The sequence below is a fragment of the Lycium barbarum genome, chromosome 4, assembly GCF_019175385.1.
Source record: "Lycium barbarum isolate Lr01 chromosome 4, ASM1917538v2, whole genome shotgun sequence".
NCBI lineage: Eukaryota > Viridiplantae > Streptophyta > Magnoliopsida > Solanales > Solanaceae > Lycium > Lycium barbarum.
This window is the reverse complement of record NC_083340.1, coordinates 123,300,127-123,372,215: the sequence shown is the minus strand read 5'-3', so window position 1 is coordinate 123,372,215 and position 72,089 is coordinate 123,300,127. Positions and strand designations below refer to the sequence as shown.

General features: G+C 37.9%; 2 protein-coding genes across 2 annotated transcripts; one reads left to right on the top strand and one right to left on the bottom strand.

The window, feature by feature from the left end:
* The first annotated feature begins 30,585 nt into the window (after positions 1-30,585).
* Positions 30,586-33,023, top strand: LOC132636348 (uncharacterized). The gene is made up of 2 exons (XM_060353169.1): positions 30,586-30,689; positions 31,380-33,023. The coding sequence occupies exon 2, from the start codon at positions 32,195-32,197 to the stop codon at positions 32,774-32,776; it is 582 nt and encodes a 193-aa protein (XP_060209152.1). The 5' UTR covers positions 30,586-30,689; positions 31,380-32,194; the 3' UTR covers positions 32,777-33,023.
* An 8,592-nt stretch (positions 33,024-41,615) lies between these two features.
* Positions 41,616-41,975, bottom strand: LOC132637729 (uncharacterized). The gene has a single exon (XM_060354776.1). It carries the CDS (start codon positions 41,973-41,975, stop codon positions 41,616-41,618), a length of 360 nt encoding a protein of 119 aa, XP_060210759.1.
* Positions 41,976-72,089: the final 30,114 nt, after the last annotated feature.

Here is a 72,089-nt window from a genome sequence, read left to right as displayed (position 1 = left end):
ATCCTGTTTGTTAAAAATTCCTAGTCTTGGTTTCTATTTTTCCAGATGTATCAGAAACCCTTTACCTTACCCCCACCCCCCTTACGTATAATATACGACGTGGTGGACAAACAAAAAAAGAGAGAAAATTTTATTAATTAAATAAAACTTCTTCAATCAACTTATCTTATACAAAAATTGAAACAAACTACATACTAGGCCATTTTCAACCTTATTAGACTATTTAGACAAGCTAATAAGTCATAAAAGATTACTTAGTTTTTTTTTCTTTCAAGACAGTATAGACACACAAACAGTTTTCATAGTTTCAAATTCACAAGTTATCTCCTATATATAACTTAAGGTTATCTTCACAAAACTGTCAATACATTATTGACAAACCAAGTTATCAGAACACTTAACACTAGTTTTATATCATATTTTAACAGTTTAAATAGCAATAAGATGTCAAATTTCAATCTTCAAACTAAATACACTCAGTATATGGACAATATTCAAAAGCAGTTCATTAAATGTGACAATAGCTCAAAAATTCATTTTAAAGGCACAAACTTGTTAAGCTAAAACAGTTTCCACACATAAAGCAAACATATCACTAAAATGAATCAAACTAGCTAATAAGAATTAGATTTGGCTAAGTTAAGACAAGGTAAAGTCTAAAATCACAAACATTGTCTCCAGATTCTAAAACAACTTCATTTTTACTAAATAGTGACTAAATAGTGACTGCATAGTACTATTTTATTGAAACAGTTTCAAAATCCAAACTTCAGGACACAAATTTGGGAAATCAAACTCCAGACATAGATTATAGTCAACTAGAACCACCTAATATAACCCTCTAAACTAGCTAAACTTAAACCAAATCCTATAATCATTATATGCCTCCCTTTAAAGCCATTCCTTCTCATTTTTTAAGCTTCACAAGTTATAAAATCTACTTAGTGTACATAAACTAGCTTTTCGCTCATTTTTTGTAGCTTAAATAATCAAAACATGAACAGAACTATCATCATAAGTAAGAACTGACAGTTTATAACATTTCACATAATAAGCAAGCTAAAAATATGTCACGACCCATTTTGGGCTCGTGCGGGAACCTACCTTCCCACCTTGGTAAGAGAACCCTCTCATTTATACAACGCGTCAAACACATACCTTTCTTTTCAAAAGCATTTGGAAATTAGGAGAACAGCGGAATTTCATTTATAAATACAAACTCAATGTTACATAATTTGACAATATGTTTTTATACAGACTCGGTACAAATTCTCATGAACTGGTCTAGACTAATACAAGAGCGACTAAGTACATTTCAGAGTGACATCATATCCTAAGACTCTACCTCCAATCCCGGAATGAAATGGGAAGAGGCCTTCCAGATAAGCGCTGCACAACTTCCACATATACTTCAATCAATCAACTGAAACAATCTACACCCAAAAAAGGTGTAGCAAGTGCAATATCAGTACAACCACACGTACTGAGTAAGTATCATAAGCCGACAATGGTTAGTAACACATATTGGTAAGATTTCATGAACAATGATGATAATCACCAAATCAAGTCAAATATCCCGAAACAATAGATCACAACTTCAATCTAACTTAAGTCACAACAAGTCTATCACATATCATAAGTGGGCTAACACATATACAATTTCTCAGCATCTTTATCATTCCTAGGTTCTCGTCCATGTTTTAGAGGCGACCTCATTGTTACAACACCTTCATGTCAAACCTCGCTTAACACAATACGCTACTAGGTTTAGGTTTGTTTAGCAGGCACAAGTCAGCAATATAAGACACAAGAGCCGAGTCCAATTATCCTTCATTATCTAGGTGCAGCATCTAACCCCATATAATAAATTTAAGTGTATCTAATCCTGAAACAATCAACATAATCGAATCAACAACACAATCGTCATAATACAATCATCACAACATATCACCCAAATCATAATGCAATGCAATGCAATAATGGTATGAATAAGATGCCATGCTATGCTATGCAAATGAGACGTACACATGTATTCTGGATGAAAATATCGACATCTCGGCAGCACAACTCAGTGTGACTCGCGAGGTTTGAGTGCCACCTGCCCCAGATCTTTACCAAACAGACAGATGGGACCCTCGCTAATTGCTCACAGGGGGAGTCTCACCGGCACCACTTTGGGGGACCCGCAAAGCCCATGCACTACAATCGAATTCGGGATAACATAAAAAATGGTCACGCACAACGATGCCTGAATATAACCATCGGACATCGGCCTCCTCACAATCACTCAAAAGAGTTGTCAAATATCAGTTTCATAAATCAACGATTCTGGAATTAAACCTCGAATATCGGCCTCCTAACAATCACTCAAGTAAAAGAGTTTATCAAGTGCCAGTTTCATATAAACAATGATTTCGGAATGGATCTTCTGACATCAGCCTCTTTCATAATCACTCAAGTAAAATAGTTTATCAAATATCAATTTCGCTCATCAACAATACCGGATTATCACCGGATATCGGCCATGCATGATAATTATGAGAGAATGCGTGCAATAAATATATTAATCATCAGATAACAAGCTCAATATCATAAGTACCTCGACGGGGTATGCCAACATATATAATCAATTACCAATAGCGGATAAGCCAATAATATTGTTACACTTCAAAAAAATTCCGTTAACGTACAGTGAATAGACTAACGAAGAGTATGACGTATACAATGTTTTGATAAGTAAGAAATAACAATTGATGACTCTAAATGAGGTTTCAAAGACATTTGAGGTAGGAGACGGAAGTTGTCAAGAAAGGCAAGGTATATGCTATGTATCGGAAGACGATTTACGAGTAATGAGTTAATGATGGCTTAAGGATGTTTTGGAGAAGAGTTATAATGTCCCTTAGATTGGTAATGAGGTGTTAAACAAGTGTTATGAAGGTTCCATAAGAATTGGAGATCAAACGAGTCAACGAAAATCAATTCCGAAAGGTTGGGCAACATACGGTCCAATATACTGGCCGTATGTTTTGCCCAGAATGGGACCTTCACTGGACCAAACATACGGCCAGTATAAAAGATATGGACCGTATGTTGGTCCGTATGTCCGAGTCGGGTCAAATTTTTTAAGTTGATATAAGGGACCAACCTCATTTCATTTATTTCATTTCCTCACTTCACACTTCAAGAATTATCTAGAACCCTCTCCACTCTTCATCCACAAGAACCCAAGAGAGATATGTGATCAACTTCATCAACCCAACAAAATCAAGTGTATGAAACTCATTGAAGTTCATCCAAGCCAAGAAATTCCAATGGAAGTGAACTAGGGTTTTGGTGCAAGAAGAGTATTTCCACCCAAGGCTTATTCCTACACCATATAAGGTAAGTTTTACGGTAGTCCCTTGTTGTTTAAGGTATTGAAAAGTTGAAACACTTCGATTGTAGAAGGGTATAGAAAATGGGTCATGAATGTGGGAATAGTGTAATTTTTTAGTAATAGCTTGGATTGAGTCATGTTCCTTGATATGTTGCGATTATAAGTATTCTATAAGTGACATTTAGAACATGGGATAAGTATTATATATGAAAAAATGCAATAGTGAACTATGACCTTGATTATGGAGGAATTGAAGTGAAATTGTAAAATGTGGATAATGTAGATGAATGATGATTGTTGGTTATAATATTATGAATGTTGTTATGGATGTTTGGGAGTTGATATGTAAAATGAGGAAATTTGTATAAACAAAGGAAATGCTGCCCAATTTTCTCTAGCATTAGTAAGTACGTTCATATAATCGATTAGCTAATGTTGATGTGAATTCTCTTGAAGGTAGAAACGTGAGTGTTGAAGAAGAACAATCAAGCGATTGAATTGTTAAACAAAAGAGGTATGTAAGGCTAATCCTTTCCTTCTAAGTCATGACTCCTATGGCATGAATCTTCCTATTTTTCCATAATCTTCCTAAATAGCGAAAATTACAAGTCCATGACTGTAAAGAGCTACATACGCACATGATAAAGTAAAGAGATACTATACGAGGATGATAATGATGATGATGAGTTTAAGTATAGAGAATCCTCGAGTAATATATGATTTCCATGAGGTTTATGATCCTAAGCACGGTTCCATTGATGTTTTTCCTTGTGTACACTCACCTTAAAATGTTAGTCCCCTCAAGGTGAGACATAATGATTATGATCACTCCATAATATAATCGAGGGTTCACGACCTTATGTCACCCCGACATAGCCATAGTTGCCTTCAAGTTCTAATGTATGTTTGATGATAAATGTATAATGATGCTAAGCTTATGATATCCCTATGCAATGTATGAAAATTTTAAGTTTACGATGGGTATATGACGATGTGATTCCGCCGTGCCTAAATGGCCGAGCATGTCACCGCGAAGGCGGGCTGCATACTATTTCACCGTGCCTAAATGGGCGGGCATATCACCACTAAGGCGGGCTGCTATGTTTACACCTAGCCTAGAGGGTCGGGCATGACACCACTAGTGGGCGGCATATGATGGTTACTCGGATGCGGGTTAACGATGATGATATATATATATATGATACGATGATGTATGCACTATGATGATACATGTATTATGATTATATACGATATATGTATGAAATGCATTCACTCTTAAAAGTTAAGCAGGTTACATCTTCATCTTATGTCTTATGATTTCTCTGTTATGATCATTTCATTCATGCCTTACATACTCAGTACAATGTTCGTACTGACGTCCGTTTTCTTTGGACGCTGTGTTCATGCCCACAGGTAGACAGGGAGGTGATCCAGACTCGTAGGAGCTGTTAGCTGACTTGAGAGCACTCCATTGTTCCGGAGGTGCCATTGATTTATTCTTTTGTGTATATACATGTATTTTGGGCACGGCGGGGTCCTGTCCCGTCCCTATGTCTATCACTCTAGTAGAGGCTCATAGATACTTATGTGTGGGTAGTATGGTCTCACGATGTCCTCATCGTATGTACATTATTTTGATAGCCGAAGGGCTTATGTATATAAAGGTAATTATGTTTCGAAGTTAAAAATGTTTTTTCCTATGACTTGTGTATAAGATTAATGAATGAACGCTTGATGAATACGATGGGTAATGGTATGAGCGGTGCTCGGTGGTTAGCCCCGGGTACCCGTCATGGCCCCTGGTCGGGTCGTGACAAAAGTGGTATCAGAGCAGTTCAGTCCTAGGAAGTGTCTACGAGCCGTGTCTAGTAGAGTCTTGTTTATGGTGTGTTGCGCGCCACACTAATAAACAGGAGGCTACAGGGCATTTAGGAAAAATGACCATCTTTTATCATAAGAGATCGTGCGATAGAGCTGTGCTATAAGATTATCTCCTCCCTAATAGTGTGCTATGATTTCAAAAATGCCGCCAAAGGAAAAACCTACAGCCGCCCAGAGGGGAAAGATTTCGATGAAAAGGATAGTAGAAAGAGAGCCACCAATGAATGTAGAAGAGGGAAAATCACATAATGAGGCCCCATCTAATGCTTCCTCCACTCCGCCCAATTTAGAAGAACGAGAGAGAGTTTCAGCTCAAGCTCCTATGCCTCCAGTTCCTCCACCGGCTACTTCGGATCAACAAGTGACCGAGGCGATTCATCTATTGATGTAGTTAGTTGCCGCCCAGGCACAGCGGCAGGGTTCGGGTTCAAGTGACAGGGCCGTTAGTACTAGAGCTCGTGATTTCATTAGTTTGAATCCTCCGGAGTTTTTTGGGTCAAAGCCGGAAGAAGACCCGCAAAGTTTTATCGATGAAATGTTGAGAACATTGAAGATTATTCATGCCTCTGAAACTGAATCTGTGGAGTTGGCATCTTATAGACTTCGAGATGTGGCGATATTATGGTACAATAATTGGATATCATCAAGAAAAGAGAATATGCCTCCTCCCGTTTGGCAAGAATTTATGGATACCTTCATCCGCCACTATATACCACCCGAGGCCCGCCGAGCTAGAGCGGATAGATTTTTAAATTTGAAATAAGAAAATATGAGTGCTCGAGAGTATAGCCTTTAGTTTAATTCATTGGCTAGATACACCCTGACTATGGTGGCCGACATGGGAGATAGGTTACACAGGTTTGTGAGTGGCTTAGGGCCACATTTATTTAAGAATTGTTTGACGGCTTCGTTGAAAGATGGGATGGATATTTCTTGCATTCAAGCCCATGCCTAGAATTTAGAAGGACAAGCAAGATGGGATGGATATTTCTTGCATTCAAGCCCATGCCTAGAATTTAGAAGGACAACAACGTCCGCAAAGGGGTGATCGTGATATTGACAGAGGGAAAAGTAAGAGGGCCAGATCTATGGGGGCAGGTAGTGATTATAGAGGGGGATCAAGGCAGGCATATCCTAGACATTCAGGCCAGTCGGCGACTAGTGCACCTCCACGATTTGCAGGTAGGATATTTGACCGCTCCATTCCTTCAGGACAGGGTCAGAGTTCAAGAGCTTCAGGTTCCCAGTTTGGGGGTGATTATAGCTAGAGGAGACCACCAATCCCACGATGTATCCAGTGCAGAAAATTACACTCGGGGCCACGTCGCCAGGGCACAGATTCTTGCTATGTTTGTGGACAGACTGGGCACTTGATACGTGATTGTCCCTCGAGGTATGGTAGAGGTGGGGTTCAACCCACAAAATTAGCAGCTGGTTCCTCTACAGTGCGCCCGATAAGGCAGACTCCTCAGATCCCAGTAGGTCGAGGTAGAGGCAGAGGGGGAGCATCTACGTCAGGTGCCACTCAGCCCCGTATGTATGTTTTAGCCGGACGATAGGATCTTGAGTCCTCCCCGGATGTGGTTACAGGTATATTCTCCGTATTTTCCCATGATGTGTATGCATTGCTAGATCCGGATTCTACCCTATCTTATATTACTCTGTATGTTGCTGGTCGTATTGGGGTGAAACCTGAGCCAATTAAACCTTTTGAGTGATCCCGTGATAGCTAAACAAGTGTACAAAAATTATGTAATTGTGATATGCCACCGCCAGACTAAAGTTGATTTAGTTGAGCTGGAAATGTTAGATTTCAATGTGATTATGGGTATGGATTTGTTGGCCTCATGGTATGCTAATGTTGATTGTAGAATGAAAGTAGTTCGATTTCGATTATCGGGAGAGCCCGTGCTTGAATGGAAGGGTAACACAGCATCTCCCAGGGGTAGGTTTATTTCCTACCTTAATGCAAGAAAGATGATAGCTAAGGGCTATATTTATCACTTAGTCCGAGTTCATGATACCGAAGAAAAGTCGTCAACTTTCCAAACCGTTCCAGTAGTGAATGAATTTCCGGATGTATTTCCAGATGAACTTCCAGGCCTTCCCCAGGAAAGAGAGATTGATTTCTCTATTGATGTATTGACGGATACCAAGCCTATTTCTATTCCTCCTTACTGAATGGCTCCAGCAGAATTGAAAGAGTTAAAGGCACAGTTGAAGGATTTCCTTGAGAAGGGGTTTATTAGACCCAATTCATCACCGTGGGGAGCACCAGTCCTATTCGTGAGAAAGAAAGATGGTTCCTTACGGATCTATATCGATTATAGGCAGTTGAATAAGGTGACGATAAAGAACAAATATCCTCTCCCAAGGATTGATGATTTGTTTGATCAATTACAAGGTGCCAAGTGGTTTTCCAAAATAGACTTGAGGTCAGGTTATCATCAAGTGAGAGTTAGAGAAGAAGATATTCCCAAAAAATCTTTTAGTATGAGATATGGCCATTATGAATTTCGAGTGATGTCATTTGGGTTAACTAACGCTCCAGCAGTGTTCATGAATTTGATGAATAACGTATGTAGGCCTCTCTTGGATCTATTCGTAATAGTATTCATTGACGATATTATGGTATACTTTCGCACAGAATCAGAACATGCAGACCATTCACGTATTGTCCTTGGAATTCTTTAAACTCGAGAATTGTATGCAAAATTTTCAAAATGCGAGTTCTAGCTGAATTCTGTGACATTTTTGGGCCATGTTATTTCAGATGATGGCATTCGAGTTGATACTCAAAAAATTGAAGCTGTGAAGACTTGGCCAAGGCCGACAACGCCTACAGAAGTCCGTAGTTTTATGGGATTGGCAGGGCACTATAGAAGGTTCGTAGAAGGATTTTCCTTTATTTCATCCCCATTGACGAAGCTAATCTAAAAGTCAGCTAAATTCTAGTGGAATGATGCTTGTGAACGCAGCTTCCAAGAATTGAAGGATAGGTTAACTTCAGCTCCGGTCTTAACACTCCCAGAAGGGCCAGATGGTTATGTTATATATTGTGATGCTTTCGGTATTGGGTTAGGATGTGTGTTAATGCAACATGATAAAGTCATCGCTTATGCTTCGAGACAGCTGCGGAAATATGAAAAGAACTACCCAACTCATGATCTCGAATTGGCTGCAATTATTCATGCATTAAAGATGTGGAGACACTACTTGTATGGTGTACATGTCGATATTTATATAGATCACAAGAGTCTTCAATACATTTTCAAACAGAAGGAGTTAAATTTGCGGTAGAGGCGGTGGTTAGAATTATTGAAAGATTATGATGTGAGTATTTTATACTACCCCGGAAAAGCAAATGTAGTAGCTGATGCGCTTAGCCGCCGATCGATGGGCAGCCTATGTGAAGTTCCTCCAGAGAAGAAAGAATTAATTCATGAGCTCCACCAACTAGCCAATCTTGGAGTACGTTTAATTGATTCAGGTAGTGCAGGAATTGGTATTAATAATCCCACAGTTTCGTCCCTGAATATGGAAGTAAAAGAGCGTCAATATGAAGATCCTCAGTTGAGCCATTATAGAGACACATTTCATGAAAAAGAGGAGTCTCCATTTGAAACTTCTATGGATGGAATTCTTAGATACAGAGGCAGGCTATGTGTTCCGAATGTTGCAGAATTACGTCATCGAAACCTCGAAGAAGCTCATTATTCTCGGTATTATATTCATCCAGGAACGACAAAGATGTATCATGATCTCAAGTTAATTTATTGGCGGGATGGAATGAAGAAAGACATAGCAGAATTTGTAGCTCAATGCTCAAACTACCAGCAAGTGAAAATTGAACATCAAAAGCTATTATAATCAATGCAAATCCCTACTTGGAAATGGGAAGTGATCAATATGGATTTCATTGTGGGATTACCCCGTTCCCTAGGCAAGTATGATTCCATATGGGTGATCGTGGACAGACTCACGAAAGCAACTCATTTTTTTCCAGTCAGAACCACATACTCAGCAGAAGATTATGCAAGGTTGTGTCTCAAGGAGATTGTGCGACTGCATGGTATCCCGATATCCATTATCACAGATAGAGTGGCACAATTTACAGCTAAGTTCTAGAAATCCTTCCAAGAAGGTTTGGGTACTCAAGCAAAGCTTAGCATGGCGTTTCATCCGCAAACTGATGGGCAGGCCGAACGTACTATTCAGACCTTGGAGGATATGCTACGAGCACGTGTTCTTGATTTCGGTGGTATTTGGGATGACCATTTACCTCTAATTGAGTTTGCATACAACAATATCTACCATTCCAGTATCCAAATGGCTCCGTATGAAGCTTTATATAGAAGGAAGTGTAGATCCCCAATTGGATGCTTTGAAATAGGAGAAGTACAACTAATAGGCCCTGAGTTAATTCAACAAGCAATAGAAAAAGTCAAGGTGATCCGAGATTGATTATTAAAAGCCCAAAGTTGCCAAAAATCTTATGCGGACAACCGCCGGCAAGACTTAGAATTTCAATTTGATGATTGAGTATTCTTAAAGGTGTCACCAATGAAAGGAGTGATAAGATTTGGTAAGAAAGAAAAGTTAAGTCCTCGATACTGTCACGACCCGACTAAGGGCCGCGACGGGTACCCGGGGCTAACCACCGAGCACCGCTCGTTCAATAACTCATCTTACCCATTTAATGCTCTTTTATCAATTTTATATTCAAATCATAAGAAAATCATCTTTCATTTGAAAACATAAATACATTCATATACATATGCCTCTCGGCCATCAAAATAATATATATACATAATAGCACCTCGTGAGATCATATAACCTACACTGCGTATCTACGAGCCTCTACTGGAGTGCTAGACATAAGGACCGGACAAGACCCCGTCATGCCCAAAATACATATACATGAATATACACAAAAGAATCATCATAAGCACCTCCGGAACAAAGGAGTGCTTCTCGAGCCAGCTGACAGCTACGACGAATCTGGATCAAGCTTACCTCCCTGTCTACCTGTGGGCATGAACACAGTGTCCAAAGAAACGGACGTTAGTACGAACATTGTACTGAGTATGAGAGGCTTAAACAATGAAATAAGACAATAATATAACAGAAATATCAATATGGAACATCTATATCTGACTGTCAATTATAAAGGAAATAAATCATATTGTCTTACTCATGCTCATCATCATATCATATATGCATAAATGTATAAGCTGCTCGTCCATATAGGTACGGTGTGGTAATGTGTAAACTGCCCGTCCATATCGGATCGGTGTGATAATCATAACATTAGCCTGCGTCCAGGCCTCCCGCATCCGGGGTATCATCTCATGCCGCCCACTAGTGGTGTCTGCCCATGCCATCTAGCTATGGTGTATACGCTGCCCGCCTTAGCGATGACTGCCCGGCCATATAGGCGCGGTGTTATATCATCATCATAACATGATCATCATAATATGCTCATCATAGTACATGCATAAGGCTCAAGAACAACTATACTTTATCGGGGTGACGTAAGGTCGTGATCCCTCGATTTCATTATGGAGCAATCATTGACATTCTGCCTCACCTTGAAGGAATTAGCATATAAGGTGAGTGTAAGAAATAAATAACATCATTAACATTATAGGATCATCATATCATACATTTTAGAATCTCTATACTTTAACTCATCATCATCATTATAGGACTCATAACATATCTCTTATCTTATATAGGTATTTATGGATATAGACTTTTAGCTTTCCGGAATGTAGGAATTCATGACGAGGAAAGAAGAGTCAAAATATGGGATTCATGCCATTAGAAAGAAAGGACTAGCCTCACATACCTTTCACGTTTAACTAGTCTATCGCTCGCTTGTTCTCCTTCAATGTCACGTCTCTACCTTCAAGAGAGAATTCACATCGACATTAGCTAACAATTATAAGAACGGACTTACTAACGCTAGAGAAAATTGGGTAGTGTTCCTTTGTTTATACTATTTTTCCCATGTTCTATATCAGCTCCCAAACGTTTACTACAACATTCACAATATTGCAAATAACAATCATCATTTGTATACATTTACCACAATCAATCAATTTTCTTCAATTTCTCCACAATTATGGTTATGGCTCATTATCACGTTTTCTCATATATAATACTTATTTCATGGTCTAAACGTCATTTATAACATATTCATAATCACAACACACCAACATTCATGATTCCATCCAACTACCATTCAATCACGACACTATTTACTCATTTATGACCCATTTTCTGTGTCTTTCTACAATTCAAGTGTCTTAGCCTTCCAATACCTTAAATAGCATGGCATGGTCATGAAACTTACCTTAGATGGCGGATGAATAATCCTTGAATGGAAATACTCTTCTAGCACCAAAACCCTATTTCACCTCTCTTGGGATTTTCTTGGTTTGGATGACTTTCACTTGGTTTTATACTTTGGTTTTCATGGATTGAAGTCGTTGATCATGGATTTTCCTTTAATTTTCTTGTGGATGAATGTTAGAGAATATTCTAGAGGCTTCTTGACTTGTGGAGTGAGAATGGAATGAAAATGAAATGAGAAGGGTCTCTTATATTAAGTCACAAAAGTTGTCCGGACCAACTTATACGGTCCGCATATTTTTCACTGACCGTATGTTGGACCGTATGTTTGGTCCAGTGATCTATGCTGCTCTAGACTGAATCTACGGCCTGGACATATGGTCCGTGAATTTTATACGGCCAGTATGTCTGGCCGTATAATGTCCAGTTGTCCGGAACTTGTTCTCGTCGACTCGTTTGATCTCTGATCCTTATGGAACCTTCTTAACACTTGTTTAACACTTCAATACCAATCTAAGGGTCGTCGTTACTTGTATCTAAGACATCATTAGGCCCTCATTAACTCGTCGTCCATAATTCCTACCCGATACATAACATATCCTTTACTTTCTTCATCAAACTTCTTTATTTACGTCTAATGTCTTCGAATCCTGATTAAGATCATCAAATTCTATCTCTTGCTTATCAAACCACCGTATACATCGTGTCCTTTGCTAGCTAATTCAATGTACACTAACGTGGAATTTTTCAAGGTGTAACATTCTTCCCCCCTTTTGGAACATTCGTCCTCGAATGTTAAACACTCGGGATTCTACGAAAATTTCGCTAGAGTTTCCCCTGTAATATGGCATTACCAACCTGTTACAACAACCCATAATATCATTGCCTCACAAGGCCACAACATAATAGCAACATATCTATGGCCACACATGACCAAAAGCATGAAAAGTAAGCGTACACACCTCATAGTGTTGGGGCTTCATCTTGAATCTCTTCTGGCATTTGGAATAAGTATGGATATGCCGATTTCATTTTCTCTTCCGCTTCCCAAGTCATTTCTTCTCGGTTGTTGTTTCGCCATAAGAATTTGACTTAACCTACCTCTTTATTTCGAAGTCTTCGCATTTGCCTGTCTAGGATGGCAATAGGTACTTCTTCATAGGTTAGCTTTTCCATCATTTGGACATCATCAACCGGCACAATCCTCGTGGGATCTCCAAAACACTTGCGGAGCATCGAAACATGGAAAACTGGATGAACTGATTCAAGCTCCGAAGGCAAGTTCAGTTCATAGGCTACATGACCCACCTTGCGGATAATTTTATAGGGTCCGATGTATCTAGGACTTAGCTTCCCTTTCTTGCCAAATCTCATCACCCTTTCATTGGCGATACTTTCAAGAGCACCCAATCACCAACTTAAAATTCCAAGTCTCGTCGGCGATTGTCCGCATAAAACTTTTGGCGACTTTGGGCTGTCAATAATCGATCTCGGATCACCTTGACTTTTTCCACCGCTTGCTGAACTAATTCAGGGCCTATTAACTGCACTTCCCCCATTTCGAACCATCCGATTGGGGATCTACATTTCCTTCCATATAAAGCCTCGTAAGGATCCATTTGAATACTGGAATGATAACTATTGTTGTATGCAAATTCGATTAGCGGCAAATGATCATCCCAACTACCACCGAAATCTAGCACACATACTCATAGCATATCTTCCAAGGTCTGAATAGTACGCTCGGCTTGTCCATCAGTCTGCGAATGAAATACGGTGCTGAGCCTCACTTGGGTACCTATACCTTCTTGAAAAGACTTCCAGAACTTGGCTGTAAACTGTGCTCCTCTATCTGTGATAATGGATAATGGAATACCATGGAGTCGTACAATCTCCTTGAGATACAATCGCGCATAATCTTCTGCTGAGCAGGTGGTTCTAACCGGGAGAAAATGGGCTAATGTACTGAGTATGTAAGGCACGAATGAAATGAACATATTAGAGCAATCATAAGGACATAAGGTGTAGACATAACCTGCGTAACTTTTAAAGGAGGATACCTTTCATGCCTATATCATATATTATCACGGTACATGTATCATCATAGCGTATACATCATTATGTCATATAATTCATCACAGTAGTACCGTTTCTACTCATACACATAAAACATTATCCGTATTCGTCCACGTAGTGGCTCGACATTATCACTTACATGTCTTTCGTATTCGGCCACGTAGTGGCTCGACCATATCACATACATCATAACAAGGATCAGTATGTCTCATCATCATCATTGTCATCACATACATCTTATAAGCGTATCGTAACATTTCATTAATGCATACATTTAAATTTAAAGACAATCTATGAAAATCACATCATATTCGTAGCATGGACTTCGTATGAATATCGTAGGATAAACTTTATAATCTCTGGGCTTAAGCTCATCATTACTATCATCATATCTATGGCATATCTCCTACCTTAATCTCATATGGAATCCTCTATGAACATAGGCTCGTAACTTTGCGGGACATTGGTCATAGGACATGCATTAAGGCTTATGGACAATCTATGACAATGTCGCGGTGACATAAGGTCGAGAACCCCTGATTCCTTTATGGAGAATTCATAAGCATTTTGCCTCACCTTGAAGGAATTAGCATATAAGGTGAGTGTATTCAATGAACGTCATCAATGGATCATAATATGGATCATTAGCCTTGTAGAACCATAATATTATAGGCCTTAGAATCTTTAGACTTAGGCTCATCATCATCATTATCGCATTCGTAACATACCTCTTATCTTATCCCGTATGGCCATTCATGAGCATAGGCTCTTAGTCTTCCGGAAGGTAAGAAAGTCACGGAGAGGTAAGGAAAATACTATCATAGGAATCATATAAGGATCATTAGCTTCGTAGGAATATCATATCATGAGCTTTATGACTTCTAGACTTAGATTCATCATCGGTATTGTCATGTTCATAACGTATCTCTTTTCTTTATCTCGTATGAAGTTCTTTATACTCGTAGATTCATAGTTCCCAATATGTAGGAAAATCATGGAGAGATAGGAGGATTCATACCATAAGATTCATGCCTTAGAAAGAAAGGACTAGCCTTACATACCTCTTTCGTTTAACAATTTCCATCGCTTGGTTTTTCTCCTTCAATGCTCACGTTTCTACCTTCAAGAGAATTCGCATTCACATTAGCTAATCGATTACATGAACGTGCTTACTAAGGATAGAGAAAATTGAGCAGCATTTTCTTTGTTTATACAACTTTTCCCATATTCTGTATCAACTCCCAAACATTCATAATATCGCAAACAACAATCATCATTCATCCACATTATCCGCAATTCACAATTCCTCTTCAATTTCTCCATAAGTATGGTTATAGTTCACTATCGCGTTTTCTCATATATAATACTTATTCCATATTATAAATGTCATTCATAACATACTTAAAATCACAACACATCAATATTCACAATTCAATCCAAACCTTCACCCAACAATGTCACTATTCCCACATTTATGACCCATTTCCTATATTTTTCTACAATCCATGTGTTTTTAACTTTCAACACCTTAAACAACCAAGAATGACCATAAAACTCACCTTAGGTAATGGATGAATAAGCCTTGAGCGGGAATCCTCTTCTTGCACAAAAACCCTAGTCCACTTCCTTTGAGATTTCTTGGTGTAGATGAACTTTGTTATGTGTTCTACACTTGATTTTGTGAGTTTGATCTATTTGATCAAAGATTTCTCTTGGTTTCTTATGGATGAAACTTGTGGAACCTTCTAGAGGTCTTGAGAGAGATGAAGAAGTATGTGCGAAATGAAATTAATGAAGTGGAATCACATATATATAATTGAACTTATTCAGCTCGTCGGGACTTCCACGGTCACTTGTACGGTCCGTGGAATATTGTACGGCTCGTACAAGTAGTCGTGGTTCACCATCAGGGAACCATCATCTCTACTGGGTACTATACAGACCATTATACGGTCCGTGGAAAGTTTCACGGTCCGTGGATGTGGTTGTGGAACTCACAGCTTTTCCGAAGTTGTCCGCGTCGTTTCGTTTGATCTCCAATTCTTATGGAACCTTCTTAGCACTTGTTTAACACTTCATTAACAACCTAGGGGATGATGTAACTCTTCTCCAAAGCATCATTAAGTCATCGTTAATTCGTTATTCATAAATCCTTTCTGATACATCTCGTATGTCTTGCCTCCTCTAGGCAACTTTCTTCTCTTACTTCGAATGTCTTTGAAATCTCATTTAGAATCATCAAATGTTATTCCTCACTTATCAAAACATCGCATACGTCGCGCCCTTCGTCATTCTATTCACTGTGCATGAACGAAAAAAATTTTGAGGCGTAACATGTCCCGTCCCTATGTCTAGCACTCTAGTAGAGGCTCGTAGATACGTATGTGTGGGTAGTATGGTCTCACGATGTCCTTATCGTATGTACATTATTTTGATAGCCGAAGGGCTCATGTATATAAAGGTAATTATGTTTCGAAGTGAAAAATGGTTTTTCCTATGACTTGTGTATAAGATTAATGAATGAACGCTTGATGAATACGATGGGTAATGGTATGAGCGGTGCTCGGTGGTTAGCCCCAGGTACCCGTCATGGCCCCTAGTCGGGTCGTGACAAATATATCAAGTACAATACCAACAACGGGTATGTCAACCCTATCCAAGTCAGGACAACAAGAGACCTTCGTCATCTACCAACTAAACATGGCATCAATGCCAACACAATTAAACAACCAGACACACATAACGGGGTGGATAGTCCCACACATATCAGGGCATTCATATAACACATAGTATTACCATTTCCCTAATCAACGTATTCGCTTCGGCTAAGAATCTCACCCTACACTCGAATCACTCGTCATCATTTAATCATGATATCATTTACTACCGAGATTCATTTCATATTCCCTACTAGTGCTTAGGTTTACTACCACAACTTAATCGATGGGTATAACTAGATTCCGTCCGTTACTCCCAAGTCACATAAATCCACCGATAATCAACAAGTTCACACCAACCTAAGGAGTCTACAGGCCATGAGCCCGAACAAACATGTCACACATAACAATACCATCCTAAGATTCTATCCCATATCTCCAAATACCTATACATGCATTCTCCGTTTCTTCTACACAACAATACGGGAAACTAACTGGAGTCTACCGAAAGGAAGCCATAACCTACCTCATGGCCGAGCGGGTACCACGAACATCCAATGATGCCTTAATTAATCACCACCGTGCAAACCATATGGAGAGCTTGGAGACGACCATGAGACCTAAGAGTAGAATTCACCATTAAGGACTTTGAAATTGCTAAGGTAGATATGGATTTTTATCCTACAAAAAAAAACACATCTATCACATACTAGTTGATAGATCGACCTTCATTTAGGACATTCATGACCTTACTCAAGTTACTAGTTTGGTCATGCTTATTTCAAGAAACCCATTTCCAAGATCTAAAAATAAAGACCAAAGGTATTTTAATGGGTAGGTGAAGGATTAGGTTGGAAATCATGTTAGGATGATGGGGATAGGAAAATATTCCAAGAACTTATATCAAGAAGAGCAAGGGTTCATCATTTTTGGAACGTAAGGGATTTGAGATTCCCATTTTTTTATTCTAGACAAGGATCCTTGATGAGCATCAATGTTTGGGAGAATGGATGGAAGAGGTTAGGGAAATAATGTTTCCCACGGAAGTATCATTTTTGGCTCCGAAATTACTCCAATGGCAGCTGGACTCTCTAGGGTTTTGAGAAATGAAATCAATTCCCGAAATGTCACTTAAATAGGTGGAATTAACTATGCGAAACCACCCCGGCGGTAGGTGTGCCGCTGCAGTGGCACCGCCAGGGCGTCCAACACGCCGCTATGGCGGTCAAGCAGTCCCATGTGGTTGCCACTACGGTGGTTGGTATACAGCCACAGCGGCACCGTTGTAGCATCCAGGGTACCGCTATAGCAATCTGGCCCTATTTATTTGCTCACACTTCTATTGCTTGCGCGATGCATACGACGATTTTGGTTTGGCTTGAAAGGTTCCCAAGATGCGAGAAGGTGGAGACATCGTTAAGCCCTATAGTTGTCGCCTTTCTTAGAATTTCACCGTAACGATGAAATGGGTCATTACAAAATAATAAATGTTCAAAACTGAAAGTAAAATAAAGGTTGGAAAAGGATTTACCTCTTATCGGGGCAACCTAAAGACCAAAGAAGGATTCAACTCCAACTTCAAGCAAACAAAAACCCCTTTTTATCTTCAAAAAATCCCTTTCTTATACTTTCCTTCTTCTATATATTGGTATATTTGATTGAATATTTATAGATCTTATAGTATTTTCTTGACTGTTTTTATATATATAGTGTATATAGTGTATGATTTTTGTATAGCTCTTAGCTTTTAAGCTTATGCTCTTTAATTTTCAAAAAAGGGATCCTTCTCTTCATCTTTTTCTTTCTATTTATAGACTTATCAAATTTAGGGAATCCTAGGAATGGAAAATGGACACCTAGCCCTAGATTTTCCCCCAAAAGCCCCCCAAATTTTGTATCTAATCCTAAATTTCGAATTTTCAATAGATAAGACAACAAAAGTGACAACTAATTGTACCTTAAAATCCACAAAAAATCCAATAAAAATCAGAAATACTAGGATAGTACGAATGCAAACGGTACAATGTACCATTCTAACGGTACAATGTACCAAATAGTAAGTACAATGGGGATAAAATCCCCAAACTTTGTACCTTAACCACGAAACATCTAGGAAATTTCCCCTAGGCTTCCCTAATTTAGCGCATTATGGTGCACAAGATAGCTAAGGGCTCAAGGCCCTCCCCATGGCAACCACAACTCATAGGGAACCCGAGTAATATCCTAGTATGATTCCAATAGGTATGAAAAAAAAATGAAATTCGAAGGAAAATAAGCCTTGCAATCATGAGCAATCACGATTAAGTGTAAAATCCCTCAAGAAATTGGCCAAAAATGACCCTGAATCCCCATGAATTTGACACAGTTAAGGAAACCCTAGAATATCGCAATTCGCCTCAACGAAAGAGACGAGGGAGTCGGGTGAAAATGAATTAAGAATGTTGGGTGGGAAGTTTGTTAAAACAAACTTCCCACCCCTTTTTTTAAAAAAAAAAAACATTAACCCCCTATTTTTTAAAATAACAAACAAGACCCCCCTCCCTAAATTAAATCATATTAAACCATATATTATAACTACTCATTTTACTAAGTAAAATAATTATTTAGGAAAATTAAAATTCAAAACTCGTAAATTTAAAATATTAGCTTTAAAACAAACCCAATATTGACATAGTTCTGAGCGATATTTTAAATGTGAAAAAATGTGGCCAAAATGAGCCGTAATTAATACATTGTTTAAATTAACAATTTTCCCGGACTAGACGGAGCAGGAGGAAAGTAAATAGCTCGTATTTCTTATATTTGTCAATTTTTCATAAAGTAGTAATTAGACGTCATTTTTGCAATTTTTTCAGGATTTTTAAAATTTTAAAATTGAAAGGAAGTATCCTTATTCCGTCTTTGACTCGGGAAATTTGAAAATTAAAATACGTGTCTTATGAGGTGAAAATTAGGTGTCAACACCAACCCCACAAAGCTATGAATCGCAGTCACAGTAGTGGGTCTTGCCCAATCTTTAACGGCCTGAATCTTCTTGGGATCAACCATGATCTCATCCTTAGACATAACATAACCCAAGAATGCCACAGACTCAAGCCAGAGCTCTCACTTTGAAAACTTGGCATAAAGCACCTTCTCTTTCAACAATCCAAAGACAATCCTCAAATAGCGTTCATGCTCCTCCATACTCTTCGAATACACCAAGATATCATCGATGAATATAATGATGAAGGAATCAAGATATGGCTTGAAAATGCCATTTATGAAAGACATGAACGCAGCTGGGTCATTCGTAAGCCCAAATGACATCACAAGGAACTCATAATGACCATAACGAGTCCTAAAGGTCGTCTTCAGAACATTCTCGGCCCGAATCTTAGGTTGATAGTAGCCTGACCTCAAATCAATCTTTGAAAATATCGAAGCACTCTGAAGCTGCTCGAATAAGTCATCAATGCGAGGAATAGGGTAATTAGTATGAACGGTGACCTTGTTCAACTAACGCTAATCTATGTACATCCTCATCGTACAGTCCTTCTTCTTTACAAACAAAACAGGAGCACCCCAAAGGGAGACACTCGGTCTAATAAACCATTTATGCAACATATCTTGTAACTGCATCTTAAACTCTCTCAACTCAGCGGGCGCTATCCTATAAGGAGGAATAGAGATAGGACACGTGCTTGGATCCAAATCGAGAAAGAAATCAATGTTGCGATCGGGTGGCATACCCGTCAAATCAGAAGGAAATACCTCTGCGAACTCACATATAATGGGAACAGACTCAAGTGGCAGAGAATCAACACTAGTATCTCAAACATGGGCCAAGTAAGCCAAACACCCCTTGCTAACTAACTTTTTCACGCGGAGATAAGACATGATCTTCTTCGAAGCGGGGCCCAGAGTACCCCTCCACTCTAATCTAGGAATCGCAGGCATAGCTAATGTGACTGTCTTGGCATGACAGTTCAAGATCACGTGATAGATGAAAACCAAGTCATACCCAAGATAATATCAAAGTCTACCATATCTAGTATCATCAAATCTACCCAAGTATCATATCCCATAAAACTAACTTAGCAAGACCAAAAGACTCGATCAACAACAACTGAGTCTCCAATCGGAGTAGATTTATGGATAGGCACATCAAGCCGATCACTATTCAAATCCCACCTAACAGAATAATAGACAGATATATATGAGAAAATAGACCCCGAATCAAATAAGGCTGTAGCAGGTCGATGATGAACAGAAATATTACCTGAGATCACAGCATCAGAAGCCTCAGCATCGGGCCTACCCAGAAAAGAATAGAAAAGACTAGCACCGCGACCACTCTGTCCCGACTGCGCTCTCTTTTAGAGGTCTGAGAACCGCCTCTACCTGACTGGTGTCCACCCCTAGACTGATGAGATCCACCGTGACCTGCGTGAGAACCGCCTCTGGCTGAAGATCCACCCCAGCCACAAGATAGCGCCAGAGTCCTCAGAGTCCGAAATCGGGAACCCGGATGGGACCCACTCTGTTCGGATCTGGGATAATCTCTCATCAGGGGACCAGATTCACTACAAACATAGCGAGATATAGAGGCTGGAGGCCGATACATGAAAATCGATGAGCTAGAGGGACCACCTGAAGAAGCCTGTAACATTGACTAAATAGGGCGACTGGGGGCTGACTGATAAGGCTTGGATGGCTGTTCCCAATCTCTATAGCTAGAACCACTATAACCACCATGATAACACAACCTCTTCTCACTAGACTCTCACAAAGATCGAGCCTTGGCAGACTCGACGCTTACATCATGATTAATAACCGCCTGGAAGGAAGAGACCAAAGTCACCAATTTGAGACAAGCAACATGGAGCGGATACACAAGCCCACCAATAAACCTATGAACCCTCTCCTCCTCTTTAGGAATCAATTGGGCAGCATACCTAGCCAAAAATAGAAATTTGGCCTCATACTCTGATATGGTCATGCCTCGTTGTCCCAAATGAAGGAACCCATCTCTACGCTCATCCCTCAAAGTACGCGGCACGTGATTTTTTATGAAAGCTTGATAGAACTGGGTCTAAGTAGGTGGAGGTACACCAATGGGTCTGTCCTCAATAAAAGTCCTCCACTAAGTCTTCGCGTCGCTGCAAAACTGAAATGACACATAATCCACACCATGAGACTCCACAATATGCATCTTATAGAGCCTCTCATGCATCTCCATTATGAACTCATACGCATCCTCACTACGCAATCCAAGGAACTTGGGCGGCTCCAACTTCAGGAACCTCCCAACAAGCTCATGATCCTCAACGGTCAAAGGCTGGATCACAACGGTCCGGGAGTACACTCATGGACTGAAATACTACCTAACCGCGAGACCATGGCAGTGGCAGGATGCATCCCCATAGTCTGGCCCTGCTCGGGAGTCTATACCACCACTCGAGTCTGGGAACCACCTGGAGTAGTGGCATCACCTACAGCATGCTGGCCGTCAAGATGAAGAAGTACACGGGCCGTAACATCCTGGAATGCCTGATTGGACATGGCATTGGGGTGAGTCTTGGCTGGTCTCTCACCTCTCCTGGCTGCCTGTGCTCTTTTGGGCTGACGCTCTACAGAAGTTGAACGTGCTCACCTCTGTCCAGCCACATGGGCCTCACCCTTGGCTGGTGTAGCTCCACAGCCTCTAGCTCGGCCGCGACTGCTCGCCTGTCCTCGTCCTCTGGTGCCTGCTCCAGCAGCGGGCTCAGGCACCTCGTCCCTCGCAATGGTAGCTCCTGTCCTCACCATCTGTGAGAGAATAAAGGTGGGTTAGATACAAATTACCAAAAGCCAGATACTAATTTGAATAAAGTAGGATGAAAGAATGAAAGAATGCAAAATTTCCTAAATGTCCCATAGCCTCTTGCAGATTGGTACGGAGCTCATAATACCGATCCGCAAGACTCTACTAGACATGCTCTTGTACTTATAGTTCGAGTAACCTAGGGCTCTGATACCAACTTATCATGCCCTAACTAGGAGAATCGTGCAGGCACCTACCAATTTCCACCTCAGTAGGTGAACCCATCCCTTATTCGCAGCCAAACAATAAATAATATCAATCTAATCACCCAGAATTACATAATAAGTCTAACATAAATAGATAAATATAATAAGTGCGGAAGATATATCAAATCCCAAAATCTGATCTGAATAGTACAAGAGCTACTACATAATGTCTAGGAAGTACAAGTCTTAAATATCCACAAATAACTGCTTAAATGATAGAATATAAAGACAGGAATATATAAGAGTCATCCAGGCAGCGAATCCATCTAAGTGCTCACCTTGGAATGCTTGTCAAGCAGCCTCAGGACTTAGTCACAAAGCAAGAAAGTCGAATCGGTCACGAACTATGCACTCAGAAAAGAATGTAGCAAGATAGAATCAGTACAAGAACACATACTGAGTAGGCATCATAGACTGACACCAGTTAGATAACATATGCATAAGAAAGAGCTGGAAAAAAAAAGTAGACATGCTCACAATCAGATATAACTCAACATAATCCAAAGTATCAAATCCAGTACCAAGTTTCTAAGTCTAGCATATCTCCTCAAAATCCACTATAAGTCCAAAAGACAATCTCAGGAACCATTATCAAGTCCACGTATGACCAAAGATCAACCAACAAGTCCAATACAATGCCATATGCAAATATGAGATGAATGCAATGCAAATACAGTGATACACACACGCTTTGGGAGGAATATCTCATCGCCTCGACAGTCATAACCCATGAGGGACCGCTAAGTTCATGTAATTATTATGGCGCACAGCCCGATCCAATAGTCAATGTTGCAGAGTGTGCAACCCGATCCCAGTCAGTGTTGCGGTACGTGCAACTCGATCCAAGTAAGTGTTGCGGCGCGCAACCCGATCCTAATATATCTAAAATGAGTGAATGTATGATAACAATGCCAACAAGAATATATGAATCAATGGTGCCACACATGGACACATATCTCAATCATAATATCAATATCATAACCTTACTTTCCTTTCCAACGACCTCAACCATGATAAATATGCTCTGAATCATAAGGTAATCACTAAGCATCATCTCTAGAATCAATCATGTGGTGACAAGCCAATAACTCACAATAAAGCAACAACTCAATAGAACACAATAAGGCGATAATCCATAGCCCACAGCAATACCAACCTAGTATTTCATCCCAAACTTCATACCCGAAGGTTTACATACTTTCTCCAACAATCACTAGCTCTACATATGATTCGTTAACCGAAGTCTAACTAAAATGGTAAGTTGTAACCTACCCGGAGAGCCGAACAGGAGCCACGAACCGTCACACCTTAGCCTTGCCCTTTCTTTGCGCCTCCAAATACTCAAAGTCTAAACATATTCGAGTTATACATTAGAAATCAAGAAGAACGATATCCATATTGCTATACTTCTAGCTAGGCCAAATTCTAACTCATGGAATTGAAGAAACGAACCCACAAAGGTAAAATGGGAAATTGGAAGGTGGAATATCCAATTCATGCTCTAGATGATCAAACGCACTATTCAATTGCTAAAACAACTCAAGTTTAATCCTAATTTGGATTTAAAGCAAAACCCTCCAAATTTGGGTATGAATCCTAATTCTTTAATCCTCAGATTAATCGCTAATAATGGAAGAATTAACCTTAACAACAATGAATTCATCAAATTCTATGATCATACTAGTTAATTTCACCATCAATTTCCATTCAGGAAGTCTAAACCTATTTCTTTCAAGAAATTTACCATAAGACTCATCTTCTCCACTTTGATTCTAGTGATTCTAAGCATAGATTAAGGATCTAGGAAAAGTAAATGATGAAGTCTAGGGTCAAAGATCTTACTTCCAAGAAGATTCAATCCAAAAGCTATTCAATTCTCCCAAAGTGTGCTTAGAAAGTGATGAAGGAAAATGATATGATTCAAGGGTTTTAACTTAAGGAAAATTGTAAGGTTACCCGCTGCAGCGAGCTCGCTACAGCGTCCAGGGGCTCGCTGTGGCTTCTCGCCGCTACGGCGGCAAAATTCCCATTACTACGAGTCCGTCAACGCGCATACCAGTCCACTGGGGAGACTCACCACGAAGTCCCCTCGCCCGCTACAGCTATCTCTCTCTTGCTGTGGTGAGACCACTGCGCCGAGTCTGGTGCCACTACAACGGATAGCAGACACCAGATTTTTCTGGTTTTTGACAATTCTCAACCCGAAACCCAACTATCACCTGAGTCCCCAGATACAAAACAATCATGCCTACACACATAAAAATGCACTACGAATTGAGTTGCTGCCTCGGAATTTCCAACAGAGATCTATTTGACCAAGTCAACCCCTAATGGCCTAAAGCCAAGTTTCCAATCCAAGTCCCAAAATGCTCCCAAGTGCATTGGAAATCTAACCAAACATACTACCAAGTCATAGACGATCATCCAGACCTCTCGGAATTGACAAAATTTTGAAAAATGTCTGTTTACCCAAAAGTCAAATATCGGTCAACCTACCGCTCTTTAAGGATCAAACTTCCAAAAGTCACACTAAAACCACTCGATGACCTCGGGAAACGGTCAACAGGGGTAAAATGGTCAATAGCACTATAACAACCAATCAGGTCGTTACAAAAAGTATGTTATCATGATAAACGTTTGTGATAGGTGTCTTCCAAAAGTCAGAAAGGAGAAGTTGTAATGTCCATCTCATGTGTCCTTTCAGAGTAATGATGACACATCTGTGTTTAAATTAATGAATAATCCAAAGACCAAATACGAATGCATGAGGATGATCACCCTGAGATTAGCAACATACTAATGCTAAATCCTATAAATGTGCATCAAACCGAATCAACGGAACACGGAATGTGCGAATGGATGTGATCAACCATATCTCACATGTTGCAACTGGTTTCGTGGTTTTCCAACTAGAGTTGTCGAATAAATTTTAAAGTTTTGTTAATATTTTTGTTCTTTTCTGACATTCTGTTTTGGGAAACTAAATGCTAGTGATTTCTACTCCCGTTGGAGATTAAAATCTGCGTGATTTTCTATGCCAAGTTACTGCTCGGTTTAAAGAATATACAAACTTTACTAATTAAGTAACGTTCCTTGGTTTGAAGATATAAAATCTTCGTTGGTTTTTTATTCGGTTTGAAGAGATAAAAACTTCACCGATTTATTAAATCAGTTTATGTTAGAAATTATTTGGTTCGAAGATATAAAAACTTCACCGTTTTATTCTTTGGTTAAGGGAAAGAAAGATTCTAACCATAAAGATGTTCATTGCATTCCGTGGTACGAATGGCTTATAGAGATGTAAATTAAAGGAAAATTCTATTGTACTTTTTAAAGTGTGAATAGACATGTTTTTTCCATAACTCCTTGTGATTCTCCTTCTAAGATAAAAATTAAATGGCTAAGAATTTATATGAAAAGAATCATACTAATTACTTGACATTAAATTTGTATGTGTTATCTATGTTCATGGCAAAGTCTTCATCATTAGTTACATTTCTTATTTTTCTAACAGTCTCAAAGAGTTTCAGGGCAGCAATCTTTTATTGATAAATTATGTATTGATAAAGTGGCTATGATGCAAGGAGCAACAATTAATGATATACATATATTTTTGTATATGTTATAGGGAAATTATAGTGACAATTGACACTTATGTTAATGATTTCTTGTAAAACTTTATTGAGGGTTGGTCCTTTAGCTCTCTGTTCACTAATGGGTAACTAGTACATATTAGTACCAATTCACGGGAACTAAGTGGTTACGTGTTTAATGATGATGTTGCACTGTGAAGGAACGATTTTAGCATAGATGTTAAATATCGTGTTAATAAGTTCTGGTTTATTCCAGAAATATAGGGGGACGCTATCCATACGACTAGCCGAATACTCAATTGAGTGTCAAAACACAATCTATTCCATATGAAAAATTGAAAAGAAGAAAGTCCAACTTGACTTACTTCAACTTGGGGTTGTTTGGCTAAAGTGCAAGTTCCAAAACCCAAAAGGGTTAAAATATGACCGAATATTATTGATTGTGTTTTTATAGAATATGCCACCAATAGTAAAGGATATCGACTTAATACTGTGATAGAACCAGGAAACGTTGATTTATTGACATTATTGTATTATGTCAACCCCACGATATATGTCCTTGTTGTATATTGATATGGTAGTTAGTGAAATTTTTGACATAATTTATTCTATCATGGTGAGGACTAGTTGATCAAACTACTCGTTTGATAGTTGATCAGATGTCTTTTCATTAAAGTTCGTGTTCTTTAATTTCGTGAAGGGATGTCACTGGAAATATAACGTTATGTTCTTTTATGAATGGATGTCACTTGAAACGTTGTGAATTTTTATGATAAAACGTGTTTGTTGAAAGATAATCTTTGAATAGACAAGACGGAACGTATAAGTTCATTGGTTTGAAATTAAAGAACCAATTGACGATAATAATAAAATCGACAATAGCTTGGATTTTCGCATCGGTAAATGTGCTATTAGTTGGATATTTGAAGAAGTAGACTTATAAGAAGTGGAGTGGTTGAAACATATATATTATATATATATATATATTGTTAACAGGTTGTGGCCACAACTGATACCAACCATCCACAACACAGGTATTATGATCTACGATATATCCTATTTTTTAAGCTGTGCTTTGCATTATAATAAATATCTCACGGTTTGAGGGGTATGGCGATGCAAATTCATTTACTAGATCAAATGAAATCAAATCCATGAGTGGATACATTTTTACCATTATTGGAGGATCAGTGTCTTGAAAATTGTCCAAACAAACATGTATCAACAGCTCATAATGGAGTCTAAGTTCATAACTTTAGAAAAGATCGGTGAAGAAGTTGAATTGCTCCAGAATTTCTTGAAAGACATTCCATTATGGCCCAACTGTTGCCTCCTCTATGCATACATTATGATAGCCTAGCGGCGATAGGAAGGGCTAGGAGCATATTATGTATCATGGAAAATATCATCACATACGATGAAGAGATAATACCGTTAAACAAATACTCTCTAGTGGAATTATCAAAATTGACAATGTAAGGTCAAATGATAATGTGTCGGATCCACTTACAAAAGGTCTAGCTAGAGAGGCGGTTGAGAAGTCATCTAAGGGAATGGGACTATGGCCGAGGATAAGTCAACATGGCAGTAAATCAACCTAGAAGACTAGAGATCCCAAGATCTAGGTTAAAGGAGATTAAACAAAGTTATGACGGTTCAACATTATCAAACAAATTTTTTGGCCCATTCTCATGATGAAGACAATGTTCAGTAACAAGGATAAAGCGTTAAGGCTTTTTAGTGGTTTCTTGTTTGATACAGGGTATATCAAATAGTATATCTATAGAATTACACATTTAGGAATCACCTATGTAAGTGTGAAATGTAAGCCGCATCAAGGAGAATTCTGTAAGGTCAATTCTCTACGCACTTACGAAACCTAGCGCAGTCCGTGGCCGAAACGAACACAACAATGAGAATAAAAGACGGTTAAAGGGATAATTATGTGAAGTGCTTGTCTAGGTATACACCAAATATCAACGGTTCAATGATATTAAATCTACCGATTCATCGAGGATATCCGACATATGTTCACTATAGAAAGTTCAAAAGAGACCTACTATGCGATTAATCCTTGCTTACAAATTACACAGTTTTTTCATGCATGTTTTCATCATATAGTCATTCCCCATTCATGTGGGGGATTGTTGGGTTTGTGTGCCGTAAATGGGAAATTGAATGATTTTCCTAAAAAGGCACCAGGAGCAAAGGATGTGACTTTTCTATAAAGTCACCATACCTTTTCATAACACCCTTTAGTTGGCTACATATGTTGAAATTTTGCTTTAGATTTTCAATTCACTGAAGCATAAAACACCGAAAAACTGAATTTTTTCTCCCCGAAAAACCTGCTCTCTGCATTTGTTTTCTAAACTAAAATATTATAGAGTCATGTGATTTGCTGCCACCATTTGAGTTCGCTGAAGTTTTGCAATTTGCATTGCGGCTATTGCAGAATAGTTTTTCGTTCTATCCTAGGAGGAATTAATCCATTAACCTTAGTAACTGTGAGGGATTAGATTTCTTAATGACACACAAAAAACTTATGGGCTTGGAAATTTCTGTTTCATCTACCTTTTGTCCTTAAACGTGTTTTCATATTTTTTGGATTCTTAAAACAGAAACTAGTTTTGTTAAATTATTGCTTTGGGCATAGGAAGATACCATTGTTTTCATCCTTTGCCATTATCTTCTCCTTAAAATTTTGAATTCTTCATCTCATCATATCTTTGTATTTCTTGAACAATAAAAGAAAAACTCCATTAAACAGGAAAATTACTATCCTAAAAATGCTATAGAATATTCAAAATAAATACAATGGAGTAATTTTGTGCAAGACGAATTTAATAAATTATAAATTAAAGAGATAAATCATGAAAGTGAATTCAATGGTTAACACGAAACGATTAGGCAAGGCACTTCCAGGAAACTATATTTAGGATAGTAATCTCCCCCACATTGTGCAACTAGTTAATGGGAAAGTCCATCACCAGGAGACAATGCCTACTCTGGAAATCAAAGTTGGACTCTTTGATTTCTTCTACCACAAGAACTCAACCTAATTGGAGTAGAGCAATTTTCCAGAAGATAAAGTAGTATATTGATGAAGGAACAACACTCTTAAAAAAAAGAATGAATATTGTTATGAAGAATAACTTCTCAGTATTTCCTCCTACTCTGCATATGAAGTTATAAACCATTATATAGAGTGCAGCAACGCATTGCACCGGTTAAAAAGTTAGTTACTCTTTTGAAGGAGTACATCCTCTAGAAAGAGACACTTCAAAATGTTCTCTTTTTAACATTCTCTGCGAACATGAGTTAAACTGAAATTAGTTTCTGCCATTATTTAAAAGCGACTAATATTATATTATTATTATTAAATAATACTTATATATTAATATATATATATATAACACTTGCTTGGTCCAGTTATCAAACCAGAAACTGATATTACCCTTTTCTTAATTTCCACCAAATCTTATGGTCAATCTCACTTCTGATTTGTAGCATGGCTTTCCAACTATGGAACTGGCCAAGCTTCCATTGAATGATAGACATATGACCTTCTCTACAGTACTTTTCTCTAAAAAAATTGGCCCACAGAAAATCAAATGAACTTAACTTCCACCACTGTTTAGCAGTGAAAGCTTTATAAGAGTTTTCAAGTTTCTGAAGTTGGAACCACCTTCTTTATATGGATAATTCCTTTAAATTATCCCAAGAAATCCAATGATATTCCCATCCTTCCTCATTGCCAGAACAAAAAAATCTGGTCCAGTAAGTTTCTATCAATTCAAAAGTTCCTTTTGGCGGATAGGCTGCTGCAAGAGTAAAGATTCAAAGATTCAAGGCGGAATAGCTTGGGAAACCCTTGTACTTGTCCATTTTTGTCATCTCGGTGTTCGTACTTACGAGTTTATCAACTAAACTCTTCTATCCTTTAAAACTTAGCACTGTAAACTCCTCTGACCGTTGACCGATCCTATGTGGCAACTTGACGGTTGAGTTGGAACAATGCGTGAATTTCACGCATATAAAGAGCGTGAACATAAAGTTTAGAATAAAAAATGATTAAAATGAGAAAAAATATTTTAAAAAAAAACAAAAAATCTAAAAACTCTTTCTTCTTTCCCTAACCCTACCCTCGTTTCTTTCCTCCAGCCCACCCCTCATTCTTCCTCATTCCCTCCCCCATTTCTTTTTCCCTTTCTTCCCCCTTCCCATTTTCACCACCTTCACGGCTTCAATCAATACAAATCAACAATTTTCAGGGGTTTTTTTTTTTCCTTTTTTTATTCTTTACTTCCTGCTACATTTCATTGTTGTTTAAGCTTTGTAAATTTCTGGGTTTCCACTATATTTAGCCTTTTGTTTTCTCCATATTTTGATAGAGGGACTGATTTTCAAAGTTCTTGGAGATCTTTTCCTTGAATCCGTGCTTCAATATACCCAAAAGCCAAATCAGAGAGAAAAACAAAACAAAACCACAAAAATCAAATCTTTCAGATCTCACTTGGAGCAAGGTTTGCTGGAAGGAAGGTGAAAAAAATAGAGATGGCTAAAATCCCCGCGGGGGGGGGGGGGGGGGGGGGGGTTGTTCGAAGAAAGAAAATGTAAGAGGAAATGGGGGTTGATTCATATTTAGGCTCTAATATCCTATGTGGCATTTTCAAAGGACGTGGAAATCATGTGGTAAGCAGTTGTATTACACACACTATGACCAGGCCGAAAAAGGATTTACGATGCTTAATTTAAAAGGGTAGAAGAGTTTAGTTGACAAACTCATAAATACAAACACTGTGATGACAAAAATGGACAAGTACGGAGGCCTACCAAGCTATTTTGCCCAGATTCACAGATTCAATATTTTAGCTTAACCCACTTCAACATGAAAAAATCAATTCAAACTTTTAAATCTTTAAGATGAACCCATTAAGACAGATAGAAATTAATCCAAGAATTCGGTTTGAGCTGAATCCTTCAATGTAAAGATTCAAATTTTCATTTGAACCTACTTCAATTAGTGAAATTCCTAGAAATTTTGATTTAATTCACTAACAATGTTATATTTTCACGGAAATTATTATTTTGATTTACTTCACTAACTGTGTTATATTGTTACTGAGCATATATTTTTTACAACTTGAATTTTCAACTTAGCAAAAGAAATATTATTTCTTGGATGGCTGGAGAAGGAATTTGTTTTAATTCCTTGTTAACAGAGAAATTTGTCTGAATAAACTCCTGAAATAGATAAGATTTTGCTAGATATATAATTTTGTCCTCTAATAATTACCATTCATTTAATACTATTTTACATCAATTAAGTTCAAAGTTTCAATTCCACCAAAGACAATACATTCTTCTGCCTTGATCAAACAGGAGTTGTAACAACGAACAACAACAACATATTCTGTGTATTCCCAGAAGTGGGGTCAGGAGGGGAGTTGTAACAACCAAGAAGAAAAAAGAGCAGAAAAGTGAAGAAAAAGAATTAATCAAAAACTTGTGTTACCACAACCAGCTTTTCTGTCAAGGTAAATGGTGACAGTTGTGGGTAATTTGAAGGAAGAAGGGGATTGAGACAAGGGGATCCATTATCCCCGTTGCTATTTGTTTTGATCATGGAATATTTAAGCAGGGTCTTGAAGCAAATGAGTCGGTTACCAGACTTTAGGTATCATGCCATGTGTAAAGATGTACAGCTCACTCATCTCACCTTTGCAGATGGTCCGATGATCTTCTGTAAAGGTACAGTGACATCTGTGTAGAGAATAATGGAAGCTTTAAAGCAATTTTCTGATGTAACAGGTTTGAATGCCAACTCTGATAAGTCAAGTATCTATATGGCTAGTGTGGATGAAGAAACAAAGACTAGACTATTGGCACTTGCAGGGTTCAGTGTGGGGACTTTCCTTATGAAATATTTGGGGCTGCCTCTGTCACCAAAGAAGTGGTTTAAAAAATAATGGACTGTCATCAATTAGTTATGAAGATCACTGGAAAAATCAGAGCTGTATCAGCTAGGCACCTCTCATATGCTGGAAATTGCAGGTAATAAACTCCATCTTATTCTCACTTCACAATTTTTGGGGAGCTGTATTCATTTTACCTCAAAGTGTGCTGAAGGTTTTAGACAAGAAATGCAGAGAATTCTTGTGGGGAAGTAATGGGTCAGGTGGATTCAACGAATTTATATGAAACCTAATGAGAATTTTTGGACTCATGTACCATCTTATAACTGTAGTTGGTATTGGAATAATTTAAATAAGATTAAGTTGGGAATGCAGCAGTGGTATAGCAATGATAGATACACTTTAACTGCTAATGGCAAGTACTATGTTAATCAGAGTTATCTAGCATTGCTAGGACATGGGACACTTGTTGAATCACATGAGCTCATATGGAGCAAGATAGTACTGCCAAAGCATATGTTTATCCTATGGTTAGCTTATCACAAGAAATTGTTTACTAAAGATAGGACGGTGGGTATGAGAATGCAATGTGAGACTGCAGATTGTATGTTGTGTGAACAGGAGGAAATAGAAGATGCTAAACACGTATTTGTTGATTGTGACTGGGCAAAAGCAGTCTGGAGTGAACTCATGCAATGGGTGGAGATGCAACTGCCTCAAATGGAGACGAGAGTTACATTGAGCTATATTAAACAGAATGAAGGAGGAAGTGCTGGCTGCGATGCATGGAGCACTGGTGTACTTCAGCCGGAAGACCAGGAATTAGAAAAAATTTCGAGAACTAAATGTGAACACCAGCCATAGTACAACAGATACAATTTATAGTGAAGGAAAGGATAGGTATGTTTATAGGTTCAAAACAGGCTTAAAAAGTGTATAGGTTTTCTTGAGATGCTGTGTAGTTAGTTTTTTCTGAGGCTTGTTATTCTTGGCACCCTGCATGTAAAGTAGCCAAGTTTACAGGTGCTTTTTAGTTTGTATTTCTCATGATGGTTTTGTTGGTGGTAATAAGATTTCACAGTTTATTACAAAAAAAAAAAAAAAATCAAAATAGCCTATCGAAAAATAATTGAATGCTTGTCCAGAAAAGCAGGTAGAATAGACAAAGAGATATTACTCCTCCCTCAAATTATCTGGCACCATTTAGATTCTCAGAGTTAAACAAGTTTCTTTGACTGTAAGTTTTCACATATTTTTTAAAGTTTTGAATTATTAACTATTGTGACTTATAGTACCTTTTACGTATGTAGTTTTCATATAGTATGTGTTCGAATTCACGATCAAAATTAAGAAATTTGACTCTCAAAATCCGAATGGTACAACATAAATTGAGACAATGAAAGTAATTAATTGAAAGAAGAAATTAAATATACAGAAGAATTGCTTCCTAAACCAAGTCCAATTTTTTCGTGAACATGGTAAGCTGCTTTAAAGTTGCTTGCTTCTGAGCATCACCACTAGAACAAGTGCGCACTTAATAATTATCGTATACACACTCCATAATCAAATCAATGAACCCTCCTACGTATATCCAAAAATGAAAAAACAAAATAATGATACATCGGAATTAATTGACTTCAGGTATACTATGTAAGGCAGGCCTCCATCACCGATGATGCAACACAATCCCTTATTGATGTTCATCAATTTTCACACTCAAACAAATCAATGAACCCTTCTACTGATATGCTCTAAAAATAAATAATACACGGACTTAATTTACTTCAGGTATAGTATGTAAGGCAGGCCTCCGTGAGTAACCATGCAACTCAAGCCCTTCACTTGCGTTCATCAATTTTGTCAATAGTTGATGTACGGATAGGCCTTGTACGTCTGCCCTACCCATCAACTCCGATAATTGCTTCTTCGTGATCTTTATCTTTACCTCTTTTACTACTGACGTAGAAGAATAAATACTTTCCTTATTTTCTCCCATGAGAAGTGGATTTCCTCAAATTTCATGGTCTCGTGACAATAAAAATCCTGGTTAGTTTTTGGCTCCATAGACGGTAAGCGGCAGTCTTCGCCTTCCCCATTGCACGGATGATTCTTAGTTCCCAAAATATTGAACTTGAGCATCACGTGTTTAAACCAATTGTTATATAAGTAGTAGTACTCTACTTGCCATTTTATTAGTATATATACTTTTGAATTCAAGCTATATTGAAAGTGCATGCAGTGACATCGTCTTTTGTTAACAATGTCTACCACTAGTGAATTTTATACCATTCTTTTTTCCTTTAGGCTCTTGCTTGCTTTTTTCCATTTCCTATGATCTCAGTCAACATGCATGCACGCACGCAAGCTCAGTCCTCTTATAAATTTAATGTGCAACTAGATAGGCAATCCACATTGATGTATCTTCTCTACTGGTGGCTACTATATTAGACCAAGTCATACACCTGATCTGGTCTCCTTTTCATTTTTTATCCTTTTGATAGGAGCGTTGAGCCTTTTTGGGTATTTAGTTAAGGTGTTCCCAGTAAGTGCCAAAGCAAACGTCAAGTGTATTTAGTAATAAGTGCCAACGGAAACGTACGTTAAGTGTGTTTGTTTAAAGTGTTCCAAGCAAGTGCCATAGCAACGTTAAGTACAAGTAGTTGAGTTCACTTTATAAGAAAGAAGGACGGGTTGGTTGGAGGGTCTAAATTGGAAATCTAATACTCCCTCTGCCTCAAATTATCTATTGTGATTTTTAAATATAGTTATATTAAGAGATAAAGGTCAAAAACACACCTCAACTATCACTTTCTTTTTTTAGTTTCATACCTAAATTATCAGAAGGTTGAGAAAGTCAACCTGAACTAAATGTGTGAACTCGCTTTCGAGAAGGTAAGGGACGCTAAAATTTTCTCAAAACAATTGTCCACATGGAATAAATAATGCTATGGTGGCACCTACATGGAAATTAAAAAATAATATTTTTTTATAAAAAAAAACTTTATATTTTTTTAAAAAAACTGCATTATTTTTTTTCAAAAAAAAAATCAGCATTTTTGTTAAAAAATAAAATCTGGATTTAAAAAAAAAATATATCAAAAAAAATGTCAAAAAATTTAGAAAATCAGAAAAAAAAAAATGATTTAAAAAATGGAGAAGTTGATTTTTTAAAAAAATGTGAAAAATAAATAATCAGTTAAAAAAATAACTTTTTCATTTTTTAAAATATTTTTTAAATTTTCTATATATATATATATATATATATATATATATATATATATATATATATATATATATATTTTTACAAAAATCATTATTTTTCAGTTTGTTTTTTAAAACAAATAGTTTTTTTTAAAATATTTCCATGTAGATGCCATTGTGACATCATTTATCTACGTGGACAGCACTTGGCAACATTTTTATATAAAATGGAGAGTGTAGATCACATGTCATTCAAGAATAATTTGAGGTGTGTTTGCAAACTAGATAGTGATAGTTTAGGTATGAAACTAAAAAAAAAAAAGTGATAGTTGGGATGCGTTTTTAACCCTTATCTCTTATATCAAATTATTTATCATTTTAGAAGTTCAAGATGTCAAATTAGGCATTGGGCCTAACTCACATCCCAAGCTAGCTCAAAAAGAGGAGGATTGCTCAAGCCTTATAAGGACATTCTTTTTATCCGGAGTCCACTGTCCAGTCGGGAGTGTGCACATTCATGGATCGGACATCTTCACTCCCCCCCCCCCCCCCCCTAATGGTTCGGGACTGGTCAATTAGTCCAGGGCATTCTGCCTCCCTTTTTTTTCGGGGGTCCACATCGAATCGGGTCTGGGCTTGGCTCTGATACCATGTCAAATTAGGTATTGGGCCTAATTCACACCTCAAAAGCTAGCTCAAAGAGAGAAGGATTGCCCAAGCTCTTCACCTTGAAGGGGTTTTACCACGTAAATTTGGTGTCTCTTGCAATTGATTTATTTTTGCTTGCTTTGCTATTTTATTGTTGGTATAGCTGCCGCCCGGATTTCCATCTGTGCTAGTGTTTATTGTCTTCTCTTGGTTCAAATAGTGTGGGAAGTTTCGACTTAGGTATTTCTTCCGCTGTTACCTTGTCGTGCAATTTGGTTATTGCTTGTTTCTTCCCAACAAAGTGGTATCAGAGCTTGTGGTTGTATTTGGTTGTGTCAATTGTCTATTTGAATGATGGAGGTAAATATGAGCAAGATGGTTTGTTTAAATGGCAGTAATTACCATATTTGGAAAAGCAAGAGTTGAATAAGTCTTTTGCCATGAAAGACTTGGGACCAACAAGGTAGATTCTTGGCATGGAAATTGTTCGTGACAGAAAGGCCAAGAAGTAGTGGTTATCACAAGAGAAGTACATTCAGAAAGTACTTCGCAGGTTCAATATGGATAAAGCTAAAGTTGTCAAAAAACCTTTAGCTATGCACTTCAAATTGAGCACGAAGCAGTGTCCTTCCAGTGATGGTGAGAAGGAAGATATGAAGAAAGTTCCTTATGCTTCAGCCGTTGGCAGTCTGATGTATGCAATGATTTGTACAAGACTTGATATTGCTCATGCCGTTGGTGTTGTCAGCCGTCCGGGAAGAGAGCATTTGAATGCTGTGAAGTGGATTATGAGATATCTTTGCGGCACTTCTAGTCTGAATTTGTGTTTTGGGACAGGAAAGCCTATTCTTTGTGGTTACACTGATTCAGATATGGCCGGTGATGTTGATACTCGTAAGTCTACTTCGGGCTACTTGATTACTTATGCAGGGAGAGCTGTGTCTTGGCAATCTAGGTTGCAAAAATGTGTTACTCTATCTACTACAGAAGCTGAGCTTATTGCTGCCGTTGAAGCTTGTAAAGAGTTGCTCTGGATGAAGAGATTTATGGAGGAACTTGGCTTTGCTCAAGAGAGGTATGTGCTTTATTGCGACAGTCAAAGTGCTATTCATCTTGGCAAGAACTCTACATTTCATGGTAGGTCGAAACATATTGATGTGAGATACCATTGGATTAGAGATGTGTTGGATTCTAAGTTGCTTGAACTTGAGAAGATTCACACCGATGATAATGGTTCGGATATGTTGACCAAAGCTTTGCCAAGAGCGAAGTTTGAAGAGTGTAGCTTGATCACAGGGATGGCGGTTTCCTCCACATAGTCGGGAGGGGGAGAATTGTTTTGTTTTTGGATTTTCCCTTCCTATGTAGAATTGGATTAATAAAACTCAATCCAATTAGGTTTTTGGGTTTTCCCTTCCTATGTGGAATTGGATTAATAAAACCCAATCCAATTTGGACCAGGCCAATTTTGCCCAAAATTTCCTCTATATATAGGATCAATTTAGGTCTTATTTTGAGAACACAAGAGTGAATTCATAGCAGCCATATAGAGAGAAAAACGTGAGAGAGAAAACAGATTTTCGTCCAGAAATTTTCTGCTAAAGCAGTCCGCTTTAAATTGCGTGTTCTGATTCGTTAACCGTTGGATTGTGCTGAAATTTGGACTGGGGATTCTTAACATCCGGTTCTTCGATTTCAACGGGGGAGATCGTATTTTGAGGTCTGTCTCTCTAGTTTTCGAGTACGAAAGGTAGCTCGTTTTTGGGGGTGATTTCTCTCTTTTCTTCCCTAGTTTTGGTGCTATCTTTTATGTATTGTTGCTCCGTGCTTGGCTTTGTTGTTGTAGCCATTTGGAGAACATTGTTGTAACTCTTGTTGATTATAGTGGAGCTTTTGTGGGCCGGGGGTCTCGTGGATGTTTCCTCTTCACCTTGAAGGGGTTTTACCACGTAAATTTGGTGTCTCTTGCAATTGATTTATTTTTGCTTGCTTTGCTACTTTATTGTTGGTATAGCTGCTTCCCGGATTTCCATCTGTGCTAGTGTTTATTGTCTTCTCTTGGTTCAAATAGTATGGGAAGTTTCGACTTGGGTATTTCTTCCGCTGTTACCTTGTCGTGCAATTTGGTTATTGCTTGTTTCTTCCCAACAATTCTTCCTCAAACTCTACAATCTTTTGAAGAAAGCACCAGTAGAACTCATTTTACGATTCAGTTCGGAATTTGATAAACATTTAACAATTGTGTTTTCGTAAGTGTGGTTGGAATTCATTAAAAATGTTTGGGCGAGGCTATATTCGATATTTGGAAAAGATTGGAGGCGATTTGGACTTATTTGGAGTAAACATTCAGCGTTGAAATTGACATCAAAAGACGTCAATGTTGCGTTGGATATCACGTGTCTATCCACACACGGATATACATCAATATATACAGATATAGATGGATATACACATGTACATTGGCAAAATAAATAGATATACGTACTTACACCACAAGAAAATCTATTTTTCCTCATTTGCACCGACCCTCTGCTACACCCACTACCAGCACAAAGTATCAAGCCCCGAAATCTTGGTGGGACAGACTGGTACCCCGTGCCTTAACTTTGACCGAGCCAATGATCGAGCCAATCAACCTTACATGACTATAATTGTGATTCATGCATGAGAGGAAATATCAAACTTTTCATTAAATAAAGAAAGGGAAAATAATAATATAATCTAATTACAACGAAAGAATACCATGTCTCCCAAATGATTGAACTTGAGCGTCACATGCTCATTGGTAAGTTATATAGTAAACTATTTGCCATTTCAGTATAGAAAATGTTCACTTCAGGGTGAAATGAAGTAGCACAATTGAATTCCAACTTCATGGAAAGTGCAATGACATTGTCTTATGTTACAAAAGTCTACCCCTAGTGAATTTTAAACGATTTTTTCATTATGCTGTGACATTGTCTTTTGTTAACAATGTCTACCAATGGCGACTACTACATTAGACCAAGTCTCCTTTTAGCTTTTTATCCTTTTGATTGATACTTGTATTGCGCTTTTTGGGTAGTAGTAGCTAGTTTATTGTCATTTTTTTGTGCGGATTGTCCTTCAAAGGCACTAGTCTTTAAATTTTGTCTTTCGTCTAATATCATGAGATTTGGAGTTCGAATTCTGGCTTAGTAAAAAAAAAAAAAATCGCAAGCCAGAGTTTCGTAACAAAATTAGGCCTATTGGTGCAGAAGTTAGGCCTTAAAGCAGAGTTATGCAAAATTCCAACTGAGTAAATATATGTTTTTTTTTAATGCAAACCTCTACGTTAAGGTAGAGTTTTGCCTTATGCCTGAAGGCAAAACTCTGCTTTAAGGTAGAGTTTGCCTTATACCTGAAGGCAAAACTCTGGCTTAAGTAGAGTTTGCAGGCAAACTCTGCTTGATCAGGTAGAGTTTGAGGCAAACTGATTAGGTAGAGTTGGAAATTCTGCAAAACTCTGTCTTGCGGATCCAAAATCTACCTTGCGAAATTGTTTTTAATTTTTGACTGAGTGAGAGTTCGAACCCGGAACCAAGAGACTTTTAGCGAAGGACAAAAAATTAAAGACCACCATTTTGAGAGGTAAAAATTAAAGACCACCCCCGAAAATAACAATCGTGCAAATTGTCCGTTTATTGTTAATTTGTTAAAGTGTACTCCGTATTCCGTAAGTACCAAAGCAACGTTACGTATGTAGAGCTCACAAGGGAATCACTAAGGATAAGTTAAGGGTGTCAAGTGGGCCGGGCCAGCCCGAACCCGGCCCGGTAAACCCGGCCCACCACCGGCCCGACCCAAGCCCACTAATAGGTGTAAGGGGCTGGGCTAGGTGGGTTTTATTAGGGGGCTGGGCCGGACAAGGTGGACAGCCCACCAGCCCGGCCCACCATAAGCCCGGGTGATGGCCCACCGGAGCATCGGCCCGGCCCAGCCCGACCCACTTCAAATTAAAAAATAAAAAGATAAGTATTACATTTATTACTAATAATAAGTATTTTAAAAACATTGTATCCCAATAAAATAGTTGTAGCTAAAATTGTGGGATTCTTAAAATTTTGGAAGCAAATATATGAAATATTTATTAATTATTCAAACCATAGTTAGAATCTTACTTTAGTTAATTAAAACTTAACCATTAATTTTAACTCATGTAATGTGTCTCTTATTCAAGTAAGAACTTGAGAAAAATGGAGACAATAAAAACGAAGAGGAATCGAATTCGTTAATATTTAATTGCTACTAAATGAAAAATAATTTACCTCTGAAATTGCTGATGCGTGAAATAAATCAAATACCCCTTTTAAGTTACTATCTTGCTGTTGGCTTACACAAGTTCAAAAATATTTCAATAGGTTATACAGTATACTATATAATAATATAAACTATTAGTTATATATATAATAATATATTAATATAATCTTATTAGTTTCAAATATTTTATATATAATAATAATTAAATATTTTTTAGCATATTGAAATGTCTCCACCGATGATAGAGACGTGACAATCTGCACATGACATTAGGACTTAGGATCAGATGAGATAATTAAATTAAGAACTTTGGTTTAGTATCAAAACTCACGTGCATTGTTCCCATTTAGTTCCCATTTAGATGAGTAGGAAATTTAGAGAAAGAGGAGAGTAGGGAATTGTGAGATAATATGGAGAAGAATGAATGGTATTTATAGTTTGAAAATAGGGCCAAAGTATAATTTAAGGAACTTGAAGGTTAAAATAAAGTTGACAACAACTAGATTTTAAAGTATTAAACTTAATAAATTTTAGCATTAGAATTTTTTTTTAAAATAATTAAAATCCGGCTCGGCCCACTAACTAAAACCCGGCCCGGCCCACTAACTAAAACTTGGCCCGGCCCACTAACTAAAACCCAGCCCGGCCCACTAACGGGCCCGGTTAGCCCGACGTGTAGCCCCTATCCGAGGTGGGCTGGGCCGGACACCCTTTCCCTCTCCAAGCCCGGCCCCCAGCCCGGCCCACTTAACTTACGGCCCGGCCCGGCCCCGACCCGGCCCCTTGTGGCACACATTTAAATGGCCCGGCCCGACCCGGCCCACTTGACATAAGTTTTCCATATCGAAAACCATAGTCTCTGAAGTTGCTATATGGATATTTATAGTCGGGTCTTATCGCTGAAATCCTTTTACATAAGAAGTGAGTTAAATTCTTGTCGCCCTCCTTACTAGCTCTCTCTTCCTTATTCCTTTTAGGAAACAACTTGAGCATCCCACTAAAACTTTAAGTTTGAAAATCCCACCTGCCGTCTATAAACTAATGAAATTCTATCGGAAAATATTCCTTGACAACAAAATTATAATTGTTGAAGAGTGAAAAAGTTCCACATCAGTGGTTAATGAGATGAATGGTCTCCTTATATGGACTTGGGCAATCCTTCGCTTATAAGCTAGTTTTTGGGGTAGAGTTAGGTCCAAGATTCATTTATTTACAATTATTAAAAACAAACTAGTGATTCTAGTGACAATATATTTCTGTTGTTAATCATTGCCACGGAATCAACTACAACGATATATCTACGTACCAATTGAAATATGTCGTTAAACTGTCCAATCTAAATTTTTATTTATTACAAAAGACTAAGAGATGATCAATTGATAGAAAGGACAACTTTACAAAAGAGTTGTTTCCTAAACCAAGTCTATTTATTCATGCACAAGGTAAGAAACTGCAGGCATAAACTTGAATTTCCTACTCCCTACACCTAAAATCACCTATATACACACTGCATAAAAGAATCAATGAATCCTCCTACCTCCAAAAACTGAAAAAGAAAGAAAATACACTAGGGGACTTAATTGACTTCAGGAATACTCTGTAAGGCAGGCCTCCATGACCGATGATGCAACTCAATCCCTTCATTGACGTTCATCAACTTTGTCAATAGTTGATGTACGGATAGGCCTTCTACGTCTGCCTTACCCATTAACTCCGACAATTGCTTCTTCGTGATCTTTATCTTTATTACCTCTTTTATCATGGACGTAGAAGAATTGAAGTTTTCCTTTTCTTCTCCGATGTGAAGATGATCTTCCTCAACTTTCATGGTCTTATGACAATAGAAATCCTTGTTAGTTTTTGGCACTGTGGAGGGTAAGCTCCAGTCTTCGCCTCCCCATTGCATGGAGGATTCTTTTTTCATACAATTTCCCATACTTTCTTGGTGTTGATAGTGGATAATATCTTTTCTCTCTTATAAGCAGAATATATGAATTCTAGTAGCTAGGAAAGTTTTTCTTTGTAAAGATGAGAGGGGTTGTGAGGATGAGAGGGGTTGTGACTTATATAATGTAGGAAGGTTTGGTTCAAATTGAAAGGACGAAGAAGGTTGGAAATGCCACGAGGGACTTGGTCTAGGAGATGTCCAACTTGGCAGGTGATGAAGCTCAATTTTGACCTTATCCTTCTTGGGTCCAACTCCACCTACTTTAATTTGGGAATTTGGATCTAGGGTTATTCGTTGGTTACTTGCTCGAATTCAACTGATCACAATCTAAATATTTACCCGAAACAATCATACTTTTTTTAATATGATATCAGAGCAAATAACGATTTTGAGTTTGAGTTTTATTGACATCCATTTAAGAAAAAGTTTTATGTATTTGGCCCATGAAAAAATAATTAAACTTACACGGGAGAGCCGTGTTGAAGGCATGCATAATTAAATAATAAAAAATATAATCTCTCTTATAATTTAAGCTTTTCAAATGACATGACAAGACTTCGACCGTTTTTATCAAATGCTTTCTCTAGAGCAAGTAGTTACTCTGCAAGAGAAAATTTAGGTTCTTTTATTTTTTTCAGTGGGTCACGCTCTGTAGAATTTTTTGGGTCATTCTTTATTTTTATTATTATTATACTCCTACTAATTAAGTTCTTTTATTTCACCTTCCTGGCAGGGAATTTTTTAGCTATCTTTCTCTGATTTGTTCTGAATATTAAGCTATTTTGGCGTAATATAAGCCGGTCAAGTGGGCCGGGCCATATAAATGCAGGTCATATGGGGCCGGGCGGGCCATAGTTAGTGGGCGGGTTGGGGCCGGGTTGGAGGAGGGAAAGGGGTGTCCGGCCCAGCCCCTTCCCGGATAGGGGTACGTAGTGGGCTAACTGGGCCGGGCTTGGTTTTAGTTAATGGGCCAGGCCGAATTTTAATTATTTAAAAAAAAATTCTAATACTAAAATTTATTAAGTTTGATACTTTAAAATCTAGTTGTTGTCAACTTTATTTTAACCATCAAGTTCGTTAAATTATACTTTGGCCCTGTTTTAAATCTATAAATACCATTCATTCTTCATATTATCTCACAATTCCCTACTCTCCTCTTTCCCTAAATTTCCTACTCATCTCTCTCTCTCTCTCTTCTCCAACTTCCAAGTTCAAACTTCAAAATTTAAAATTACTGGATAATGATAATCCTCCACCTCCTCCTCCAGTGCGAAGATCAATTTCAAGTCCGGTGTGGTTGCATTTTGACCGAGTAGACGAGGAACATATTAAATGTCAACATTGTGGTCAAATATATCTCCATAAGTCCGAATCGGTTTTTGTGGGTATCGGTCTGTTACGTAGGCACTTGGACAAAAGGCACAAAATTGAACTTTGAAGTTTATCTCTTCGTTAAATCTCTCCATCGATGCTAGCGTTTTGAACTTTCATTTGTAATAAGTTAATTGTTCAAGTTTGTATGTTTTGAATTTGCAATATTATCAATTTAAGTTTGAAGTTTCATTTTAAATTATTTACGTAGTCTTGTATCACATTCTCAACTTTTTATAATTTTTAGCACTTAAATAGCCGTTGGGAGTCTTCATTCCAATAACATATTCAAGATATACACAAATATACCATTAACATATACAAGAAATACATAAATCAGGAACCTTTTTTTTTCGCTATAAATAAGCTAATCTTTTTAACCCAAAAAAAAGGTCGAAATGAAATCACACAGTAACTAAATAGGAACAATGCACATGAATTTTGATACTAAACCAAAGTTCTTAATTTAATTATCTCATCTGATCCTAAGTCCTAATGTCATGTGCAGATTGTCACCTCTCCATCACCGGCGATGTTACACCCCGGAAATTTTCCGTTAGCATGTGCAAAATAAGCTAATAAGGATAAAATATGTGTGTGGCATTTTGAAGGCAAGTAATAAGGTCCCGTAGATTGGTATCGAGGAGTTGAACAACTTTTACGAAGTTTCCATAAGGATCGGAAATGAGACCAAGTCAAGAAAATAAGCTTCAGTGAACTGGAGTATACGGTCCATTATACGGACCGTAAAAGTGTTTTACGGTCCATTATACGGACTGTAGAAGTGTCACAGAAGAGGCTGGCTGAAGGGTGAGTTTTACGGTGTACTATACGGACCGTATAACGGTTTGACGGTCCGTAAAATGAATCATCAAAGTGTCACAGAATGAGGTTGAAAGAAGGTCGATTTTACGGTGAATTATACGGACCGTATAACGATTATACGGCCCGTCAAATGGATCGTCAAATGGTTACAGAAAGGGGTGATCTCTGGGTCCATTTTACGGCCAGTTATACGGACCGTATAAATTTATACGGACCGTATAACGAACCGTATAATGACATCGGGACTGAAGTTGAATTTTATAAAATATGATCCAAGTCTCATTTTCTTCATTCCCACTTTCTACTACACTATCCGCTCTCTCTCTAGAATATTCTACACTCTCCCAAACCAAGAACACAAGTAGAAATCTAAGATCAAATTCATCAATTCACCATAACCTAGTGCAAGAACACATCAAAAGGGATTGTTTGAGTCAAGAAATTCCTAGAAGGAGGACCTAGGGTTTTGTTGGAGCGAAGCATTTCAACTCAAGGGTTGTTCAATCACCATCCAAGGTATGTTTCATGACCTTATTAAGTTATTTAAGTGTTAGAAACATAGGAAAAGCTTGAATTGTAGGAAGACATAGAAAAATGGGTGAATAGTGCCACCATTGAGTGATGATGGAATTGAATCATATAAGTTGAAGTGTTAAGGTTATGAATATGCTAGAAATGATGATTTTACCATGAAATAAGTATTAAAGGTGTGAAAACACGATGATAAGCTAGGTAGGAAATTATGGAAAAATTGGAGGAAAATGGTGAAATGTGATGAGTCGATATGAATGATGGTTGTTGGTGGTAATGTTGTGGGTATTATTGTGAATGTTGGGAATTGATATAGACGATGGGAAAAGTAGAATAAACAAAGGAAGTGCTACTTGGGAGTGCTCCTGTTGATCCGGAGCTTATATTTTGGTATATATCTTCTGTTGTTTTCATCTTCTGTACATATGGTCATTTGGGGTACGGCGGGGCCCTGTCCCGTCATATGATCCCGTTATGTCTGTTAGAGGCCTGTAGACATGTCTGTGGGTTATGGTCTTTCTGTATGGTTATGTGTATATGTTGTTTGGGCGATCCCATACGCCGAGGCGGCCGGTCCGCATATGTTTATACGTTGCTTTGTTAGCCCTGTGTGGCCTTTGATGGTGTTTGCTGTGTACAGGGCTATTTTGGATAGTCTGTAAAATAAAGGAAACTCTGCCGAAATTTTCTAGAAATTATCTAAATTTGGAATATAGCCTTGTCGGCTTCTGCTATATATTTGAATGCATTTGATAGATGGGTTTGGGTGCCCAGATCGGGCACTAGTCACGGCCTACGGGGTTGGGTCGTGACAAAAGTGGTATCAGAGCGGTTTGTCCTCGGAATGTCTACAGGCCGTGTCTAGTAGAGTCTTGTTTATCGGTGTGTTGTGCACCACATCTATAAACAGGAGGCTACAGGACATATAGGATGTTACCCTTTCTTTGGATCTTAGATCGTGCGTTAAAGATGTGTTATCAGGATGTTTCCCTTCTGACGAAATGTTATGTTTTCAGCGATGCCTCCAAAGAAGGCGACGGCCGCCCAGAAGGGCAAAGCGGTGCCAGAGACCGGGGAGACTAGCCGGGCCCAGAGGGTTACTAGAGCCCACCCCCAGACCATGCCCGATGTTGTGCCACAGTCAGAGGGTTCTACTGTACCACTACCGGAGGGGCCGGAAGCAGCTCCACCCTTAGCCCCGGAGGCCCCAGCTCCCCAGCCAGAGACTGAGAACAGGACTTTGAGGGAGGTCGTGCAGCTGTTGACGACGATAGCGGCCGGACAGGCTCGCGGACGCGGGCGGAGAGATGATGATGATAATGACAGGCGTGATAGCCTGAGGGTTCGAGAGTTCCTATTATGTGGCCCTCCAGAGTTTTTCGGGTCTAAGCCCGACGAGGACCCCCATGACTTTATTCGAGGGATGCGGCGCTCACTAGATTTGGTCAGGGCTTCAGCGACTGAGTTTGTTGAGTTGGCTTCGCATAGGCTACGGGATGTTGCCGCTCAGTGGTATGAGTCCTGGGAGCTATCCAGGGGTGAGGGTGCTCCCCCGGCTACTTGGGACGAGTTCGTGACTGCTTTCACTCGTCACTTTTTGCCCCCAGAGTTACGGCGAGCGCGGGTTGACCGATTTTTGCATCTGCAGCAGAGAGGTCGGAGCGTTCGGGAGTATAATATGGAGTTTAATTCTTTGGCCCGGTATGCTCCTGCCGTAGTAGCATATATGGCCGATCGGATGCACAGATATGTGATGGGTTTAGACCGCTACCTGATTGATGGCTGTATGGCGGTGGCATTGCAGACAGACATGGACATTGCCCGACTACAGGCTTATGCCCAAGGGATGGAGGACCGCCATCGAGCAGATCAGCCCAGCAGAGATCGTGATAGGAGGCCGCCCAAGAGGGCCAGATCTGCGGGATATTCCGGAGATTTCCGAGGTGGATGGTCTCAGCAGTCGTCTGGTAGGTCCCTTCCTCCGTCAGGCCGGGGTACCCAGTCCGCCGGCAGACGTTTTGATGGCGCAGGTCCGTCTGGAGCAGGCCAGGGTTCTAGGGCCTTGGATTCACAACAAAGTAGGGGGTTCAGTCAGACGAGGCTATCTATGCCTCAGTGTCCTCAGTGTGGCAGGTACCACCCGGGAGAATGCCGTCTCGCCACCGGAGCTTGTTTCTCGTGCGGCCGTCAGGGCCATGTTATGAGAGAGTGCCCGTACAGGGGTGGTTCAGGTTCAGTCCAGCCCACTGGGTCAGTTGCCGGCTCATTTTCTCCTTCTGTAGCCATGCGCCCCACGGGGCGAGATATACCGGCACTAGCGAGTCGTGGCAGAGGTCGTGGAGGAGCTTCCAGTTCCGGCGGACCTTCACACCGCGTGTATGCTTTGACCGGCCGGCAGGACCCAGGAGCGTCCTCGAGCGCAGACCCAGGTATATTGTTAATCTTTTCTTGAGAAATATATGTATTGATGGATCTGTATTCTGTTATATTATGTGATTTTCTCTTTCTGGGCGTCAGTGAAAGTAAGGTAAAGATCCAAACCAATAGAGCCGCCTGAGATAGTTATACGTACAGATGAAAATGAATATCGAGAATTCGGAAGGGCGACATGGTTATTGCGCGGATCAGATTGGTGTGGGACCCGCTACGAAATTTTTTCAAAATTTTGCTAAGACCCCGATCTGCCCTAAATGATGTGACAAAGGTTGCGTGGGGCAGTCGACGCCGTTATATTAGCAATAACGCGCCAAAACACATGAAAGTTTCGAAGTTAAGCGTGCTGGAACCAGAGCAATTCTGGGATGGGTGACCCCCCTGGGAAGTATACCCAATTTTCACAAATGTCGATATAAAAGGACAAATGGGAACTCTGGGGTAACCTAAAGAAAAGAGAGTCTGTGAAGTAGCTAACACCCTTACAGGGGTCGCGCAGAGCGAAGCGGACCTATGGGTGAAAAGAAGAAAGCGCGATATCGCTCGGGAATTAGGACGTATTCGAATAGCGGTTGGAAACGTTTGTAAGTGAGATAGTAGCGGCGTATATATATGTGTGTGATTCTCACCTGGTGACCAAACTAACTAGGAAGTGATTTCCAGCCACAAATGCTACAATACATGGAAAGCATTAATGAAAGTGATTTGATTCTGACCATTATTCTGTATGTCATACCTCTGTGCCTCTAGCATTGACGATGCTCTATCTACTATGCCTCTGTACTTCTGAATCTGATTATGTCTCTGTCTGATGTGTCTCTATATGTCTGACTCTGAATATGCCTCTGTACGTCCGACTCTGATCGCAAATCTGTCTGATACATCTCTGTATGTCTGACTCTGACTACGAATCTGTCCGCCATAGTTCAGTCCATCTGACTCTGATTATAGATCTGTCCGATATGCTTCTGTACGTCTGGCTCTAGTTATGAATTTGTTTGATATGACGTAGGAATACGATAACGTTGTAAGTAACCGAGAAGTATGACAAGAGGTGAGAGATGTTAATGGTTGGAATAGAAAAAGCAAAAAATGGGAAGCGAATGCCCTCGTAAGTGATCTGATAGGAGACGAGTATGTAGTTGGTGAGAAAACCTTCCCCGAAGCGTTTGTAAGACCTATAAGGCTAATTTAACATTCGAGGACAAATGTTCTAAAGGGGGGGAGGATGTTATATCCGGCATTTTTGCATATTCGAAAAACTTCGAAATATTTTTGGCTTGTGAGAAACGAGGCCATATTTTGATTCTAGCCAATATGCATATGTTATTCAGGAAAATATTGATGTGGAAATACGAGAGGAGGCCAAGGGCAAAATTGGAATTTCGAAAATTTATTTCGGGAATTACAAACATGAGATTTCTAATGAATTGGGCTAAAAAAAATGAAAAAAAGTGAGGCCCAAATACAAGTGGTGGCCGACCATGGATGAAAATAAAATGGGCCAAGCCCATGTAAATTTCATCCATGTGCTAAATTAATAAAAAGGGTGCAATTCTCATTTATTCAAGAACATTCAAGAGACAAAAAAAAAAAAAAAAAAGGAGAAAAACGGCCAAGAGAAAGGAGAAAAGAAAAGGAAGAGAAAAGAAAGAAAATTTTTCCAAGCTTTCAACCTTGATTCAAGACTTATAATTTTCTTGAATTATTATCAAGTTCAATATTCTCTACAAAGTAGTACAATTATTTTGGCAAGAAACTATCTTTGGTGGCAAGGAGAACTTGTTGGAAAAGGTAAGAATTTTTATGTTCTTTTTATGTTATGAAGGTTTGTTTGTGTTGTAGTATATGGAAATGAGTAGAAACTATGAAAATATAGAAGTTTGCAAGTGGATGTGTATGTATGTAGTTGGCCGTATGTGAGCATTTTTGTGTAAGTAATATGAGTTGAATTTTATGTTGTATTCTAGTTGTGGTTATGGTAGGATTTATGTTGGGAATGAAAGTTGAATAAATTTGGTGGAAGTTGGAAATGTAGGAATATGGCCGTGTGGTGCTTCATGTGTAGGAGAATTGGTTGAACTTATTTAGTATGCTAATTATATTGTTATGGCATTGTGAGGTGAATAAAAGATTAATGGTTTTGTTGGAATGGAAGAAATGTGGTGAGGTTGTTGTAGAAAAATATGTAGTGTCATTGTAGTTTATGTAATTATGGAAATGAAATTGTAAGATGTAAATTATGATGGTTGTTAATGGAATTGAAAGGTAAGAATATGTTATGGAAGTTTTTGTCGAAAGTTGGAAGTTTTGGATAAATTATGGTTTTGGTGGAAAGTGTGTATATTTTGTATATCTTGTGTATATATTGTAGAAATGATATAAAATGTTTCCGAACTGTATTGTAATGATCTTGATTAGTAATGAACGCGAGAATGTTGTCGTTGGATTGAAGATGTGAAGTTGGAAATGAGAGTTATTACACTATGTTGGAAAGAGGACTAGTTATGCCTTATTGTGTTTTGTAGTTGTTGGTATTGTTGTTGGGTTGGTTGTTGTTATTCTGAGCCGAGTTGTATTCTCGGGGTGTCGCATTTATAGGGGAAGTGCTGCCGAAATTTCGATAGGCAAGCATTGGTTAAGATTGAAATTTTTAAATCTCACAAATAGTAATTGGTAAATGTGACCATTTGCAGTTTTTGGGCGAAACGGAAATTGAGATTGGACGAGCATAAGGCACGACTAAGGTATGTAAAGTTTTTCCCTTCATTCTTAGGCATGTTCTAAACGTAATAGGCTCTGTCGCGAGCCTTAGATATGACTCAGTCTCTCGAAATCCGAAATGGAAATTGGCCTCATTTCATTCAGTAAGATTGAATTAGTTTCCTTACAAATTGTCGTTAAAATGACCTATGTGTATGAAACCTTCCCAATTGAAGTCGAATGGTTCCAAAACTCTCAGGAATGACTCTATAAGGTCTATGATTCATAACTTGAATTCACCACCTTGATTGACCCGAGGTGGGCTCACAGATTCCGAGACCTCCTACTATTGCCTTATTTGTCTTATATCTAAACAGTGCTTAAACGAAACTTTGGATTATTGTTCTGTTTATCAAATAATAAATGTGAATAATCTGTATTATACTTTGATACGTGCTATGATTCTAGAAACATGATTTGATATAATGAATCGTGCCATCCCCAGAAAAGGGCATACATGTACGCTATGACTGACGTCTGACTTCCTTGAAATGATTTGTCACTTAAATTGTTCTAATTGTTAAAGAGTGACCATTCTGACTATGCCGGTAAACCCCACGGTATATTTGCTATGTACGAACAATCTCAGAAATTCTGCTTGGCATAATCCGTCGTAACCTACGAAAGGTACGTCCTATGACATATTGTTCGGTTTGTTTATCGAGTCTGGATTTATATGCATATTTTTCTGCACTACTCTGTTCGTGCAAGTTATGGTATGTCTTGTCACTAAGCCCGGGCCAGGACATGATCTCGTGCGCATTTCTCTACATTACTCACCGAGTCCCTCGTACTTGCGGGCCGGGACACGTTATTTGTATACGTTTATGATATGATGATACGGGGATGGCGGCCAGGATGGCACATGATGATTATTCACCGAGACCCGCAGTAGAGGGCCAGGACACGTTATGTATACACAGTACAGGATTCTGACATGCATGATTTCACCACCGAGTCCCTTAACAAAGGGTCGGGACACGCTATTTGCATACATGATATATGATTTTGTTATACATGATTTCATCCACCGAGTCCCTTATCAGAGGACCGGGACACGTTATATGTGTTTATATGATGTTATATGATTTGGCATGCATCATCTATGCTTTGACATTACTTTTCTGAGGTCTCGGATAAGGTATTCACCTTTTGTACTTCGGACTCTGACTATAGCCTCGTCTGTTTTATTTCTGGATCTTCGACTCCGAGGTTGATTCTGCTATCTATATCTTTGTACCTCCGGCTCTGACTGTGGTTCTGACAGTTATAATTCTGCACTCCTGTTCTTGATTATGATTTTATTTGTTACATTTCTGCTTTACATACTCGGTACATTTTCCGTACTGACCCCCTGTTCTTCGGGGGGCTGCGTTACATGCCCGCAGGTACAGACGCTCCTTTTGATACGCCACCGGCTTAGGACACCTGTTCCGCTACTTGGGAGTGCTCCTGTTGATCCGGAGCTTATATTTTTGTATATATCTTCTGTTGTTTTCATCTTCTGTACATATGGTCATTTGGGGTACGGCGGGGCCCTGTCCCGTCATATGATCCCGTTATGTCTGTTAGAGGCCTGTAGACATGTCTGTGGGTTATGGTCTTTCTGTATGGTTATGTGTATATGTTGTTTGGGCGATCCCATACGCCGAGGCGGCCGGTCCGCATATGTTTATACGTTGCTTTGTTAGCCCTGTGTGGCCTTTGATGGTGTTTGCTGTGTACAGGGCTATTTTGGATAGTCTGTAAAACAAAGGAAACTCTGCCGAAATTTTCTAGAAATTATCTAAATTTGGAATATAGCCTTGTCGGCTTCTGCTATATATTTGAATGCATTTGATAGATGGGTTTGGGTGCCCAGATCGGGCACTAGTCACGGCCTACGGGGTTGGGTCGTGACAAGAATTCTCCTCAAAGCAGATTGTTTTATTTTTTCACTATGCTCTTCTTGATTCTATTGTTATTGAAAAATATATGAGAGCTTTCAAAGTATCCAATTAGACCCCCAGGTAAAAACGATCTATTCATTTTAGTCACCGTTTTAATAACTGATCTAGTTACTCTTTCTATCCGATCCCCTATTTTATTATATGATCTTTTATGTATAGGGCTTGGCCTAGAATCTAGTCAAAATCATTCTGGTAGAATTTAGCTCAAGGTAGGTTTTTTCAAAAAAGAAATTCATGTTTAAATACAACTAATTCAATTTTTATAAACTTTTTTCTCAATTCAACTATTACTACTCTTTTTTTTTTCTTTTCAAATTCCACTAAAATATTGTCCAAACACCTATGATTTCATGTCTTCAGATCTGCTCAAGTCAGACCAATTCTTTGCAAAGGGATGGGACCAACTATGCTTCGGCTATATATTAGGGCCAAACAAATGAAATTCTTTCCACATATGCATGTAGAATAGCGGTCTAGCTCAGCCCAAACAACCATCTCGGTGCTGGACAAGTTACACATTTGATCGGTTGGCTAAGAATATTTACACTCGCTGCCTAAATGTACAAATATATATATATATATATATATATATATATCTTATACATTATCATACAAAAAAAATATATGTGATGGCTATTATTTTGGTGAGGGCTATTTATGTTAATTTCTCTTTGTTATTTGCATCTCACAACCACAAGTAATAGAAATGAAAGGCCAACTTTTGTAAATCGAGAGGTATTATACTTACCCCAGACCCAGAGTTGTTAATTGGGATGAATGGATTTACGTACAAAAATTTCAAGTGATTTGTGAAAACGATTTGCTTTAAAATGATTTACTCACATCTAGTCGTTATATGCAAATTTGATGAATACGTTGTTAGTACTATGATTTTAATGATGATAAACTATTTCTGTGTAGGTACTATACTCAAAGGAACCCAAAGGTGCAGCAAGCCCATTGGACATACAAAGCCCAATTGACAAGTGCAGCTTAGTCGGCTGCAAAGAAAATAAGCCCAAATGAAGCTCAGATGGCTACAAAGGGAAATAGCCATGAAGTGCAAAGAAAATAAGCCCATGCTAATTTTTGGAACAAGTACCAGATCAAGCCAAGATTTCAATTGAGTAAGATTACAGAATCTTACGCTATGTCAAAGGAAAGGGAATCGGTCAAGATATCAATCAGTTCCAATCATGAAGATTTCAAGATTAAATCAGATCAGCATCTACAATGAAACAAGTACCAAAGTTGAACCATTCAAACAAGGCCAATACTGTATAAGGAAAGAAGTCGTACAACATTGAATAGCTCTTGCCTTATTCTTGGAAATTAGGATCCTCAATATTCCTAATTTACAAGGATCAATTCTCTTGGGTTGACATCTTTGCTGAAAAAGCCTAAAGGCTACACAAATTGAGGAATACAAATACAAGACTCTAGAGACGAAGAAAAATATACCTTTGTCTCATTCTCTCAAGTTCTCTGCTTTACTTTTCATAAACATTATATTCCTAAGTGATATAGTGTAAACAAAAAAGAAAGGAGAGATATAGTATAGTTTGTGAGGCATTGTATCAAATGATCACGAGTGTTTTGAGTGTAGACGTAGGAGCTCCATTCAAACAACCATTGTACCAGACCTTTTAAAAAAGAGCTGCAGAGAACACCCTTGCAACCCAAGGGGACTGGATTAGGATTCACATTGAATCTAAACCAGTATAAAATATCTGGTGTCATTTAGTTTCTACAAATTTACTTCTGCATTACTTTATAGTCGACTAGTCTGTTCAGATAGTCGACTGCATAAGCGAAAAAGTTACAATTCCCCTCCCCCCCCCCCCCCCCCCCCCCCCCTCTCGCACTTTCAATTGTTATCAAAGCAAGGTCTCTCATTTAGTCGCTTAAACGCACGTGAGAAAAAATCAAATGGCTAGATATCAAATTCCTGGAGCAATCTTGCAAGATGGGCACTCAACAACAAGACCACCATACTCCAATAGTGAACACTACTGTCACTGGAAGGAAAGGTTTAAGTTCTTTGTGTAGTCAATAGATTATCAAGCTTGGATTGTGGTCAAGAAAGGGGCTAAACCTATTCCAAATGTGGATACGAGTAAGAAGGATGCAGCCGCGCCAAAAATTGATTTGGAATCACATGATGTTACTAAAGAACAATAAGAAACACTGCAAACAAATGCTAGAGCAATAGCCTTGCTTTACTGTGCAGTTAGTGGAGAAGAGTACGCAAAAATATCTAACTGTCAAACTGCCAAAGAAATGTGGGATAAGCTTGAAGTCACCTATGAAGGAACGTCAAAAGTAAGGAAAACCAAAATTGATGTGCTGAGGCATGATTATGAAGCTTTTATAATGAAGGACGATGAGAACATTGAATCAGTGTTCACCAGATTTAGCAAAATCATTGGAGAACTCAAATCCCTTGGAGTAACTTATACCAACTCTCAGCAAGTTAGAAAACTTGTTAGGCGTTTACCAAAGACATGGGAAACCAAGGAAATTGTCTTGGAGGATGGAAATCTGGACAACTTTACTTATGATGAACTGAGAGGAAATCTGATGGCTTTTGAAAAGAATCATATTCAAAGATATCAAAAGGATGAAAAGAAAAAAATGGTTGCTTTCAAATCTCAAGTTGAAGAATTTGATGATGATTTTAAAGAGGAAGAAGTAGCCACGATTTCTAGTCATGTGACTGAAGCCATGAGAAGATGAAGAAATAAGAGAAAAGGAGGTTCATAATTCATGAAGTGTAAGACTTCCACTTAATTTGCAACAAAGGAATGACGAAAAATGCTGTAAATTTGGAAAATATGGCCATATTGCATCTGATTGTCCTGAGGTAAAAAGAAAACCCTCCAAAAACTATCAAAAGCAAAGAGCTTTCAGCAGTTGGAATGAAGATGAGGCTTCTAAAGATGATGATGAAGGAATGGAAAACTTTTCTTTCATGGCCATTGGTGAGGCTTCTGAAGATGATGATAAAGGAATGGAAAACATTTGTTTCATAGCCATTGGTGAAACAAGCGAGGTAAGACCTTATCACTGTTCTAACTGTAGTGAAACTCAAGAATTGCTTGATCAAACTCTAGAAGATTTAAATAAAGTTTTTGATGAGTATAGGAAACTTAAAAGAGAAAAACGTGACTGGGATCTTAAGCTAGAAGTAATCGAAATCGAAACGGACCTTCTTCAAGAAGAAATTCATAATTTGAAATTGCAACTAAATGGGTTGTGAAAATCTACTAGTCATAGTTCAGTCAGGTCTTACTAGTCGACTCGTAGCGACAAGTTAATTGGGAAAAGGCCTATCAGTGTTGGAAATACCTCTGGTAAATCTAAGGGTATGTGGACCTACTGTGAAAAGACAGATCAGTTGACTCATTTTTTTAAATCAATGGAAAGGACGTCTCAAAGAAGAAATCATTGTATAAGTAAGTCAACTAACCAGTCAATCACTGAAGAACTCTCTTCCCAAAAATGTTTTTATTGTGAAAAAATGGGTCAGAAGTTTTTTCAATGTCGATTTCATTACACATCCTCTCCAAGCTGGATATGGAAACCCAAAATTGATTATCAAAAGGCTAACCCTCAAGGACCCAAGGAAACTTGGGTACCTAAAAAAAGTAACTACTTTGTTTTGCAGGAACACCACAAAAATAAATCAAAAGGAAAATGGTATCTAGATAGTGCGTGTTCCAGTCACATGACAAGCGACAAAAGCTTGTTCAAATCAGTAGCAGACTTTGATGGAGGACTAGTAACCTTTGGTGAAAATTCCACAGGAACAGTAATTGGTATAGGAACTATTTATTTTAATAACTCTTGTGATATCACTAACATTTATCTTGTTAAGGAACTCAAATAAAACCTTTTTAAGCATCAATCAACTATGTGATTCTGATCTAGAGGTAAGATTTAGAAAGACAGATTGCGTCATAGAAGATACAACTGGAAAAGAAGTTCTTCTTGGAAGAAAAAAAAAGAATGTATATGTGCTAGACTCAGTTAAAAGTCCAATTGTACATATTTGCGTGGCTTCAATGGGAGAAGATCCTTGGATATGGCATAAGAAACTTGGGCATCCCAGTATGCGACTAATTGAGAAATTGGCTAAACATTATCTGGTCTTAGGTTTGCCTAAGTTAAATTAGTCAAAAGATCATATATGCGATGCTAGTCAAAAAGGTAAGCAAACTAGAAGTTCTTTTAACTGCAAACATATTGTATCAACTTCCAAGCCCCTGCAACTTTTACACATGGACCTTGTTGGTCCTACTAGAACTGCTAGCATTGGAGGAAGAAGGTATGCTTTTGTTATTGTTGATGATTTCTCCTATTTTACCTGTGTTATATTTCTTGTTCATAAAGATGATACTCCAAATAATTTGAAGTTTTTTGTGAGAAAGTTTATCACGACAAAGGATACATACTACATTACTTCAATCAGAAATGATCATGGAGAAGAATTTGAAAATAAAGCATTTGAGGAATTTTGCAATGAACAAGGTTATACACATAACTTCTCCTCAACAAAATTAAGTAGTTGAAAGAAGGGAAAAGGGTTCGAAAAACACTCTAACTTTCGCCGAAATTGCTATAACACACTCCAACTTTGCAGGGGTCCTATGACCCCCCTGGACTTTTCTTTTGTGTATTATTGAGGGTATTATCGGGTGACGTGGACAAGCAAGTGAGCACATGTTGGTTGAGCGCGCAAGGGTGGACTTAAAACTGAACAGACCCGTCTCTGTTTGCCATGCTAAATTCCAAATAATCCTTCTTTATGTGCTCACTTTTTTGTCCATATCACCTGATAATACCCTCAATAATACACAAAAAAATAGTCCAAGGGGGTCATAGGACCCCTGCAAAGTTGGAGTGTGTTATAGCAATTTCGGCCAAAGTTGAAGTGTGTTTTGTAACCTTTTCCCTTGAAAGAAAGAATAGAACCCTACAAGAGATGACAAGAACTATGATTATAGAGCAGAACCTACCACATCACATTTGGGTAGAAGCTATAAGCACAACATGCCCTATACTAAACAGGTGTCTTATCTGACCTATTCTAAAGAAAACCCTTTATGAACTATGGAGTGGTAAGAGACCCAATATTAGTTCCTTTCATCCATTTGGATGCAAAATTTTTCTGCACAATAATGGAAAGGACAACATCGGTAAGTTCGATCCCAAAAGCGATGAAGGTATTTTTGTTGGTTATTCTAATACCATCAAAACTTACAGAGTGTTCAATAAACACACTATGTCTATTGAAGAGTCAATTCATGTTAGTTTTCATGATACTAATCGCTTGGTCGAGGAAGAAAAATTTGCAGATGAAGAAAACAGTCAACCTTCAGTCACTATAATTACTCCTTCAACTGATCAAAACAACTCTTCTAAGGAGACTATTTCAACTGATGCGTCGACTAATCTTACAATTAGGCCTGATCCAAGAGAATGGAGGAGTGAGCCAGACTATCCCAAAAAGTTCATTATAGGAGAAATAAATGAAGGAATGAAGACACGAGCATCCTGCAAGAATAATGAAAATTTGGTTCTTATACCTCAACTTGAGCCAAAGAAAGTAGATGAAGCTCTAAAGGATGATCATTGGATTAAAGCAATGAAAGAAGAACTAGATCAGTTCGACAAGTATAAAGTATGGAATCTAGTTCCCAAGCTTGAAAAAGATCTGTGATAGGAACAAAATAGGGTCTTTAGAAACAAGCTAAATGAAGCAGGCGAAGTTGTGAGAAAAAAAGCATGAGTGGTTCTCAAGGATACTCGCAACAGGAAGGAGTCGACTATGATGAAACATTTGCCCCTGTTGCCTTACTTGCTTATGCTGCTTTTAAAGGTTTTAAATTATTTCAAATGGATGTTAAAAGTGATTTCCTAAATGGTTTTATTGATGAAAAGGTTTTTGTAAAACAACCACCAGGTTTTGAAAATCCTAAATACCCCTATCATGTGTTCAAACTAACTAAGGCTTTATATGGTCTTAAACAAGCTCCTAGAGCTTGGTATGATAGATTAAGGACTTTCTTAGTTGAACATGGATTTTCTAGAGGAAATATTGATACAGCTCTTTTTATCAAAAGAGCTTCCTGTGGAAATCTTATTATACAAATTTATGTAGATGATATTATTTTTGGAAGTTCTAACCCCTCTTCGTGTAAGGAATTCTCTGATCTCATGCAAAGTGAATTCGAAATGAGTATGATGGGAGAACTAACATTTTTCTTGGGAATTCAAATTCATCAATTTGACATTGGAATATTCATCTATCAAAGTAAGCATACAAAAGAACTCATCCACAAGTTTGGACCAAGTGATGCCAAAACAATGAGAACTCCCATGAGTCCTACATGTTCCATTAACAAAGATGATACAGGTAAAGCTGTTGATGAAACAAAATATAGAGGGATGATTGATTCTTTACTTTATCTCACTGCTAGTTGACCGGATATAATGTTTAGTGTTTGTGGATGTGCTCGTTCTCAGTCAGCTCCTAAAGAATCTCATCTTAGTGCTGTAAACCGAATAATTAGATATTTACTTGGAACAATTTTCTATGGATTATGGTATCCCAAAACTAATCTCTTCAAATTAGAAAGATTTTTTTATGCTGATTTTACAGATGAAAAAGATGATCGTAAGAGTACAAGTGGTTCCTGTCAACTACTTGGAAAATCGTTAATTTCTTGGAATAGAAATAAACAAGGATATGTATCTCTTTCTACCACCGAAGCTAAATATATTGCTATTGGATAATGCTGTGCTCAACTATTATGGATGGTCCATCAATTAAGTGATTATGATTTGATGTTTAAACCTGTTAAAATTTTCTGTGATAACTCGAGTGTTATAAGTTTGTCAAAAAATCATGTGCATCATTCTAGAGCAAAGCATATAGATATTAAACATCATTTTATTAGAGATCATGTTCTTAGAGGGGCTATTGAATTACAATTTGTTTCCACTGAAAATCAACTTGCTGGTATTTTCACTAAGCCCTTACTAGAGGAAAGATTTTGCATGCTTAGAGAATCTTTAGGAATTATTGCTAGACTTATATAGCTACAATTTATTGGTGACTTGTTGAAATTTTTTTGATAGATACAATTTTTCCTTTATTACCGGCCTCCAATTTTCCTTCCATTTACACGCCTTCTCACATTTGTCATAATTACCTTTCCCGTATCTTTTCACCATCTCTTCGGTTACCTCACCATATCTCTCCACTTCCCCATAAACCTTCCACCTTCTCTGAACCTTCATCATTCCCAACACTGCCATTAAAATTGACAAACTCTCTCCATCTTCCTCTCACAACTCCCTCTTCCTCTCAAAACTCCTCTCCGTCAGGGCTAAAACTCAGAAAACATCCCCCATCTCTACTCGCAAAAGCTCTAGAAACAAAAACAAAGGCAAAGCTTCATCCCCTGTTAGGATAGATTCTGATGGTTCCGTCGATTCCTCTCCCCAAAACTCTATCAACTCGTTATCTTTTTTATCGTCTAGTAAACGCGGAAATGCTGATGAAGACTGTGGCGAATCCTCTAAGAAATTCAAATTTGACTATGAGAATGCCTTCCTTGACTGTTGAAACTTTTGGACTACCCCCAATTCCGACCTCTTTCATTCTCTTAAAGGTAAGTCTTTTGCTCATGGTCGAATTGTGGACTTTGATATTATCTCCTCTTTGCATTGTCATATCCAACATTTCTTTGACTTCCAAGGCTGGGTCAACCTCTTTTATTATGCCCCTTCTCGAGTATATGAACACTATATTCGCATGTTCTATGACAACCTTAGAGCTACCAAGGATGATGAGGTAGAAACCCTTGTATTTGGAACTCGTATTCCTTTTTACTGCTCTAGTTTTGACAAAATGTTTAATATCAAAAGCTCTGATTTTTATGCTTTACCACGAAATTCTTGGCCCTCAGACTTTCAAGTTTCCTATGAACAATCCAAGAAGTTTATCTCTCTTGACACTCCTGGTAATCTCCCTACTCATTTGGGACCTAAAAACTTGTCCTTTGAAACTCGTGTGCTTGCTCATATCGTTGCTACCACCATTATGCCTCACGTAGGTTCTTTGTCAACCCTTACTCAGCGTGATACTCTCCTTACCTACTTATTAGTTAAGAAATGCAAACTTCATTTGTCCTCTCTTGTCATGAACCATATGTTAGAATCTGCATCCGATCCCACAAACCTGCCCTATGATAAGTTAATTACTCGAATCATGGAAGCTCACAATGTCAGTGTTGATGACTGTAGAAGTTCGATATTTTTTCTGATTTGCATTTGCATTTGCCTCATTTAAAAACAAAAGTGTCCCGGGGAAGTACGACTGTCAATTGTACCGGGAAAAGGGAAAAATATACCTCTATGTAATGGTACTCTAAATGGATAGTGTTTTAGAGTCGCCACCTAATTTTTAGGAAATTAGGAAAACCAGTTCGAAAAGGGTTCATTCAAGACGGTTAAATTTTAAAAGAATCCTAATCTAACCAAAGTATGGGTAAGGGTTCTGGTGATCTCCCGGGGAAGGTGTTAGGCACCACGGTATTAAAGATCCGTACAATGCGGTTGACCTACGGGTTCTAATAGTGTGCCTTTGTAGATATGAGTTATTTATAGCGAAAAAATTGTTTTAGCTTACATTCCTGTGGTGAAAGAGTTTAGTCATTCATGCAAACTATGTCATATTTCAAGAAATGAAAGTGATCAAATTCTACCCAAAATTGGGCTTTTGGGTGTCGGACTAGAATACTTAGGCTAATACCCAAAGGCTCTTAACCTAAGTAGGACTCTACGTAGGTCCACCCAAAATAGTTTTTAAGAAATATTTTTTAGTATGGAAAATAGTTTTTTAGAAAAATAGTTTTGGGCATACTATTATAGTCCGTATTCTAATCATATTTTTTATATATACTTCGCAGTCCTTTAGTCCAATATTAGTCCAAGGTCATTTTGTGTCCATTTGTCCAAATAGTCCATCGGCACGGTCCCAATTTGTCTCAATGTCCATAAATTTCTAAGTCCTTTTTGTCCAAAATTTATATTTTTAAGTTTTGAAAAAATGTTCATTTCTACCCATAAGTCCGTCTTGTCTCAATAATCATTTTTACATGCCAGTCACTTATCAAAAATTGATTCTTGTTATTTGGAAATGATTTTTAGCAACTCTATTTTTGTGACAATTAGTAAAGAGTTCTAATAAGCATATAATGTCAAATAGATAATATCAACTGAAGGGGTTGGGCCTACCAAGCCCACCAGAAAAAATAATGCAACTTAAGCTTACTTCGGTTCAAGTCCTCTCCAATGCTTAACTTGTCCATGGTGCGGTTGACTCGATATAAATGAGTTTGCGGGTCTCATTGGACCCACCAACGGATAGGGAGGTTTACAAAATAAAAGGTATACAATACATTAGTACTCGATCTTAGGGACACAAATTAAATTACATGGCAAAAAATTAAATTACAAAACAATTGGGCCGGGCCCCATAATTACTAGCTATCTAGGGAAGGGGACAATTATTCAAAAAGGACAAATTTTAAAATGAATCTCGGCTGAACTGATGCCCAGGCCCAAACCGTGAAGCAAGCATGAGTTTTTCTGAGTGTAGGACAGTGATATTCAAGATATACTAGGTGATATACCTATATATGGAGAGAAAAACCCCTTAGGGAGGCATACCCTCCATATACACTATATGTTTCCCATATTCTTACTTCAAAATAATTCATCAAAACTACCCAGAAACAACATCACACTCCCAGAGAATACTCAAAACCCAGTAATGACACACACTAACAGGTAAGCAAGTTTGCCTTCTTGAACGGCGAGTTTTAGGGCAATAAACCAAGCAACATCTCAGTAAAACAAATAGCAAGAGATCTATAGTTTAAGCTAGGCAAATCAGCATCCCAAAACTCAATTCATCAGGCAGTTTCTAAATCAAGAAGCTCAGGATTAATCTAGCCTTAAATGAGAGCAACTCTTAGTAAAAATATAAATTTTCAAAATTCCAGTTTGAGGAGATTAATACACTGTTTTCATGAGCATAGTTGCAAACAAATATTTTCAGCTTACCTTTTAACATTTCTAGTTCAAATATCAAGGCTTCATTCTTAGTTGTATTCAGAGATACGAATAGGTCAAAATATTGCACACAGAGTTTCTAGGCATAGGCTAAGTCAAGCTAAAACAAACCAAAGGTGAGCAGTTTTGTAAGGTATTTCATAGATTCTAAAGAATGCAATTTCAAGTCTCAACCTATTTTAACATCTTATGGGGTTAATGAAGGCAATCATCACTACTCACATAATTTTAGAGGTTGGTCAAGTGAAAGCATTTACATAGATCCAATTAATTTCAAGTATAAACCTAATGAAAGAAGATAGCAATTCCCAACAGAAAGCTACATTTACATGACCATGGAAAAGTATTCTTATAGCACAACAGCTTCCATAAAAAAGAATGGGCAGAATTAAGCTATTTCCTATTAACTTTCTTAATTAGTCAAACATGCCAATCCAAACAAGGTTCAAAGAGGTTCCAAACAGTATCATGGTGGTTTAAAGGTGAGATCACACACTATATAAATCTGAGAGAAGCAGCCAAGGTAAACAATCAAAGGTAGTTTCATCTTTCAAAAAAATGGTTACAGTTTTCTTTTCCAAACTCTTGCAATCAATTCTCCAGAACAACAACTAGTTTACAGTCTTAACTTAGCATCTTTTCAATATGTAAGGAAAAATCTTAGTAGATGAAAAGTTGAACTTTCACAGAGTTCTCTAAACACTAAATGTCATACCAAGTACATTTTTTGCCCAGAACCAGTGCACTAATCAAGTCTTAATCACTATTAAAAGAAATTCATCTGAATATAGGGTCCAAAACAAGCAATCAAATGAACCAAATGACACACACTTTCACAAAAGGTTTAAAGTTCTACTTTTACCATTTTAGTAGGTACTGATCAATGGTAGGCAAAACAAAATTCATAATTTCAGCTTCAATAGCTCATTCAAGTTGCATGACAACACTTAACAATAACCATAAAGATCAGTCTTGACACAGGAATGAATTTCACTTAGTTTCAAATTTTTCAGACTTGAGAAAATAAGCAAAATTGCAAGTCATAACACAATGTGCAATCTTTAAGTCAAACCTGTTTGTTTCTTACAATTTTAGTCTTGTTTAGCAAATAGCAAACTCAGTTTTCCTCTAGGATAGCCAAATGGATTCAAGACAGTGCCAAGCTTCAAGATAGCACATAGCAACAATTTATCACTTCAAGGTAAAAAATAGGCTCTTTTTAATCCCTATATGACTTAGATGATTCAAAACAGGAATAAGTGTCAAACAAAAGGGAACTTCTAATCTTTTGTTATTTCAACTCTTAAGACTTCAACTAGACACACATAAGCATTTAAGAACTGATTAGGCTCCATTTTAACAACAACAAGTCTCCATTTTGATTCCCATCTTAACAATTTGTAATCTCAAGGTCCTACAAGTTATATACTAAATCATTTCAACCCTAATAGAATACTCGGTCAAGCTTGATAAGTCATAAGGCTCATTCAGTTCCTACTTTCAAAACAGTAATGACACTTAAGCACTTCTCAAAATTTTAAATTATAAATCAGCTTCCAAACATAACTTAAGGCCATCTTCACAAAGAACTGTAGGTACATTTGCCATAAACCAAGTTCTAAACAACTTAATACTAGTTTTGAATCATATTTTTAGCAGTCTAGATAGTAGGGATGACATGCCATGATCTTCAAACCCAAAATAAACTCAAAGTGTCCAGTGTCACAGGGTGCAGCTTTACCATAATCCCCTTTAGGTCTCTATATCGTAATTTAAGTTCATTCAGAAATCATAAAGGCTCAGCTAATTACAAAAAATTGCCTCGGCATACAAGCAGTTTTGTAGAGAGCATTAAGAGAGGGCCTTAAACTACTATTCTCATTTCCTTACTTCAGGATTTGAACAAACAGATTCAATCACAAATACAGGATCAAAATAGAGTCCAACTAAGATGTAAGAGATAGTCAAGTCATAACCAAAAAATCCATAAGAATAGGAGGGAATATAAGACTATCCCTAGGAATGAACACGAGTCAAGTAGGGTCAAAGCAAATCACAAGTGATGGAAAACTCACATGGAAACAATTACAAGTCTCAAAGGAGGTTCATGCCACTGTCCTAGGTCACAAAGTGCTATACTCAAGAGTATTACAGTCAACAGGATAGCATATGCAAGTTGTAGGATCAATCATAAGAAAATAAAGAAGGAAAGTTATGAAACTATGACTATGCTCAGTTTCCAAAATCCCATTTTGAGGTTAAATTCTAGTTTTTATTAGTGTCAACATGGTTTGGCAAACAAGAAGGATATTTAGAATTTATCTAGCCAAGGAAAACCCACAGGATATATCAGCAATGACTCAAATAAAGGATTGATACACACATAAGACCTAAAGAGATTCAAATCATTCTGATGGACTAAGTAGAAAATCATAGACTTATCCAGTTCAACTCTTAGACAAATTCTTCTATTTTTTAGAGTCTTTAATCCACATTTAACCATTCTAATCATTTCTACCTCTCAGATGTCTAGCCAAGTTAAAAAATGGTAAATGCATATCAAATAAGGCAAACAGTCATAAAGACAAGCAACAAGTCCCTTTCTTATGATCTTAACATGTCACTTAAGTCAAATGAAGGAGAATCAGGGATTGAGAAGTCATTATTTACATATTTGGAAAGTAAATAATCTCAAAGGAATGAAAACAAGTTCTAGCACACATAATACCAAGCAAGCAGAAGTTTAAATATCTTTCAAGTTCAAATATGCATGAATAAAGGTATAAGAATCATATTCTGAGGTTTTAAAGTTATTTTCTCAACTTAAATAATCCTAGAAGATCATTGAAATTTACACACCAGGGCAGATTCAAACAAAAACTCAGGGGTGTACATAAGCAAGTCATTTTTTCCAAAAGAGAATAAAGTAAGTTCATTTTTTGAAGCCAGTTTTTATTTGATGATCACTTAACCATTTCAGAGATGTTCATATCACTTCAAGATACCATTTAGACCAGAACTTAACTACTAATTAATGAACATAAGAAACAGTCTTACTTTAAGACTAAGTAGTTTTTAGATGATAAACATATGGCAAATATCTATAAAACAAACCGGGTGATCTACACTTTATTAAAGACCATCCAACAACTAGAAGGTGAACTAAATAACCATAACAGGACTAAGGATACTCAGGAACTACAGAAACAGTAACCAAATAGTCTCAAAAATGAAAAAAATACCCTTCCAGCCTCTTAAGACTAACAAATGAGGCACTAAACAAGATCCAAAGCACACACCTAACTTATTTTAACCTAGTAAACCTAAATACTCAATAGTTAATTACTAAAAATATTTTCTTTTTCTTTTTGAACTTCATTATATCCACATCATATCATGACAGCCTTGATGTTTTAATGAAACAGTAACTAAACAAGGCTTGTATCAAAATCGATTTAAAACCACAGATAAATAGATAAGATACTAAGTTCTTCAGATAGAATCTTGAAGTAGCTTTGAAATCAAACATAGGCAGACAATACACCAAAAAAGTTGAAATAGGAAATAAAGAAAGGCTAGAATAGGATAATACCTTTTTATGGGGCAACCAAAAGATCAAATAGGAGAGATTGGATCACAACTTCAGTACCAACACCCAAGATTCTTTAAAGCAGCCCTTGTTTTGAATTTTCTTATATATGGTAGTATATTTTGAATAGTATATATATAAAGTATATGTTAGTGTTGTTCTTCTTTTGATTATAGTGATATATCAATAGGTTTTTCTTTGTATATGGGTAGTATATCTAGGAGTATATAAGGGATGAAAGATATATATGATTCTTCACCATTTAGGATTTTCTGTAAGGGGGGGAACCCTCTCTAATGGCCATTTCTTTCTATTTATAGGAGTAGCCAAATTGGTTTTTAGGGAAAATCATGGGAAAAAGCCCATCTCAACAGATTCCCTCCCCCCCCCCCCCCCCCCCCCCCGCGCACAAATTTCAACCTAATTCGAAAAACAAAATTTAAATTTTCAATAACAACTCAAAAAATTCCTCAACAAGTTGTACTGATTGTACTACTACCAATCATAAAACAACACATATCACAAAATATAACAGATTTATATCCTAAAATCCAAATAAATCAGCAAAATACTAGGATAGTACACTTATTCACCAATAGGATAAAAAAAAACCAGTACATCTAACGTATACATTGTACAAATAGGATAGAAATCCTAAAATGGTACCCGAATTGGACAAAGTCTTTTGGGAAATTACCCTAGGTTCTCTGTTTATAGTATGTGGTGCACAAGTTGGTTAGGAACTCTTGGTTCTGCCCATGGCAACAGGTACTCAGAGAATTTGAGCAACATTCCCATTAATCGACTTAATTCAAGCCCAACTAATCGCGAAATCACAAAATTAAACCTAGGAATGATGATAAGACAAGACAAAGGGTAAAATCCTTCAAAAATCCAATGAGAATCAGCCATGAAATGCCACAAATTTTGATCGCTAAAGAAACCCTAGGAATCGCCATTATCTCTTGAGAAGGAAGAAGGAGAGTCGGGGTGGGGAAATGAGAGTTGGGAGGGGGGGGGGGTTGGAATTTTTTTTAATACCTATTTTTTTTTAAAATCCCCCCCCCCCCCCCCCCCCCCCCACACCCTTTAGTTTTTAAAAGGTTTAATTCAATCCCCCCTCCATTTTAAATCAAAATAAAACTAAATATTAAAATATGCATATAACTTAAGTAAAAATAGTTATTTAGGCTGATTAAAATTTAAAACTCGTAGATTTAAAATTTTAGCTTTGAAACAAGCCTAATATTGATACAGTTCCGGAGAATATTTAAGAATGTGAAAAATGCGGTAAAAAATAAGCCGTAATTCATATGTCATCTTAATTAACAATTTTCTCGAGCTAGACGGAGTGGGATACATATTTTATTTTTTAATTATATTTATGAAAGTAAATAACTCGCAATTTCTTGTAATTGTTTATTTTTTAGGAAAATAATAATTAAACGTCAATTTTTGTAATTTTCTCGGGATTTTTAAATTTTTAAATTTTTTAAGAGAATCCTTACTCCATCTTGTACTCGGAAAATTTGATAATTAAAATACGCATTTTATGAGGTAAAAATTAGGTGTCAACAATTGCCCCTTCGAAGTTCAAGGATGGCAAGGTCATCCTTGAGCTACGAATTTAACAAACCTAATTTTTACCGAATAATAGAAATTACAACCCTTCTTGTGCAATATTTCGAAAGTATGGCCGGACCCGATTTCTGAACTTCCTACATATCTCAGGTTCCATGAGAATTCAGGCCGTTTATAGTTCTGACTCAATGAGGACTATAAAAATAAGAGTTTTCTTTAAACTACTTCGAGGTTTCTCGAGATAATTATAGGAATATGGCCGACCCTCAAAACTTGAGTAGCCTACTTATCCCTGGCTTTGAGAATCAGGTCAATTATAATTCGACTCAATAGCCCGAAAAGGAATATCCCTTTATATGGGAATCCCTTTGGCTACTTCCGGTTGAAATTCGGAACCGGAGGCGGTTTTTGGAAAAGATTTATTAGTGTTGAGGCTTGAAGTGATCTCCAACCCCTGGTGTAGAAATCTTGACTCTCGTATACGATGTTTGACCGGCTGCCCAAGAAAAAGTTTCACGTATGATTCGCATGTTTTGAATCCGGCTTTTGCTTCCATCTTCGGTAGCTTCTAGCTCGTTTCCAAATGTTGAGTCCTACGTGTTATTCTTTTGAAAATTTTGATTTTAATGTTGTTATACCTGAGTGGCATTTTGTTGTTTTGTTGACATTAAAGTCATCATCCGACATTATGTCCGTCTTCTTTTTTTTCTTCTTTAAGTGTGTGTTTCTCGTGTATTTTATTTTGAAAAAATAATCTACTCTAGATAATAATCACGATACTTTGACCGGCTCTTTTTCCGTCATTTTTAGATATTTTCATTGTTCAATGATAACTTCCGTTGGGATCTTGGTCGGGCTATACCGCATTTTTGTGAAACCTACACACCCCAGTCCGGTTGTCATTTTCGTAAGCAAGATTCTACTAATGAAAATCATGTTTTCAAGTGCGGGTTCATTTTTTGTTTCTTATGACATCCGCCACCCCTGAAAATTTGGACTCACATCATTTTCACATATTGCGGTAACTGTCGCAAATCTGGTGTCGACTGCATCGTTATCCTCATACGAAGCTTGCGGTATACCAGTTTGGGACCACATCACTTATAGTCAAAAATATCCAAATGTAGACTGCACATTAGAGTGCAGTATCATATTCCTTTCATGATGGCTACTAACCTCTGTGTCCAAAATTACAACATCAAGTCAAAATATTCAAGTTAACTATTGCATATTCAAGTGCAGAGCCTTTTCTCATGACTACCACTATCCCTGAACCATGATTACGTTAACTTGAAATAGACTGCAGTAGCGACCATAAATCTTGATGTAGGAATCATATTTGTATTTCAACGATTATAGACATCAACCTCGAAATTATGCTACCGATTGTTTGCTATATATATGGATGACGACTCAGCCCCTTCGGCACGTAGTCGTTTAATCCATATCGTCATCTTGAGGAATGAAGCTTACCTCGATGGTAAGACTGACACCTTCCTTTTTTTACTCCGGGGAAGAATACCTGCCTGTCGACAGGGTTCACATCTTCCAAAAGGACTAGACTTGATTGTGAATACGGCATTTCGATATCAATATCAACGCGTTTTCTTAAATTTTTAGATTTTTATGACGTCCATTTGATTAATGTATCAAGGCAAGCCATGCGACGTCTAAGCCGGGGTCTTAATACCTTAACACAATACCGTTTAGCGGAGACCAGGCTTTTGGTACCGTGATTATATCTTTCAGTTAGTCATAAAACTTTCTTTTGTAAAATCTTTGTGCTCTGCAAAACGAACAAACTTATCAGCATAAAGCAAACATTACTTAGGGAGGATTTTGTTACCCTATCGTATGGTCCTTTTCGCCGCCTTCCTCAAAATTTCTTCTTCACTTGGCTTATTGTCATTATCCTGTTCTAAACATTTTAGCAAACAAGTTAGTGTAAAACATCCATGCTTGTTTGTTCCTGCATCCACAGAAAAATTTGTCAGTTTCCTATATGGTCAACCGCTCTCCCTGTGCCTAGACTTCTTTTCTCCATACTTTGGCAGGAAAGGATGCTCATCTTCCTTAAAAATCTTTTATTCTCTAGCAAATTTTGAAAAGCGACGATTTTTTGAAAATATATGCATATTTTTTGGTACATTATATACGTTTCGAAAATAATATATTTTATGTACGCCCTTTTAATTTCATGACATTAGTTACTCAATCAAGGCCTTCCATCTCTTCTTCTCCTTCTTGATCTCAACTTGTGAAATTTTCCCCTTCGAAATTTTTTCCCCAGTTTGTACACATCTTTATACCAACTCGAATTATGTCGAAGGAATTTTTGAGACTCTCTCAAAAATTCTGCCCCAATGTAAGTGTGTACTTGTCAATTCTTGACTTTACCACGCTTGAGGAATTTTTGATATCCTTCTAAAAAATTTTGCCCCAGTATAGAAGTTCTAATCAGTTTGTTCCTTTGAAATAATATATTTAAAGAAATTTTTGGTTCCTCTCAAAAATTCTGCCCTAGTTTCCTTGTGAGGTTGCCTTTATCTTTCCTTTGCTAGATCAATTCTGAGATTTCCTAAGGTTTATTGGGAATTTTGTTTGGAATGGCCAAGCTCAGGAGAGCGCCTACGTATCCCGTTTCAGGAATCAGGTCGAAACGTAGTTCAGGGTAAAGTATATTAGAATTCGTTTTGGTGAGACCGAACTCAAAAGAGTGCGTACGTATCCCGACATGGTAATCAGGTCATAGCGTAGTTCAAAACACATAATTTTGGATTTTTGGTTAAAGTGACCGATCTTGGAAAAGCGCCTACATATCCCTTTATAAGTACAGGGAATCAGGTCCTCGCGTAGTTCATACATGTTTTTGGACTTGGTTTCTTCTTAAAAAAAACAAAATTATAAGTAGAGGAAATACAATTAAAGCAACATAAACTGTAAAACCCTAAATCTTTGTAGTCGTGTTCTTCTTCGCATGTAGTATCTCTTGATGGCATCCGAATTTATTGCTCTTGGACATCCATCTCAGCAAGTACCATGGCTCCTCCTGATAGTACTTTTCGCACCATATAGGGCCCTTGCCAGTTTGGGGAAAACTTTCCCTTGTATTCCTCTTGGTTTTGGAATATTCGTTTGAGCACCAATTACCCAATTTGAAACACCCTAGCTCTCACATGCTTGTTGAAAGCTCGCGCCATTCTTTGGTTGTACAATTGACCGTAGCAAACAGCAATCATTCGCTTTTCATCTATCAAAGCCAATTGCTCATACCTCTCGTGGATCCATTCTGCATCGTCCAACTCAGCTTCTTGTATTATTCGAAGCGAAGGGATTTCTACTTCGACTGGTATTACTGCTTTAGTGCCATACACCAACCAGTATGGAGTGGCCCCGGTTGAAGTTTTGGCAATAGTGTGATATCCCAACAATGCATAAGGCAATTGTTTGCCAGTCTTTGTAGTTATCAATCATCTTTATGAGGATCTTCTTGATGTTTTTGTTGGCGGCTTCTACAACCCATTCATTTGTGGCCGGTATGCAGTTGAATTCCTGTGAGTGATTTGGAACTGCACACACATTTCCTTTATCAAGTGGTTGTTCAATTTAGCCCCATTATCTGTTATGATTGATTCTGGGATGCCAAATAGGTATATAATGTTATTGCGCACAACTACTTTCTTGGGTACCAATGCATAAGATGCCGCTTCTACCCACTTGGTGAAGTAGTCCATGGCGACCAAAATGAAGCGGTGCTTGTTTGACGCAACTGGCTCAATTGGTTCAATGACATCCATGCCCCAAGCGGCGAATGGCCAAGGTGATGTCATAGCATTCAGTTGTGTCAGAGGAACCTTTATCAAATCTCTTTGAATCTGACACTTGTGACATTTTTGGATGAATTTGCTACAAACATTCTCCATGGTCATCCAGTAATAACCTGTTCTTAAGATTTCTTCGCTAGCACGAACCCATTCATGTGAGGTCCACAGTTTCCAGCATTCATTTCTTCAATCGATCTTGTAGCTTCGACAAAGTCAACACATCTAAGCAATCCCAAATTTGGAGTTCTTTTGTACAGGACATTCTTGTTGAGGAAGAAACCATTCGCTAACTTCCTGATAGTTTTTTTCTGATTTAAGGTGATTCTTTCAGGATACTCTCCTTTCTCCAAGGACACTTTGATGTCAATGTATGAAGGTTTTCCATCAGTCTCTCCCTCTACAAAAGCACAGTGGGCTGGTTGATCTCTGATTTTAACTTTGACAAGATCAATGTATCTACTGTCAAGATGCTGAATCCTGGATGTTATTATTGCTAGTGCATCAGCAAACTCGTTCTGGGTTCTTGGTATGTGTTTGAACTTATCTTCTTGGAACCGATCTGCCAATCTTTGCATAAGTCCAACATAAGGTATGATCTTTTCGTTCTTGGTGGCCTACTCTCCTCGAACTTGATGAATCAACAAATCCGAATTGCCATGTCAAGGGCTAAACGTATACCCAAAATACATGTTTCGTATTCAGCCATGTTGTTAGTGAAACTGAAGCTCAACTTGGCTGCCACTGGATAATATTGTCCAGATTTTGAAACCAAAACGGCTCTGATTCCCGATCCTTTAAAGTTGACCGCTCCATCAAAGTATACTTTCCAGCCTAAGTCATCTTCATTTTCTTCACTGGATACGCTAAATTTACACTTTTAATAGCGTAAAGCGGACGATGTCAAATATAGTAACCCAACGAGGTTGGGGTCAAATCCCACAGAGAATATGGTATGAAAAGTTTACTAAACAAGTACTATATTAATCTTGCAGTTCTGGTGTATTCCAGAAAAAAGGTTTTATAGTTGTTTTAGTTTGTGGACTAATTTAAATTGACTAGAAATTTAAAGTTGTAAATATATGGATAAAAA

Coding starts and splice junctions, on each gene's coding strand:
- LOC132636348 (XM_060353169.1), top strand. CDS start 32,195: ATGAAACCTAATGAGAATTTTTGGACTCATGTACCATCTTATAACTGT.
- LOC132637729 (XM_060354776.1), bottom strand. CDS start 41,975: ATGGGAAATTGTATGAAAAAAGAATCCTCCATGCAATGGGGAGGCGAA.